This window comes from Spinacia oleracea, chromosome 3 (genome assembly GCF_020520425.1).
Source record: "Spinacia oleracea cultivar Varoflay chromosome 3, BTI_SOV_V1, whole genome shotgun sequence".
NCBI lineage: Eukaryota > Viridiplantae > Streptophyta > Magnoliopsida > Caryophyllales > Amaranthaceae > Spinacia > Spinacia oleracea.
In genome coordinates, this window is record NC_079489.1 from 85,593,738 (window position 1) to 85,665,826 (window position 72,089).

The window sequence follows — 72,089 nt, forward strand, 5'->3', positions numbered from 1 at the left end:
TGCTGGAAACAAAAGTATGGTTCGTATCGGAAATATTATCGGAAATAGAAATATTGTCGGTATCGGAAATATTACCGGAATTGGAAATATTACCAGAAACGGGAATATTACCGGAATCGGAAATATTGTCGAAATCAGAAATATTGTCGAAATCGGAAAATGAAACGGAGGCACGAAACGAGCGACGGACCATCCCACGAAGTAATGGCCCATTACTCGATGGGCCGTAGAACAACGCCTAGCTCGATGGGCCAACGCGCCAAGCAAGCAAGGCCAGCGCTGCTGGCCAGCGCGCATGGGCCAACGTTGTTGCGCTTTGCACATGGGCCAGCGCTGTTGTGCCTGTTTCTTGGCCAGCGCGGCTGGGCTTGTGCGTGCAGGCCAAGGCTAGCCAGTTTGCTTTTTGTGCAAGCAAAGCAGTCAACCCTAGGTTGTTTAGGGTTTTTGGAATAGTTTCCTAAACTTTCCTAAAGTACTCTAGGGTTTTGGCTTCTAGGGTTTTCCTATTTTCTTATAAATACATGGTGTATGGTCATGAATTTAGTACACAATTCAATACACTTTTCTTATCACCTAAAAATGAGATTCCGAAATCATAAACCTTATTTTATATCCTAGTTGGTACGATCTAAGGCGGATACGAACATGTTGTGGACTTTCTACAGAGGGACGATGTTTGGCGTTCTAACTTGTTCGGTTAAGGAGCATCTAGGGAAGGAACACTTCACAAAGTGTGTTCACTAAATTATGTTAATTGATTATGTGCATTTAATTTTGATTCTGGCATTTATGGTTTATTCCGCATGTCATTAGATTGTTTATAACCTAACAGTGGTATCAGAGCTTCTAATTAATTGCATAATCATTTACATTAATATGGAGTAATTTTATAAATTTGCAAAAAATAAAAGGGGTGAATTAATTTGGTGTAATTAATTGCAAATTCATGCGATTATTCAATAATATGTTCACAAGATTTTTGGTAGTTTTGTCAATAATGATCGGAATCTTATGTTTTTATAGTGAATTCCGCATGTAAACGGCGTTTTAAAATTTTGACAATTTTTTTTTTTGGGCCGAACCAGAATTCCCAAATTCTAAGCCTAACTATAACTTTTCAAAAGTTTTAGTGTTTCGAATGCATAATTATAATTTTAATGATATTAAAAAAATTAATATTTGCGACTCTTGTTTAATAATCTTGAATTAACAAATGACCTATTGCATATGATTAACAATTTTAAGATTTAAATTCGTTAATTATGCTACCTAATTTATAATTATAATTAATTTGTTGAATTTCAAATAATTTAGAATTAGTTTTGATTTTCATAAGTAATTAATAATTTAATTGGGATATAATTATTAAAAGACCACCTAAAATTTTTATTAAAAGACCACCTAAAATTTGCTAAATTTTTAATCTTTAAAATTTTATGAACCATATTTTAATCCCTATAGTTTATGTAATCGGAAAATTGTTTTAGTTAATGAATTTTCTATTTATCGCCTAAATATTTATGAAAATAATATGATTTATTATTTTATCATAAATTTTGAAAAATTATAAAAACTTTGATTTTATAAACGTTCACAAACTTGCACGCACGAAGCAACAGAAAGCTTAGTGTTAACCTTAAGGGGTGTTGCAATGGTGCGGACATGCGATGACGAGTAAGGGACCTCGTCGCCATGTGGTGCCATGGAAGCGAGCAAGGCACAAGCACGTGCACATGGACTACGGCCTTTGCGTATGTGTGTGTGTGTGTGCAAGTGAAGCATAGGCGAGGGAGCAGCAACGAGCCAGCAAGCACTGGGCGAGCCAGCGCGCGCTGCGTCAAAGCAACTAGCGATGGCCTTTTGCCTCGGTGATGTGATGTGCTGCGATGAACGCTACGAACGCCAGCGAGCGATGCCTCGCTGGTGTGCTGCGTTCCCTATGTGGCTGTCTCTGCGCACATCGAGGCCTCGGCGAGGGGTGGGCTTCGTGCTCATGGCCTTGCCTTGGCCCATGCACATATGTGCAATGGTTTTGGGCCATTGTACACACTTGTGCAATTTTATTTTTCTTTGAGCGAAGAATTTAATTATTTTAATTTCGTGCTTATAATTTTCTCTCGGAATTAAATTATAATTGTTTAATTATTATAATTAATTTTATACTAATTATTTAATAAAATTAAAACCATGAATAAATTATAGTTAATTTATTTTAATCAACTTAAAATAGTTTAAGGAATTTAAAATAATTATATGAACTTTAAAATTTTTAATTAAATATTTGGTTTCTGATTGGATTTGGAAAAACATTTTTATGTTTAAAATTAGTAAAGCATATAAATCTTGGTTTGAGTGGGAGATTTTATTCATATTGGTTAAACTCTTGATTAGGTCCTTATTACCTTAGGATTAATACACTTGATTAGAACTAATAAGGTCAAATAATTGGTAGATTCTTGAGCCTTAATTAGTTGTTGCAATTATTATGTGATGCATATTTTCTGCTAACTTGCTAAATGGGCTATTCATTGATAAATGAATGGGTGAATGGTATATTGTAAATATATTGTTTTGCAGGTTGCGGAAAGTGACTAGTATGGCCCAAATAGGATAGGAAATATGGTATTCGTACCATTAAATTTGAATGTAAAATATGGTAAAAAGTACTATGGTTTTTTATTTAAATATGGTATGCGTAACATTAATTTGTTGTAAATCCTATTTGGTGAAAATGGCTCTCCTATGATGAAATTAAAAAACGGAGTTTCCAATCCATTTTCAAGATGGAGTTTGAAGTTGAAGCTTAAAGATGAAGTCGGGCCATACTAGATGCATTTTTTTATCTTATGCATGTTTTAAGATATTTATTGCTTTAAATATGTCTTGATATTATGCATGAGATTATGGTTTTCTTATGTTGCATGATTAAGGATTTTAGTTCACTTAAAATCTAACCAACATAGCAAAAGCCTTAAGTTTCAAAGTTCAAATTTGAGTTAAAAGGTGTCATTCCAAAATAACACTTACTTTCTCACTTTTATGTCAAGTTAGTGATAGCTTTCCGCCAAAGCGAGGTGTCACTTCTTGATTTTATTGGGGTAAGGTACACATTAGTTGTGAGTACATGTTGATTTTGGTTGAACTCAACAATATATGTAAGGAGTCCTTTTATGTCGTGGAAAATGGGACAGGTTTTCCTAATAAGTACTTAGACGTACCTATCAACCAAGAGTAGTTACTAGACTATTAGCAATGAATTTTCTTACCTAAAATGTTTTAGAATTAAGACAAGCCAAAGCATGCTTAGTTCTTTAATAGTTTTGAGGATCTTGGATTCATTTTATTCACACCTAATGGTACACATAAACTTTAATAAAATGCTTAATAACTTTGAATTATGCATGATTGCTTGAATTTAATTTTATTCAGAGCATGTATGAATGGTTATTTATTTGTTTATTCTTTTCAATTGTAGTTTCTGAACTATGGAATTCAATCAAAACATCATCATTGGTTCGGAACTTATGATCAAGTTGAACCCAATACATTTTCTTGAATGGGAAAGGAATCTTGTTGAGGTGGTAAAACTCAATGGTTTTTAGTTTGCACTCTTCAACCCCATTCTAAGCTATTATGTAAGAGACATGACCCCTGAAAGACATGCCGCATGGGAAGCGGATCTCAAGAAGGTCATGAGTCGATCTCATGCTGAGCAACATCCCTAGTGATTGGCATATGAGGTTTGTAGCTTATAAACCTTATATGCTCATCAAAAATCTGAGGGATATATGTCGTGGAAGCACGGAGGAAAGAGACCTAAATGTTCATGAATTGATCCAATCAATGAAAGGCTTGAAGGTTGATTCTGAAAACAGATGTTTCAGGATGGAAGTCCAAGAAACGCATGCTCAAATCCTTCGATCTAAACAAAGGGTTGGTAATTCACTAAGAGATCATGTGAACTACATGCGTTCATTGTTTGAACGCTTGAGTCTGCTGAGATCACCAATGAGAGAGAGGATGGATATCTCTATCTTACACAATTTAATTCATGATGGGTTTAGTCTCTTAAAGCTACTTTACATGAGTGAACCAAGAGAAAAAACAATTGGTGAGTTTATTCGGTTTGTTCACTCTGCTGAAATAGTACTCGACTGTGAAGCCAAATATTTACTCAAGGCTAAGCGAGACTATTCAAGAAAGGTGGAAAGTACAAGGGCAATGCCAAGTCAAGTCCCAAAAAAAAGACAACGGATCTATTGTGATGGAATTGGTCATTATAAAAGGGATTGCTTCAAACTAAGGGAAGATCAGAAGAACGGAACAGTTATTCCACCTTCAAGTATTTTCGTTATAGATTGTAAACTTGCTAATTCAACTTCTTGGGTATTAGATACATGTTGTGGCTCACACTTATGTTTCAATCCACAAGGACTAAGAAGAAGTAGAAGGCTTAGCAAAGGAGAAGTCAACCTACGAGTGGGAAATGGAGAAAGGATTGCTGCATTAGGTGTAGGCAATTATTATTTGTCGTTTCCCTCTTGGTTAGTTTTGGAACTGGAAGAATGTTTCCATGTTCCAAATATTACTAAAAACATTATTTATGTTTCTTGATTGGATGCTAAGGGCTTTAATTTTTAAATAAAAGACAATAGTTGCTCGTATTATTTTAAAGAAATGTTTTATGGATCTGCAAAATTAGTCAATAGATTTTATGTGCTAGATCACGACAAAGAAGTTTATAACATAAATACTAAAAGGGCCAAATCAAATTATTCATATCTCACCTATCTGTGGCATTATCGATTACGCCATATTAACATGAAACGCATGGAAAAGCTTCATAAAGAAAGAATTCTAGAACCATTTCACTTAGAGGATTATGGTGAATGTGAATCATGCTTACTTGGCAAAATAACAAAACAAATTTTCTCTAAAGTTAGAGAAAGAGAAAGTGAATTATTGGGATTAATCTATACAGATGTATGTAAAGATGGTTGTGGGGCGGGCCGGGTCGGGCTCCGGGTCGAGCCCATGTGTCGTGGGCCTAACCAGGTCGGGCCCACGACAAGCCCACGTTGTAACGTGCCTGGTCGGACCGAGTCGAAAATTTAAAAATAGGGCCCATGTCCGGCTCGAGCCTACAGGCTTTCGTGCCGGGCCCGCCCGGCCCGTCGTGCCTAAGGCTAATTTTACTAAATTTAGCGTGCTTTGTCGTGTCGGGTCGAGACAGGCTGTGCCTTGTCGTGCTTTTTAGAAAAATTAAGGCCCAAGTCCGGCCTAGGACTTCGTGCCCGGGTCGTGTCGGGCATTTTTTGTGCTTGGGTCGGGTGGGGATTTTTTCGTGCCGGGTCGGTTTGGGCTTCGGTCCGGCCCGACCCACAGCCATGTTTAGATGTATGTGGACCAATGAGTTCAAATGCCAGAGGTGGTTTCACCTACTTTATCACTTTCACTGACGACTTCAGTAGATATTGCTATATCTACTTAATGAAGCACAAGTCTGAATCCTTTGCCAAATTCAAGGAATTTCAGAGTAAAGTAGAGATTCAACTTGGCAAGAATATTAAAGCACTGCGTTCTGACAGAAACGGTGAATATCTGAGCTACGAATTTGATGAACATCTGAAAGATTGTGGAATCTTATCAGAATTGACTCCTCCTGAAACACCACAATGGAATGGTGTGTCAGAATGGAGGAATAGAACCTTGCTAGACATGGTTCGTTCAATGATGGGTCATGCGAACTTCCAATAGAATTTTGGGGACATGCAATAAGTACGACACTAAATAGAACTCCGTCAAAAGTTGTGGAAAAGACTCCATATGAACTATGGACTGGAAAGCCTCCAAAAGTGTCTTTTCTTAAGATTTGGGGTAGAGAAGCATACGTCAAACGATTAATTTCAGACAAACTTCACCCGAAATCTGACAAATGTATCCTTTTGGGCTACCCAAAGGAAACAAAGGGGTATTACTTCTACAATACATCTGAGAACAAGGTGTTTGTTGCTCGAGATGGTATCTTTTTGGAAACACAACACATTTCCAAAATGAAAAGTGGGAGAAAAGTAGACCTCGAAGAATTTCGAGTCGAACAACAAACTCTAGAGAATAATCAAGATGATGTTCAGGTTGAAACTAATAGATCTTTAGAAGTATCTGCTGAGGTTCAAGAACCAACAGGAGTTGCTGCCCCGCGTAGATCGCAAAGGTATAGGTCCCAGCCAGAAAGGTACGTAGGTATCTTAATGTCTGAGAGCCATGTAATTCTATTGCTGGAAAGCAATGAGCCTGCAAATTGCAAACAAGCTATGACAAACCCTAGCTACAAGCAATGGCTAGAGGCCATGCAGTCTGAATTGGACTCCATGTCTGAAAACCAAGTTTGGGATTTAGTCGATTTTCCAGATGGTTACCATGTCTGAAAACCAAGTTTCAATTTGAAAACTCATTTGCTAAAGCACAAGGACGGAAAACTAGAAGTTTTCAAAGCTAGATTTGTTGCAAAAGGATACATGCAAGTCCATGGTGTGGATTACGATGAAACCTTTTCTCCAGTTGCAATGCTAAAGTCTATTCGGATAATATTAGTAATTGGTGCATATTATGATTATGAAATATGGAAAATGGATGTCAAAACCACTTTCTTAAACGTCATTTTAACATAAACTATGTTTATGACACATCCTGAGGATTTTGAGGATCCAAATAATGCTAAAAAGTTATGCAAGCTTAAAAAATCCATTTACGGATTAAAGCAAGCATCAAGGAGTTGGAATATACGTTTTGATGAAGCAGTCAGTGACTTTGGCTTCATCAGGAACGCATAGGAATCTTGTATATACAAGAAGGACAGTGGGAGCAAGATTTCTTTCCTAGTGTTATATGTCTATGACATATTACTTATCAAAAACGAAATTCCTATGTTGAACTCTGTAAAGATTTGGCTTGGGAAATGTTTTTCGATGAAGGATCTAGGAGAAGCACAGTACATACTGGGCAACAAGATCTACAGAGATAGATCTAAAAAAATTATTCGACTTATTCAAAGCACTTTTATCAATAAGGTACTGTAGACACCTACTTTTGTCCCCATTCCCGAAAGGGAAGGTTCGATGATGAGAATGTAAATCTCCACTTGACAATGCATCTCCTATAAAATAACGAATCTCAATTCCCCTTTTTCATTTCACCCGAAACCTGCTATTTATAGAAACCTGTCATTTATGGAAACTTGCTAAAAATAGTAGCTGCCGTAATGGGTAGTTGTTAAAAGTGGCAAGTCATAAAAGATAGAAACCTGTCAGAATTAGGTGTTGCACTCCAACATAAATCCTAAATGAGATAGAAATTGCGAGAAAATCCTATTCCTAATACGATTCGAAAATTAGACTTACGTATTAATTAAAATCCTAACGAGCCTAGAGTTCGTAACGGGCCCAGATGCATTCCATCATAAAATTAATACGCACTAAAAGACTCGATTAAATACACTCCGAATTCTAAGAATCTGAATATGACAAAGAAACGGCCCAGACCCTATTTTCAACGCCTGGCTCTGGGCGCCGAAATCTTCGGCGCCCAGCCCTGGGCGCTGAAATTACCTGGGACGTGTTCTTTCCTAATTCCTCGTGGATTAGAGTTCTACAATTCTATCTTTCCACGAACTCTTTTCTATAAATAGGGCCCCAAGTTCGACGTGAAAAGAACACAACACACAATGATTATTCTGAGTATTGACTCCAACCCCTAAGCCTAAGCCTCACACTGCGAAATTGATCACGCGTTCTGTCGCAATCGATCCAAAAATTGAACAGAACATATCCTGTCCCGTAATTTGAGATTCGTTAAATAAAAGGAGAAATAGCAGAGTCAAAGTGGTTAGTTTTCTGAGAACCGTGACGCACCTCTCAAGGGTGCGTCGTAATGTGTCCTTTTTCCATGATTTAATTGCTTTCCTCGCCCTTTTATAAACTGTTAAACTAATCAAATCTGATTGTTCTATCACTCCTAATACAGATAATATGTTGGGAAATTGGATTATCATGCTAGGTCCCTTAAAACAATCTAAATCAGATAATCGCGATCGATCTAGTATTATATGTTGCATATTGTTAAAATCAACTCAGATTAGTTTAATAGTTAACGCATGTCCCTTCAATTATTTATGCTGAGCTAGTAAGGATATCCTGCCTCTGGAGTTATCGACGAGCGAGTACTCCTCTCGGTAGTTACAGTCCCCCGAACCCTCAATCTCTACCTTGCGGGTGTATGTTGAGAGATCCCCACGCCAGGGATCACAAGGGAACCTATGGCCGTCGTGGTCAAACATAATTGCACTCCCTTTATGTCACGATAACCGGGTTTTGTCAATTTTTCTCATTGTCGTTAAAAACTGAATGGCGACTCCTATATTACTAGTCAATTGGGTGTAAACTCACAGGAAATCCAATTACACTTGGTTTGACAAAAAGAAACGTCACACCCACGAGGGACGAGGTCACGCATTAGCCTCGTGCTTTTTCGACCCCCTCATAGTGGCGACTCCGGTGGGGAAAGTGAAGGAAATACTCGTGCTCGTAGGTAATCAAAATAGCCGAAGGGTGAAACGATCCTACCCCGCGTTTATTTCCCCATCAAGTTGGGACGACCTGAAAATCAGCATATTAATGTGAACGGACAGAACCGCATAACGAATCCTGGCTCCCTCAGGGAGTTTGGACTAAGGATACCCATCGCCGACCGGGGGGTGCATACGCTTCGAATGTTGTCCACTCGGCACTTTCACTAGTAGTACACCCGTCCCAAACCCAATCGCTCGCCCACTAGGTCCCTCTCATTGGTGCATGCCCCCTTGGCTTACATCGTGATTGGCCTCTTGGGCGAAATTCGTCTGTTGAAGGCACTACCTCGACCGGGGCATGTGTTGGATCTGCGATAGAAGCGGTACCAAGCCACGCGCAAATACTACCCATAGAAGCCTATCATAAACTACATGACATATTATTATTTTGCCTCATGGTGTAATGTTAGTACTGTGTAGTGAATTACGTGATTGTGTTATGATTGTGTGTGACAAATAATGCTAGAAAACCAACGACTTTAAAAATTGTCCAAACATTCATAAACCAATTGGCCGAAGAGTTATACCAAGATACGTGTTCCGCAACCCCTAATGATCGCCACAGAAATAAGCGACGCTCAGGAGGGCCCGTAACGAATCCCACAACGCTGCATAACGCGTAAAGGACGTTATTAGGCAAGCACGCAAAATTAAGTCGCATATACAAAAAATATACGCGAACAGAATACGAGCACCAGTCAGGGACGCATTTTTAGCGCCCCTGGCTGGACGCCAATATTTCTCACGCCCACCGCTGGGCGCTGAAGTTGCTGCCTGGCCTTTTGGTCAGGCACCGCAGCCTCGGTTCCCGCGCATAAAGTATACGTAGCAGTAAAAGAAAATTCGTGAAAATTGCTGCGAGGGGGTATGAAAAGGCACTCGATTCTAAAAGCGACTTGTAAAAAATAAAATAACTCTTTGTGTCGTTGTTAGGCCTCCTATGACGACAATGTTCGGCTCCAAAACCGAGCACGCTAATTGAAATAACCTTGAATGTCACATGGGCAAAGTATTCAAAAAATAAATGTTCAAATGAAGTTTTCAAGGAAAAATAATGTTCGAACAAAAAAAAAGTTCCGAGTCTAGACTAGGCTATGCCAAAGTACAATCTTAATCCTAAGTCTTAGTTGTCTTATCCATAGAATCGGTCCTAATGCTTGGTGTCGTTCTGCAAGTTAAAAGGTTAAACCATATTGAGTCTCCCTTCCTAACATTTAAATCAATAAGCACCCATATGTAATTGTCATCCCTTGCTAAGAATCTACGGCCTCAATACTCTCTCTCACCAATAAAAAGAATATGTTATGTATTTGCAAAATGGAAACAGTAACATTCTGGAAATCATTCCCCCATAGTCGCACAACCCCCAAAGTGAACCTAAGGTGTCAATACCATTAGCAAAAAAATTAATGGCCTCAAGGCTTATGATCACATTGGGTCACGACTATCATAGTCCTCTCGAGCCACTCGCTCCTTTAAATACTCCTAAGTACGGACTAAAAGATTTTCCATGAATGCAACATGACCAACCATGAAAATACCCAGATCGGCATACCATAAGGCTACCATTGGGGTAAAGCAATACACACTAAGAGGGAAGCCGCACTAATGATTCTAGTCTTGCAAAAATAAAAATTCGATCTCCCCAACTAACTACCTTGCCAACATTAAGCAAAATGGCGCATGACAAATGAACACCCAAGGGTTAAAATCTAAAGTGTCAACCAACGAAAGTTATGGTCCAATTAGCCTAAGTTTGAGAGTTGCTTGGTCAAGTATTAAAGGCTTACGCCACGTCATTATTTTGAGTCTAGGCCACCTCCTCGTATTCATACACGGGTTATAATCAGAGAGATTAATGAAAGTTCGAGTCTAAATCACAAGTTTCAATTAAATCCCAAAAACTGGAGTCTGAAAAGAAAAAAAAAAAATTTCGATGTAATTCTTTCGTTAAATTTCAATAAGGTAAAAACAACATTTTGAATCTACGCTATTTGCACATTTTAAGAAACGACTAAATACGCTTGCAAAGTAAGAAAATTTGAAGGTCCACCCTAGGCCTACTAAAGCTAAAGGTCCACCCTAGGCCTACTAAAGTTAAAGGTCCACTATAGGCCTACCAAACGAGGCTCACTCAGTCTCGCCTCGTGACTCAAAGACCACAACCATCTTCCTTTTAGCCCAAATAAAAAATTTTGAAGGATTTATGATTGGGAGAAATCCCAAGCAAAAGAAAAAATAGAAAGAGAAAAGGGAGAGCGAAAAGAGTGAGCCATGAAATACATAGCCCGTACCTCCCAAAGTGCGAAATTTACCCAAGTAAACGAAGGAAAAGAATTGAGTCAACCAATCCAAATCATAAAATTCTACGATGACCACCCTTTCCAATCCTTATGTTCTTAGACGCCTTCGCTCTGGGGCCCCTGTTCAGCTCATTTAACCCATCCATGTTCTCATTACCATAACCCAAAAAACCATTACCTCGACTCTTGTTCTTGAACTTGTTGTCAACTGCAAACCACGCACGGCTATTGACACGTGCGTCATACCCATTATTTCCAAAGCCCAAACCTGCTCCTTACACCACCATTAGCATAATGGCCACATACCTTGTTTGGATACATCCTTGAGCCGTCCCCATGCTACTCATCGGCCTTGGTTGATGTAAACTCATGACACTAGCTTGAGGCTGCAAATTGTGAGTCCTAGCAGATATAATCCTCATGCTCGACCAATACCTATACAAATTATCCTATCTCATTCAACCCATCTTTCAAGTCGTCTTGAGTCACAAATAAAAAAGGAAGACAAATGAAAAGTACAAAAAATGTAAATAATACAAAAGAAACTTTGCAAAGCGCCTTTAAAAGTTCGTCTAAAAAGAAAAAGAAGCATTTAGCGCACCAAAAAAAATCCGCCCAGAAATCATTTTCAGCGCCCAGAGCTGGGCGCCGAAATCTTTAGCGCCCCAGTCTGGGCGTTGAATCTCTCTGCTTGCTAAATTTTTTCCAGAAGTGCTCGTCATTTTATCCGCACATACACGGAACAATAACGAACACTTGGAGGGGTACAGCACGTATTCAAATATACGTACCAAAAAAAAACACATGAAAAGATTTTTGTGCAAATACATGTACTTAAAAAATAATAATAAAACAAATTTTTGGCTTACGGCAAAGCAGCAGATTAAAATAATAATAAACTTCACTTATTCTACCATTTCAAATACTATGTTTCCACCTCAGAACGTACTTGTTTAAAATCGGCATTCTAAGAAACCATTTTTCTAAGCTAAGAACTACGCAAGACCTGATTCCAAATTAAATCTATTTAAGGCGGATACGTAGGCAATCCATGATTCGGTCCAACCAATTTGCAAAAATATTAAAGCCTATAGAAAAACAAGAATAAAAATAGAAGTCCCTTATTGAAATTTAATTACTTGCAATCCAAGTCGAAGGAAAAATTTAAGTCAAAGGAAGAATCCAAGTCATCAAGATGCCAAAACAAGCACACATCGAAAGTAAATAAGGGCACGTACCCTTGCCAGAAGGAGCACTCACACTCCTAGGCACTTAGCCAAGACTCAAAAGATCGCTTTGCCTCAATTGAATGGGGGCTAGCGCAAGCGTCCATGACCTCTAAAGTACTCGACTTGACCCTCCCTAAAGCGAACTAACTCACTTAAAGACCTTCTTTCACCACTAGACATAGTCGTTCGCTTAAAGACCTTCTTTCACCACTAGACACAGTCATAATCGCCAACAAGTAGTAAAGGCAGTAAAGAGGATTGTTCTACGGCATCGCCCCATCGTTCCTTCGAACTCAGGGCACCCGTTCATGGCAATTCAAATGCTTGCTAACCCCCTATGAAAAAAAATATCAGACATTGTCAATAGGACTTGGCACTTAACCAAGGCTCACCCTACTCAGACATATGACACGGGCATCTAAAATCGAAATATGAAAGCATCATTAATGGGAAGACATAACAGCAACTAGGGGCTAAAAATTGAAATGAAAGAGCTAGGGAAAGAACTAAGTATACCTTGACCTTTTGTGCAGACATACACCAAGCAAATCTAAGTCAATTTGAAAACGGTTTATATTCCCGCAATTCTGGAAAAGATGGCCCTAAAAACCTAAAGTATATGCCAAACGGGCACAAGTAATATCTTGACGCTTGCACCTTGGCTTCCAGCAAATCCTTAGACAGCATTCCAAAAATCGTAACAATATTTTGATTCACTCATGTAATCATGTACAAACCCTTCTATAAGTCAACTTACTTAGGACACCTCGGATTGTACACAGTAGGACTCAGATTTCAAATAATTTTCAAAGACTTCTTCGAACATAATAAAGTGTCGTTTGTTTAAGATAAGTATGCGTTTATCTCGATGTTGCAAGTGAGTCAAAAAGATTTCTAAATATGATTATGGGTAAAGAAAGGCACCTAGCTTTTGGTCAAGGCACACTTCAACATGTGACTACCTTGACCATAGGCAATGTCGCACAATACGACATTTACAAGAGAAGTAGCAAATCACTACTCGAACGTACCTCGCACTAAACGAGTCTGGTTCAAACTATTCATGATCCATGTCACCATGAATGCATAAAAACGTATGCCAAGCATTATAGCACCAAGCCAATCCCGTAGCTACAATTGGGGGCGTGAGAAAAACACTCTAAAAATGCTCGAGATGATGATTTTATCGCAAATTCTCGAAGCTAATGCTATACACACGTCATAGGGGCACAATCCTAAGGTCAATCGTGTAAAACGAACCTTAGAATGGCTACAACCCCTCCCAAATTCTAAAGCACTACTTAGAATATATAAAGTCACCCCACTATCAAGGGTAACTGAAAATCGCGAGTCACCAAAACTCCGGTCAAACTCCTGCACATAACGCTCGCTCTATAAAACACCCGTTACACAGTCTACGTCGTTCCAAAGCAAAAACGAAAGTCCTGCCTGGGGCGCACTTTCAACGACCACGACCAGGCGCCAGAGATTCCGACGCCCAGCTCTGTGCGCTGAAATTCAACTCCAGGCAAAGGCTGTCGAGGATAAACAAAAAAAAACATCCATGAATCCTCGCATCGAACGAAGTAACAAGCCGTGCAAACCCACGCAGAAGGTGCTACACTTGTTCGAGGACCTGAACGAGGCGTGATGAAGTACTCCAAATGCAAAAAATAATAATGATATCCCAACACCTGGAGGAATGTTCTAAGACACGTCGTTAGGCCACACAAGCCTACGTCGCACCATAAGTTCAACCGTCCCACGGTACAAGTCTAAAAAAAGAGTAAGGCATATTGCACTGATACGGGCACGACCAAGAGCATGTGTAAAAGAGGCAAAGACTACTTATCGCCCAAATTCAAAATGCAAGCCCCACGACTCCTACATTAAGGATTATAGGTAGCGAAATATTACCACGGAAGGGATAGCTCGCACCTACACGAGCGGAACCCCAAGGCATCTTTCTCGAAAGAACCTACAAAAATCGTACGCCAAAAGGAAGCATCCCAACATGCATACTTGGGGGCTCCAAGCTACGAAACAACCATAGCAAAAAAAAAATCTTGAAGCAAATGTTTGAACAATCAAAAGGGTACGATGTCTGAGCCCACTTCATGAATGGGCATGAACCCTATCAAGCTTCTAAGCAAACTATTCAAAATCAGTCATTGCTCAAAAAAAAATGATTCAAGCAAACTGATTGATGGACCGCACACAACGGCCATTCTATGAACGCTCGTTCGCACATACATATCATCATTCTAAGTATCGAACATTCACGAACGCGTTCAAAAGGAAAAATATACAACAACAAGAGCGGTCAAAGTCTTACGCCTCAAGGTATGTTCCTCGGCCCATATAGACTCGCCCAACTATCGCAATAACTGTACGCCTTAAGAGCAACAGTTCCTTAAAATAATGGCCCCAAAGAGACAAGCACCGTAGTCCACCAATCGGCTACGGCTTCTCAAGAAAATCATCACGTTCTAAAAATAAAGAAAAAACAAAAGAGAAGAGAATACATAGAACTTCCAAGTGAAATAAACGAATGAACAAGAGGCCAACTGTGTCATCAAAAGACCAGCCCAAACAACACTTTCAACGCCCCACCTGGGCGTGAATTATTTCAACGCCCAGGCCTGGGCGCCGAAAATGAACCCATGCTCAAAAAAGGCCCTAACTTCTAATGGGCCCTGCCGCATCCATTCGACTCGAAAATTGCCGATTTCCTTACTGAAAGTCGCACCTCACGACTTTATCAAGAGTAGCACACCACTACAAAGATCGCTCGCAGTTACGAGTACAATCCCAAACATGATCAAGGACATCACAAATTGCGTATCCCCAAGGAACCCCTTTGACAAGAAATGACCGTCAAGCACGAATGCTTGGGGGCTCGAAAGAAAATATATATTTCAAAAGAGAGTATGCAAAGTTAAAACAATATTCCCAGACTACGCTGTACGAAGTCCCGTGTTTGGATGTCTCAAATAATAAAACCGGATTACGACCTCAAAACAAAGGTCGCCGTTGATACTTATACATAGTCCCCTAAACAAGGACCCAAGTAGTGGCAAAATTGAGCCGTATAGACTAGCTCAAAACCATGAAAAGATGATGACCACAAGACAATGGTCCGTCTAAACACATTGTCAACCCACATTTAGGTTACAACTAAATCCGAGCATCCCTCGAAAGAATTCGCTCCTACAAGAATGAATAAAAAATAAATTCTCAAAAGAAATCACGATGAACAAATGAAATAGGGACTTGTCCACCTCAATCAGGCAAGACCACGGCACGCGAATCCCAAATCAAAAAGACGAATTCAGGTTCGCTCATCTCCAGCGAGCGGGACGTCCACCCTTAGCGGACAGGGCTCGCCCACCCTCAGCGGGCGGGGTCTGCGTCACTAGCCGCGCAGGTCCTCAGTTTTCGAAAAATAGAATCTTCAAAAAATAAAATGAAACAGGCTCGCCATCTTCAGCCGGCGGGGTCTACGTCACAAACCACGTAGGTCCTTATTTTCAAAAAGCACAAACAAATTTCAAAATAGATTCGTTCACTTCTATCGGACGGGGTGTCCACCCTTAGCGGACAGGTTCGCCATCTTTAGCCAGCGGGGTCTACCTCACAAGCCGCGTAGTTCCTTATTTTCAAATTTCAAAAACAGATTCGTCCACTTCTATCGGACGGGGTGTCCACCCTTAGCGGACAGGCTCGCCGTCTTTAGCCGGCGGGGTCTGCGTCACTAACCACGCAGGTCCTTAGTCGCTGCAGCGATAACTTTTTCTGGTTTTCCCTTTTTCCAAAAATTAAAGGATCGGTTTTCCCTTTTTCCAAAAATTAAAGGATTGGTTTTCCGTTTTTCCAAAAAAGAACGATGTGATTGGTTTTCCCTTTTTCCAAAAATTAAAGGATCGGTTTTCCCTTTTTCCAAAAATTAACTGATAGGTTTTCCCTTTTTCCAAAAATTAAAGGATCGATTTTCCCTTTTTCCAAAAATTAAAGGATTGGTTTTCCGTTTTTTCCAAAAAAGAACGATGTGATTGGTTTTCCCTTTTTCCAAAAATTAAAGGATTGGTTTTCCGTTTTTCCAAAAAAGAACGATGTGCTGGATTTTCCTTCGTTTTACGTCCCATAAAAACAAGGGGGTTTTCTCGTTTAGCTAACCTTGAAAATGAGAATCTTTAAAAACGTTTTTACCTCATGGTTGGGCTTGGCCAGGCCCAATTACACTTTATAGCTTTAATTTCGAAAACATCTGTAGCTACTCCCAATGACAAAGTGAGGGAGTTTCTACGTCTCTTTAGATACTTCCAATGACAAAGTGAGGGAGTTTCTATACTATCCGTTGACAAATCCCAATGACACGTGAGGAATATGTCGACACTTCAAGTGATGACCCTTAAGTCAAATGTTATCACTCGGGGGCTCGTGAGACCCTCGCAAAAGCAGGTCACCATGACTTATGTGGCGCACTCCGTCTAATACTTTGACCATCGTCTTATTCCAAGACTCAGTCAAAGTGGGGGCTAACTGTAGACACCTACTTTTGTCCCCATTCCCGAAAGGGAAGGTTCGATGATGAAAATGTAAATCTCCACTTGACAACGCATCTCCTATAAAATAACGAATCTCAATTCCCCTTTTTCATTTCACCCGAAACCTGCTATTTATAGAAACCTGCCATTTATGGAAACTTGCTAAAAATAGTAGCTGCCGTAATGGGTAGTTGTTAAAAGTGGCAAGTCATAAAAGATAGAAACCTGACAGAATTAAGTGTTGCACTCCAACATAAATCCTAAATGAGATAGAAATTGCGAGAGAATCCTATTCCTAATACTATTCGAAAATAAGAGTTACGTATTAATTAAAATCCTAACGAGCCTAGAGTTCGTAACGGGCCCAGATGCATTCCATCATAAAATTAATACGCACTAAAAGACTCGATTAAAGTCTCATACACTCCGGATTCTAAGAATCCGAATCTGACAAAGAAACGGCCCAGACCCTATTTTCAACGCCTGGCTCTGGGCGCCGAAATCTTCGGCGCCCAGCCCTGGGCGCTGAAATTACCTGGGACGTGTTCTTTCCTAATTCCTCGTGGATTAGAGTTCTACAATTCTATCTTTCCACGAACTCTTTTCTATAAATAGGGCCCCAAGTTCGACGTGAAAAGAACACAACACACAATGATTATTCTGAGTATTGACTCCAACCCCTAAGCCTAAGCCTCACGTTGCGAAATTGATCACGCGTTCTGTCGCAATCGATCCAAAAATCGAACAGAACGTATCCTGTCCCGTAATTTGAGATTCGTTAAATAAAAGGAGAACTAGCAAAGTCAAAGTGGTTAGTTTTCTGAGAACCGTGACGCACCTCTCAAGGGTGCGTCGTAATGTGTCCCTTTTCCATGATTTAATTGCTTTCCTCGCCCTTTTATAAACTGTTAAACTAATCAAATCTGATTGTTCTATCACGCCTAATAAAGATAATATGTTGGGAAATTGGATTATCATGCTAGGTCCCTTAAAACAATCTAAATCAGATAATCGCGATCGATCTAGTATTATATGTTGCATATTGTTAAAATCAACTCATATTAGTTTAATAGTTAACGCATGTCCCTTCAATTATTTATGTTGAGCTAGTAAGGATATCCTGCCTCTGGAGTTATCGACGAGCGAGTAATCCTCTCGGTAGTTACAGTCCCCCGAACCCTCAATCTCTACCTTGCGGGTGTATGTTGAGAGATCCCCACACCAGGGATCACAAGGGAACCTATGGCCGTCGTGGTCAAACATAATTGCACTCCCTTTATGTCACGATAACCGGGTTTTGTCAGTTTTTCTAATTGTCGTTAAAAACTGAATGGCGACTCCTATATTACTAGTCAATTGGGTGTAAACTCACAGGAAGTCCAATTACACTTGGTTTGACAAAAAGAAACGTCACACCCACGAGGGACGAGGTCACGCATTAGCCTCGTGCTTTTTCGACCCCCTCACAGGTACTTGATAGGTTCAATATGGCTGACTCCAAAAGAGGTCACCTACCCATGTCTAATGGAATGACTCTTAGCAAGACTCAGTGTCCAAAAACACCAGATGAGCAAAGACGAATGAGTGGGATACCATATGCATCATTGATTGGTTGAATAATGTATGTTATGATATGTACAGTTGTACACGCCCGGATGTTTCGTATGCACTCGGTGCTACGAGTACATACTCGTCCGACCTAGGAGAGGCACATTGGACTGCTGCAAGAATATTCTGAAGTACTTGAAAAGGCACAAAGATGATTTCCTAGACTGTGGTGGAGATGATGAATTGATTGTTAAAGGCTACATAGACGCAAGCTTCCAAACCGACAAAGATGATTTCAGATCACAATATGGGTTTATCTTCTACCTAAACGGAGGAGCAGAGAGCTGTAAAAGTGCTACTCAAAGCACTATTGCGGATTCTACAACGGAAGCGGAGTACATTCCTGCACATGAAGCAGCAAAGGAACCAATTTGGCTAAGGAAGTTCATTGGTGATCTTGGTGTAGTCCCCTCCATTAAAGGACCAGTAGCTCTATATTGTGACAATAATGGAGCTATTGCCCACGCAAAGGAGCCTAGACATTACCAAAGAGTCAAACATGTACTTACTTGAAAAGACTAGTATCGGACAAGACCTATGAAACTTTACTGTAAGAGATGAAAATTTATCATAAGTAATTTTATTTTCTTATTAGACACTAATCCTCAATACCTGAGTGATTTGAGAATAGTTATTTGAGAAGTGGTTACTTTGACGTTGTCAACCGTCACATTGTAAAAGGAGACCATAACGGCAACTCTCAGGTAATCACCTATCAAAGAAAGTCTAACCTTAAGATCACAAGATTGAGATTTTCCTCCCATAAATAGGGATGAGATGCCAAAATTTGTAAAAGGCTACTCGGAGAGCTAGAAACTGTAAAATGCATGGCCGTGCTCAGATGAATCATAGGCTATGATTATCTGTTTGTTTGACCAGTTGAACTCTGACACCAAGGAATGCCTCTAAACGTAATAAGGATGACCGGTCTTACCTTATGTCCATGAGAAGGCATCGAGCGACAAAGGAATTAGGAAATGCGCACTTGCCCCTAAGGACAAGTGGGAGACTGAAGGAAATAATGCCTTTGGTCCAAGTTTGCATTTATAGCATTTAATGCTAAGTCTAATAAATGCATATCAGTATTAATTAAGCACGTTGATTATTCATTGAGATCAAGTGATTTGAATGCCTAGCTAGAGGTCGCTTCAATTCAAGTGGAATTAATGTTATTAATGCCATAACTTACTCTTGACTTAACCCGTAGGGTGATACAAATAGTGCGTGAACGGATCAAATATTTAGGTGAATATTATATTCATTAAATACTCTCATTATGGATATGATGGATGTTGGTATCAGTGGGAGCTAAACAAATTGTCAAAAGGCAAAGAAATAATATTTGCCGGAAATGAAGATAACACTGGAAAACGGAAATATGGTTCATAACGGAAATATAAATATTATCGAAGTCGAAGATATTGCCAGAAACGGAAATATGGTTCGTATCGGAAATATTTTCGGAAATAGAAATATTTTCGGAATCGAAAATATTATCGGAAACGGAAATATTAGCGGAATCAGAAATATTGTTGAAATCGCAAATATTGTCGGAATCGAAAAACAAATCGGAAGCACGAAACAAGCGACGGGCCATCGAACGAAGCAATGGCACATTGCTCGATGGGTCGTAGCACATCGCCTGGCTCAATAAGCCAGCGCGCCAAGCAAGCCAGGTCAGCGTTGTTGCGCCTTGCACACGGGCCAGCGTTGCTGTGCCTGTTTCTTGGCCAGCGCGGCTAGGTTTGTGCGTGCAGGCCAAGGTTGGCCGGTGTTCTAGCTATGCAAGCAAAGCATCCGGCTAGCCCTAGGGTGCTTAGGGTTTTGGTTTTTTGAATATTTACCTAAAATTCCCTAAGTTACTCTAGACTAAAAAAAACTAAACTAAATTTAGTGAAAAATAAAAAATAAAAAATAAAACCTAAAACCGTTGAATAAGATTGGAGGATAGAGGTCTTCGTCATCTCCGAAAACAATTTTGATGGGGGAGGGCAGCGATATTTAGGAGAGAGAGAGAGAGAGAGAGAGGCAGAGAGTTGTCGATGAAAGAGAAAAATTAATTAGGGTTTCGAAATGATTGTTTTTTTTTTGACATTGGATAGTTTGTTAGCAATCACATAAGCTCGATTCACTTTAATCCTATCCTTCTTTATGATCGTGCAAATATCAAATGTTGTTGTTATGTTCTTGGTCTCATGCGCTTCCCAGTAGATTTTAACTTCTTGTCTCGAGTCTCGTTGAAGGGTTGCCACTAACGTTATAGAATCCGTAAAGATCATTAAGTTGCGAATTCGTTGCTCCTTTTCCCACTTTAGTCCATGTAGGCAAGCTCCAGTTTATGCTTGTAATGTTGATGTTGTTCGTATATAGTTCCCTCCTCCATCCAGGTAATGGTTGTAATCTTACGGTTTGTAAGCCCACCCCCAACCTTCTTTCTTGGTTCTTTTGTCCCACGAGCCGTCCTTCTGCAAAAAAAAGTTAGTGAAACCATTTTTGTGCTTCCCAGTTGAGCCAAGTAAAATCATGGTGGGAATTGTTGTTCATTCTCCTTCTTAAATGATTAGTAAGGTATAAGGGAGGGTTTTGTTGAAAGATGCTTAATTGTTTCAACCCTTCGTTAACTTGAACTAGCACTATTCTTGTATGCCCTCCCAATCCCTTGAAAATCCTTGGGTTCCTTGTCACCCATAAGCTCAACATCATTGCCACAAAACCTTACAATTTTTGTATTACTCCCTCCATCCTCGCTATAATAAAGCAGGATATAACTCTGAACCCATTTTCCAAGAGTCATAGGTTCAACACTTTCTGATTGAATTTGTAGTGGACAAATATCCCATGCAAGTTTTGTAACACCTTAATAATTCCTTGCTTTTATAAAACTATGTTTCCAACTCAAATAAAGGAATTACTAAAGCATTACCGCCACCGTGATAACGGTTAAGGCTAGTGACAGAATTACGCAGCGGAAATAACTATTTTTAAAATTATAAAATAAATAGTTAATGGCCTCCACTACAAGTTGGAACCATATAGGCCCAAACAAAAATCCAAATTAAAACAATCCATTAACCGAAAATGAACTTGTAATAGCCTAGAATAATAATAAAATAAATAGAGATTAAACGATGCAAGTAAAATAAACTCTCTCATTCAATCCCATCCTGAAGATTTCTTGGCTTGCAAGTCACCTCTTGAAATCCTACTTATTGAAAATCTACTCCACAAGAATGCAAGTGCAAATGATGGATCATCATAGGGTCATTATGGCAAGGGCCATGACCAAAAACATAAAGCACGTAATCAACAAAAGGCTGAGTACTACAAGCTAAAACGAATCCTAAACTAACATGCTTCATTCTGAAACAATAATTGAAATCACATGCAAAAACCAACTAATAAACAATTAATCATGAAGACAAGACTCGACTCAAGACACGACTCTTGACTTATATATAAATGTTAATTAGCATCGAACAGTTCCTTGGAAAAGAAATATCCATTGGACGAGTGTTGGGAGCCCTCTAAACACTAAAAGAAATAGTAACCTTGTGCCAACATGATTATTCGCATGTGATGGAATTCCATGCGCATAAAAATAGCAATATAACGTCTTGTATCACCAAATAGAAGTAACTTCCCTGAGGTCTCGTACTCCCCTCATTGTTCATACTCGAGATGCATATGTTCCAAGAGTTTTGAATCTTATTCGTGTTTCACTTTACGTTTATTAATATTTTATTGAAAGCCGACTCAAGACACAATCAATTAAAACATTTAATCAATTAAAAATAGACAATGCTTCTTTTAGAATCCTCTAGGACTTGTTATCAATACATCCATGACTCCAATGAATTACTACCTTGACATGATGAGTCCACGACATGCCTGTTAATATGCAAGTTGTGTACTAGGCACGAATTATTCCTAATTCAATTCACCTTGACTCTATAATGTATACCCTACATGGCCGAAGCAAATGTGGTTACTGAAATTATATACCCTACACGAATGAAGCACGTGTGGTTACTAAAATGTGCAACATGGCACGAATAACCTTGACTCATAGTATGCTAGACCTTACGTACAATAGCATAAATAGCTTACTTACATGCACATAAACCATGCATAAAGCATACTTGGACAACATGCTTGCTCTTTAATTCAACAAACATAACCAATAATAACATGCTTATACTCAAACATGAATCAAATAATCCAAATAAACATGAATTACAACATCACAAACATAACATGTATTCACATGAATTAAATTGGGTCGTCCTAGACTTGTACGTACCTTGAATACTTAAGTAGATGGGGCCCTTTATGATTAAATTCCCAACTAGACTAGAAATCACCTCCTATATAAAATAGGAAAAATTGACATAAATAATCCCAACTTTCACACATCTTCTAAAAATAATCTCAACTTTGGATTATTTTTTAATAATCCAAATTTTAGGGGTTACCTTCTCAAAGTAATCCGGAGTCTTTTTTTTCTTGTCATTACTAATCCATTTTGGGTCTATTGTACATAGGCAAATTGATAGTTTGGATTATTTTGAGAAGGTAACCCCCAAAGTTTGGATTATTCTAAAATAATCCAAAGTTGAGATTATTTTGAGAAAATGAGTGAAAGGTGGGATTATTTATGTCAATTTTTCCTATAAATTAAATAAAACTTAATTGTTCTTCATGTTCATTAAATTTCCAGCAACATTATTGAACTTTAAATTGCTTGCATTAATTAGAAATTAGTCGTTAATAATAAAAATAATTACTTTAATTACTCGTTAAAAACCCTAGCATGAAATTTAATTAATTTCATGCATAAAAACATTAAAAACCGAAGTTTAAATGATCATAAATGAATCAAAGTTCATATTGATTATCATAATTAAAATTGACATCTAATTATGCTAATCGATTAATCATATGAGTTTAATTAAAATCTCAACCCTAATTCACCATTAAAAGCAATTAAACTCATAAAATCGAAGCTTTAATAAATAATTTTAATCTGAAAATTGTAGGAGAATACAGTTAAATACATATTAACGCAGCGGAATAATCCCCAAAGCCAGGAACCATGTATAAAGTACAGATCAAGCAGACTTACGTTTGTAGCGTGTTTTCCCTAGTTCAACGAATCACGAACACGAACAAGAACTCCAAATGTCGTTCCTCTACTTGGTTCACCGACACATTCAGATCCATCTTGAGATTCGTAGCTTAGACGTCACTCAAGATATTTTAGCTTTTAGGGAAAAACAGTTTGAACGGAGGCTCAAAGGAGAATAGGATTTCTCCTTTGATTTAGGTTAAACTGATGTACGTAATTAGAGTTGTGTGAAAAACATAATAATGGCTGAGGTGTTATAACCCTAAGGGTTATGACATCACCGGCCAAGGCACAAGGCCTCAACCGGCCAGCTCTCGCACAAAACCCACGAGCAGCGTGCACAGCAACGCAACCATGGCCCTTGGGCCTGCTGCGCTTGCTGCCACTACTGTTGTCCCGCGCGCGCCCTGCCGCAAGCCTACGGGCCTTACTCTCTCGCTGGCGAGCTGCTGCGCTCGTTGGGCCTTGCGCGCTTGGCTCGACGGGCCGGCAGCCATGCCTTGCTCGTATCCGCGTCCAATGCCTTACGGCTATTATTTATCGTATAGTACTTGACGAATCACCGTCATACGATACGATTATTCGTTTCGCCTAGCTTACGGATATTTGTGATACGATATACGATTCTGATCCAACATCATATCATATGTTTATGTTTTCCGAACTAATTCCCGAAAAGCTATTAAATGAATTTCCGATTCATTTAATCGGATGATCTGTTACTTGTCAATGGTGTGACCTTATAGGTTCAGTCAAGAGTAAGTTGTGAGACTAATATAGATTAGAACTCACTGATCGGAAGCATTGCTCCAACTAGCTATTCCTATCACTAGATCTTACTGAATTAATTGTTCGTAATTAATCTGAACCTTGGTATTAGACTGATGCACCTTGGTTGAAGGACATATTTCCTTCAGTCTCCTACTTGTCATTCAGACAAGTGTGCATTCACATTCCTTTGTCGCTTAGTGTTACTTGTAGAACATAAGGTAAGATCCAAGGCATCCTTATTAGGTCCAGAAGTGTTTCTCGGATTACTGAGTTCAACTGTTAAACTTTTACAGAAGGTTAAGCCTTAACCATTCTGAGCACGGCCAAGCATTTTCACAGTATCTAACTCTCCGAGAGGCCTTGTTACACAACAACACCATATCCTATCAAAGATAGGAGGACAATCCAGTCTTGAAATATATGAACACTCACTTTGATTCATAGTACGCCTAATAACTGCTTTTATAGTCTCCTTTTACGGTGCGACGTTTAGCGAGCATCAAAGCGAACTAACTTCAAACGAGCAATCATAATTACTCGTGTTTTGAGGAATGTTTCTAATCACCATTAATGAGAACTGCTTATGACATGACTTTAATCTCTAAAAGTGTTCTCATGGTCAATCCGATACAAGATCCAATAAGTATGTATGCAAAACATTTCTGATCGACATCCAGTCAATCTAGTTCAAGAAACCGAACTACAAATTTACTTGCAATCTAATCTTCATTATTCATTGGTCGTCCACCTTTCAATGACCTGGATTAGGGATCCTTCGTGACTTCAATATTAAAGTTCACTTATGGGTGTTTCTTTGTCGAAGAATCCATCTTGACATCCCATTTGAATGTTTTGAATCACTTGGACTTTTCATTTAATACTAAACCAAAATTAAATGAATATGAAATAAATAATTTCATAAATATGAAATGGTTAAACCAATTGTTTTAAACAAAGATCTAACAGATGTTCTAAAATAAAACATAGACAATCAAAGTCATTCTCCAACATGCTTGATTCCCATGGTTTCTACATGTGGGTTGTGCTTCACTTGTGGCAACGGTTTAGTCAATGGATCCGCGACGTTGTCGTCAGTTCCAACCTTGCAAATCTCGATTTCTTTCCTTTCAACGATTTCTCGAAGTATGTGAAATCGCCGCAATACGTGCTTGGAATTCTGGTGGCTCCTAGGATCCTTTGTCTGGGCAATGGCTCCACTATTTTCACAATACAAAGCCATTGGTCCTTTAATGGAGGGGACAACCCCAAGTTCTTCGATGAACTTCCGAATCCAAACAACTTCCTTTGCTGCTTCTGAGGCAGCAATGTACTCGACTTCAGTTGTAGAATCCGCAATAGTGATTTGCTTAGCACTTTTCCAACTTACTGCTCCGCCATTAAGGCAGAACACAAAACTAGACTGTGATCTGAAATCATCTATGTCGGTTTGAAAGCTTGCGTTCGTATAGCCTCTAACAATTAACTCATTTGTACCACCATATACCAGAAACAGATCATTTGTCCTTTTTAGGTACTTTAGGATATTCTTGGCAGCAGTCCAATGCGCCTCACCTGGGTCTGACTGGTACCTGCTCGTTGCACTGAGTGCGAACGAAACATTCGGCCTTGTACAAATCATAGCATACATGATGGATCCAATAGCCGTAGCGTTTGGAATTTCACTCATCCTTCCACGCTCGTCAGATGTCTTGGGACACTGAGTCTTGCTTAGATATATGCCATGTGACATGGGTAGATGGCCTCTCTTGTCTTCCATCATATTGAACCTAGCTAGCACTTTGTCAATGTAAGTTCTCTGGCTTAGTCCAATCATCCTCTTAGATCTATACCTATAGATCTTGATGCCCAATATGTATTGTGCCTCTCCTAAGTCTTTCATTGAGAAACACTTTCCGAGCCAAGTCTTTACAGACTCCAGCATAGGAATGTCATTTCCAATACGCAGTATGTCGTCTACATACAAGACTAGGAATGCAATTTCACTCCCACTGAATTTCTGGTATACACAAGATTCGTCTTGATTCTTGATGAAGCCAAATTCATTGTCTACTTAATCAAATCGTATATTCCAGCTTCTTGATGCCTGCTTTAATCCATTGATGGGTTTCTTAAGCTTGCATACCTTTCCTTGATTCTTTTGATCGTAAAAACCCTTCGGATGTGTCATAAGCACAGTATCTTCAAGAACACCATTCAAGAAGGAAGTTTTGACATCCATTTGCCATATTTCATAGTCATGAAACACGGCAATCGCAAGGATTATCCAAATAGACTTAGGCATAGCAACTGGAGAAAAGGTTTCATCGTAGTCAACGCCGTGAACATGCATGTAACCTTTTGCTACCAATCTAGCCTTGTATATGTATACAATTCCATCCTTGTCTTTCTTCAATTTGAAGACCCATTTGCATCCAATAGGTGTAAACCCATCCGGCAAATCAACCAAATCCCAGACTTTATTTTCAGACATGGAGTCTATCTCAGATTTCATGGCCTCTAACCATTTAGTGGAGCTTGGGCTCGTCATAGCTTGCTTGTAGATCATAGGTTCATCACTATCTAATATGAGAACTTCTAAGTTTTCAGTCAAGAGGACGCCTGTCCATCTGTCCGGTTGAACCTTAGTTCTATGTGACCTACGAGGGGCAACAATGCCTTGAGGAACTACTCCCACTGGCTCTTCTAAAGGCCTTAGAGGTTCTTCACCTTGAACTGCTTCTAAAGAGTTCTTGGTTCGTTGTTCGTCTCGAATCTCTTCGAGGTCTATTATTCTCCCACTTGTCATTTTGGAAATGTGATTTCTTTCCAAAAAGACACCGTCACGAGCAACGAATACCTTGTTCTCTGACTTGTTGTAGAAGTAATACCCCTTAGTTTCACTTAGATACCCAACGAAGAAACATCTGTCAGATTTGGTTCGAGCTTGTCCGAAATTAATCGCTTGACATATGCCTCGCAACCCCAAATCTTTAGAAAAGACAACTTTGGAAGTTTCCCAATCCATAATTCGTATGGAGTCTTTTTAACAGCTTTTGACGGAGCACGATTCAGTAAGAGTACTTCTGTTTGCAACGCATGTCCCCAAAATTGTAAAGGAAGTTCGGCTTGACCCATCATTGACCTGACCATATCGAGTAAGGTCCTATTTCTCCGTTCGGACACTCCATTCCATTGAGGTGTCCCCGGAGCAGTCAATTCAGAAAGAATACCCCATTCTTTTAGATGGTCATCAAACTCGTGGCTAAGATATTCACCTCCTCGATCTGATCTTAGAGCTTTGATTTTCTTTCCATGTTGATTCTCTACTTCATTTTGAAATTCTCGGAATTTCTCAAACGATTCAGACTTGTGTTTCATTAAGTAAATATAGCTATATCTACTGAAATCGTCCGTAAACGTTATGAAATAGCTGAAAGCTTTTGTACTCATAGACCCACATATGTCCGTATGTATTAGCCCTAGTAGTACGCTTGCTCTTTCTCCCACCTTTGAGAAAGGTCGCTTTGTCATTTTTCCAAGTAAACAAGATTCGCATTGATCAATCTTCTCTAACTCGAATGATTCTAGAATGCCCTTCCTTTGAAGTCTTTCCATGCGCTTTGTGTTTATATGGCCTAATCGACAATGCCATAGATATGTGAGATCAGAATCACCAGTTTTAGCCTTTTGGTATATATGTTATAAATTTTTTTTGCTTGTATCTAGCCCTTATATACCGTTTTCTTGTTGGGATGAACCATAAAACATTCCATTCAAAAAAAAAAGAACAACTATTGTCTTTAAATTGAAAACTAAAACCTTTAGAATCTAAACTTGAAATGGAAATAATGTTTCTGGAGATACTTGGACCATAGTAACGGTTTTCTAGTTCCAAAACAAAACCACTAGGCAAAGATATAAAATAAGATCCTACGGCTAATGCAGTAATTTGTGCTCCATTTCCCACGCGTAGATCCATCTCACCTTTATCAAGCTTTCTACTTCTCATTAGTCCCTGCGAATTGGAACATAAGTGTGAGCTACAACCAGTATCAAATACCCAAGAAGTAGAATTTGCAAGATTACAATGTATAACCTACATACCTGAAGGAGAAGCAACGTTTCCGTCCTTCTTTCCTTCTTTTAATTTGGGGCAATCTCTTTTGTAATGACCAATTTCATTACAATTGAAGCATTGCGATTTAAATGGAGAACGATCCTTCTTCATTTTCCTCTTGGAGGGCGCCACTTGCCCTCCTGGAGTAGATGGAGAGCACCCTTGCTTTGGATCTTCCCCGGAACCTTTCTCTTGATTTTCTTACTCTTTACTTTTAGTGACGCTTGCTTATCATTTACAAAGTCCAATTCATATTCATTAAGCAAATAGACTAGCTCACTAATAGTGTTTTCCCTTTTCTTAGAGAAATAGAGTAGTTTGAATTTCTTATAACCAGGGTGAAGAGAATTCAAAAGTATTCCTGCAGGTGCAGAATCAGGGAACGGCTCACCAAGAAGCTCAAGGCGGTTGAGAAGCTCAATCTTTTTCTTTGTATGAGCCTTAATTGGTGTTCCATCTGTCATTTTAAGATCAATTTGCTTTTTGCCTTACGACGTCAAAGCAACAACCTAGTGGAGCATTAAGATTTAGATCCCCAAATGAATGTAGCAATTCAAAGACATTTTGGTCGACATGTTGACCACCATGTTGGAATCTACCACGAAATATATCCCTAAGATGCCTTAGAAGTTCCCATGGCTCATATGAAATGAACCTTGCACTCTAATCCTTAGGGATTGAGCCAAAAATAAGATCCATCACTAGCGACATGTGGTTCGCCCACACACAGTGCTTTTCAGGAGTCATATCCTTTGAGTAATAGTTGGAGATGGGATTGTCAACAACATATTCAATGTTGTTCCACCTGAGGACTTGCCGAAGCTTCCTCTCCCAATCAAGAAAGTTTGATAGGTTCAATTTTACATCCAGAACTTTTGTTACTTTGAGTGTTGTTTTAGACATTCTACATTTGAAAAGAATTCGCAATAAGTAACCATTCATAATCTTTAATAACTTTGAAATAAATGCGATCATGCAATCATTAAAGCTATTAAACATTTCATTCATGCAAAAATAAAACATGGTCCAAAATGAATGAAACGATTCCAAGACCCTAAAAGTCCTAAATTCTTAAGCAGCTTTGGCATGTCTTAAGTCTTTCAAGATTCTATATAAGCAAAACCTATTGCTAGTAATCTCCAAATTACTCTTGGTTAATAAATTAATTCCATAATTTATTCCTTTGCCACAACATATGCCATTGTTGTTTGAGTTAAAACCACAATCAACGTGTTACTTTGGGATACCTTACCATCTAAGTCAACTAAAATAGCACATCGCCTTTGGCGGAAACCTACTACCTTAGATCCTTAGATTTTTGTAAGTGATTGATTTTGAAGGCAATTATAAACTCAATATTACTTTGGACCTAGTTATTTCTATGTCGGTTTGATTATTTAGTGAACTAAATCTAATCGAGCATACAAACAACTTTCATGCATAATATACATTCATTCACAATATATTAGTGCATAAATTTAATTTTGGTGAACTAATATGGCCCAAAACTTTGTCTTGAAGCATCCAATCTTCTTCACCTTTTTAGTTTGGCATCGTCTTGAACTTCATTCAAAAGCTAACTTAAAGTTCTAAATTTCCTAGAAATACTTGAAATAATTAAATAATTACATCAAAATTTCAATGGTATGCATACCATATTTAAAACTTTACATTCAAAGATAAAACGGTATGCAGACCGTATTTAACTATCCTAGAATGGCCATACTAGTCACCTTGAACACCTGCAATACATAAAATATTTTCTATGCATTCATCCATTCGTGTCCTAAAACGAATGGCCCAAATAAATATGCAAGTATTTACATGATTTATTTAAAAATCATGTTCATATAAAACGCGTCCTAAAAGATTAATCAATTCCGAATTGTTAATCCTTAGAGTTATTCTAATCAAAGTTTAATTTAATTAAAATAATGGTGCCCTACGAAAATAATTAAAATTAATTATTTCATTTAATTTCATTAAATGGCTCCCTCTTAAACCAATATTTTAATTTGGATAATTTAATTTTAAATATTTAAACTTACGGCCCAGCCCAAGTTAAATAAAATAAATAAAAAATTCACCGTTAGTCGTTTCATGCAATATTAAATTCAAAGACCAAACGAAGCAAAATAGCCAATTTGTGCAACATGGGCTAGGCTTGCGCCCAGCCCAATGCTGCCTTGTGCATTGCGTGCCACACGAGGCCTCGAGAAGCAGCGTCCCTCCCCCGCATAGCACAGCGCAACATCCCAGCTACGTTGTTGTTGCTGTTTTGCTCGTCGCTGCTCGCAAGCCAAGGCCAGCGTTGCTGCCTTGCCTGCTCGCTGCTTCGTCGCTGCGCCAAGGCATTGCTGCTGCCTTGCTCGCTGCTGTGGCCAGCGGCCAGCGCGCGTGTTGGCTGCCTCGCGTTGCTGCGCCAAGCTGTAGAGTGCAGCGCGCATGGGCTACGCCTAGCCACACACGCCGCACACCCTTTGTTCCGCGCCTTTGGCTCGTGCCATACGAGCCAATTAACCAAAAAAAATAATTCACGGTACGTTATTTGCATGACGTTTATTTTCTTAAAATTAACAAAATTAATCGTTTTATTTTTTTTTTGAAAAATAACAAAGTGGGTGATTTTTATAATTTTCCAACAATCCAATTTTGAGAAATTTATAAATCTTGGCTAACAACATTCAAATTTAACGAACGATCAAAAATTTTAATATCTGATAATCCAATCTAAAACTTTAAATCATTCTAAACATTTAAATTTCAGATTTTTATCAAATTTGGTTTAGGTGATTGATTAAAATTAATGAATCTAAACAAAATTTTAATCCCTAAATTTTTAAAACTGCCATTTAACATAAAATAATATTCCCTTTCCCAACTAAACAAATTTCCAGATCTAAATTATTATTAAAATCAATTTACGATCTAAAAATCATCAATTTAGGGAAAAATAAAACTAGGGTTTATACTTAACATTTATGGCCGAAAATTTTACCATAATTTCAAAATATACCCAAGAACAGTACGGTAACTTTTGTGTAAGACTGCCTTACCGGAAAGACCACTTTGATTGCTTAACTAATTGGTTCCATTGTTTAACTAATTAGTTCTAGTGCTTTACTAACTAGTTTCTTTGTTTAACTAATTGGTTTCAATGCATAACTAATGAGCTCTAGTGCTTAACTAATTGATTTTATAGATTAAGTTATACACAAGGTGGTATTTTGTGTAAGACTGCCTTATATAAAAGTTTCTAAGAATAGTAGGCCAAAATTTCAATTGATTCTGAGTAGTTTAGGTCGAGCAATTAATTGAAAAACTTTCCAAAATTGTTAATTTAATTCATTAATTAACAAAAACGCCCAAAAACTTGAACTTCGGGGACTGTTTTTGCAATTATGTTCCTATGAGTTGATCTTAAAACGCCGCTTTCAATTAGATTAGGGTCAGAAATATTGAATTTCCGACATTTTACGAATTCAGAACATACTCTACTATCTATCCAATAATCCAGAAATATTTCGTAAATTCATGAAAAATTCAGAAAAAAACTCGACAACATCACAAACATATTAACATGCCAAAAAGTACTTTAAAATACATGTTTCTCATGATACCACTGTAGGGAAATACAGTTAAATACATATTAAGGCAGCGGAATAATCCCCAAAGTCAGGAACCATGTATAAAGTACAGATCAAGTAGACTTACATTTGTAGCGTGTTTTCCCTAGTTCAACGAATCACGAACACGAACAAGAACTCCAAATGTCGTTCCTCTACTTGGTTCACCGACACGTTCAGATCCGTCTTGAGATTCGTAGCTTAGACGTCACTCAAGATATTTTAGCTTTTAGGGAAGAACAGTTTGAACGGAGTCTCAAAGGAGAATAGGATTTCTCTTTTGATTTAGGTTAAACTGATGTACGTAATTAGAGTTGTGTGAAAAACATAATAATGGGTGAGGTGTTATAACCCTAAGGGTTATAACATGACCGGCCAACGCACAAGGCCTTAACCGGCCAGCTCTCGCACAAAGCCCACGAGCAGCACGCACAGCAACGCAGCCATGGGCCTTGGGCCTCGTTGCGCTTGCTGCCACTGCTGCTGTCCCGCGTGCGCCCAGCCGCAAGCCTACGGGCCTTGCTCTCGCGTTGGCGAGCTGCTGCGCTCGTTGGGCGCGCTTGCGCGCTTGGCTCGACGGGCCAGCAGCCATGCCTTGCTCGTATCCGCGTCCAATGCCTTACGGCTATTGTTTATCGTATAATACTTGACGAATCACCGGTCGTCGTACGATACGATTATTCGTTTCACCTAGCTTACCAATATTCGTGATACGGTATACGATTCCGATCCAACGTCATATCGTATATTTATGTTTTTCCGAACTAATTCCCGAAAAGCTATTCAATGAATTTCCGATTCATTTAATCCGGTGATTTGTTACATGCCAATGGTGTGGCCTTATAGGTTCAGTCAAGAGTAAGATGTGAGCCTAATATAGATTAGAACTCACTGATCGGAAGCATTGCTCCAGCTAGCTGTTCCGATCACTTGATCTCACTAAATTAATTGTTCGTAATTAATCTGAACCTTGGTATTAGACTAATGCACCTTGGGTGAAGGACATATTTCCTTCAAAAAATACAAACCCTATAATTAAATTCAACAATAACAATCCAACGTCAAAAATCCTCAACTTTGGTGTTAATAATCAATCCCAAACACAATTTTAAATCATTAATCAAAATAAATGATCATAATTTGAAAACTTAATTTAAATTGAGATAGATTAGGAAGAAGAGAATCATACATGCCGGCTAATTAGCACGACAATGGTGAAGTGGTTGTCGTTCGACCATGAACGACCAAGGAGGAGAGGGACGAGAGGTGCAGGTCGCGTACGGGTGCTACTGTGTGCGGTGTTGTGCGCAAAGGAAGGGCAGCAGCAAGGCGAGCAGCAGCAAGGGCGAGGCAACAAGGACGCTAAGCAGTGACGAGTAGCAAGGGCGATGGGCGCGGGTGCTCGGCTTGAAGGAAGAGAGAGGGTCGAGTGAAAGAGAGAGAGAAAGTGAGGGAAAGATTCTGAGGGTTTATGAAATTAATGAGTGTTGGGGTTTTACGAAACATAAAAGGAGTATTTATAGGTTTCGTTTCCTAGATGGGCTAGGATTAGGAAACTCAAGGATGAGCTTCATTAAACGAGATATGCTTTATTTGTTTGAGCTAACAACTGAAATTGGATTGGGCTAGAATATTTTTAACTCATTTTTCTTTTCAAAAACCCAATTAAATTCCCAAAAAAAAATTATTTTCTCGCTAATTAAAAATAATAAATATTTTTAATTAACATAATACATTTAAATAGATATTTAAATGCGACTTCAATTTATAAAAATAATAAAACGTCTTATAAATATAATTAAACATATTTATAATCACTTAAAAATACAAGTTTTTTCACACCATAAAACCTAAAAACGTCTTGTGTATTTTCTTCCAAATACCCACAATACCAAAATTGGGTATCAACATAAATACCTCTCCTAGAAAGATAAGAATTTACTGCTAACCCATCATACATGAGTTTCTAGATAAAAATCTCCCATTTAGGTAGGATATTCAATTTTCAGACAATGCAAATCGCCTTTAAAAGTGCCTAATTTTTTCTACCCTTCTTTACTTTCTTGTTCTCCATAAGCATGGCATACCTAGATTTTATAGTAAATTTACCTGAAGCATGGAATTTCTGGTATATAAAATCATTCGAAGGATTGTGAGATAACTCCATTGCCAAAATATCACTAGCATCTTTCCATTCAAATTTTTGTCTAACCATATTTGTCTTCCAAGACGTACCATTATGTTCAACAAAGTTCTCAACCCTCCACTTTCTCGAGTCTGCTAGTAATTGGCCAGAACGTACCACTGGTATTCTTCCATAAACCAAGCCATGCTAGCCGTTAGAACACTCTTTTCGTTTGCTATCTTCCAGGTTAAACCCTTTTCAAAATTCTTATGCGCCCTATAAATTCCTCTCCTACCCATAGAATTGGTTCTACAAAAAAACTTATTTGTGACCTTTTTGCAGATGCAACATCCATGTGGGCTGAAAATCACCTGTACCTCCAAAAGATTATGATGCAACCTCATTGCTTGTTTAAACAACAATAAACCTGATCAAATGTCGGGCCGGGCCGAGGCATAAAAACCAGCCCGCTATGTCGGGCCGGGTCGAGCAAAGATTCAGGCCAAAAAATTGACCCCAAGCCCGCTATTTTGGGCCTAAAATAAATTAGCACTACTTGGTGAAATAGGTTCTTTTAGCATCAATTTCGAACCATCTGCTAGAGGTTGTAACAATCCGAACGATCCCACTACATCAGGACCTTTTCATACAAAATAAAATATATTTTGTAGTTGAATGCAAATATGTCGATAGAGTTTTGTTATTGTTGGTATGCTCAGTGATGACTTGGATCATTTATGTTGGGTTTGGTCAAAATAAATTGGTTAGAATTATTGATGGAAAATTATTTTTGGGTACTAGTTTATTTCCCTAGAGAACTGAGATTGTATATTGAGCGAGTTATATCATTGTGGTAATTTTTGCCTTTATAGAGAAGTATAATATGTAAATCGTGATGGGTAGTGATCAGATTATGAGATTAGCAAAAGATCGAGAATTTTATATTATTGGATTGAGGCTCAGTGTTATAGACCTTAGTCCTTGGCATGTTGGTAATGAGATGATAACCATTAGTAGAGGAGCAAGATACAATCTTTATTATTTTCTTAATATCCCGATAGTGGGATTTGGTCCAAAAGTGTCATTGGCTCAGTGAGTCTTTCTAGTAGCTATTGAGAGTTTCAAGTTTTTATACTTGTTGGTTTATTTATTCGAATTACCCATGTTCAAGGCTAGGTATAGAACAACGAGCGCGCATGATAAAATCTATAGTATTTATATAGTATGAAGTTAGTTTTATCTTTGGGATAATACTTAAAATATAGTTTCATACTACATTGTTTACTTGAGCCTTTATTATTCTATATTAGTATGTTTCTGTTTGTAACAAGTGATTACTCAGCTCTTTTTTGACGTGTGTGTTTATTTGTTATGTGTGTTTGTGGCCATGTCTTTTTCTTATGGTGGTCTTGCGACGATCCTTTTGGAATTTCTCCTCTATGGTGAGCAGTTAAGATTGACTGGAGCATTGCTCGTGAAGGATGCAGTTACAAGTTGAAGGAGCTCAAGTATTATCGTTTAATCTTTTATGACAGTTTAATACTTTTCAGTTGTACAGTTGTAAATAGATCACCTAGTAATCGAGTTGTAATAATTTAAGTTTTGTGAGCCTTAGCACTTGACAATATGGTCAAATGTGGCGGTGATACCTCCGATTTAGGTGTAAGATTCCGCAAATTTTTATAAAGTCTTTTATATTCTTATTCATTTAAAGTTAGTAAATGGGGGGTGTTACAGATAGTCTGAATGAGGATCAGTTTAGCTGCTTGGGAAAGGTGGAGGTCGGCCCATGACATCCACTTTTCCAGCCACTGAATCCACCAAAAACAGGAAGTTGTCTGCTTTTCTTCCTTGAATGTCAATTGGAAATCCTAGGTGATTCCCCAAATGTTGAACTTGGGGAATTGATAGAATAGTTTTAAGGTTCTCTTTTTGTTCATTAGCCATTGAAGGAGATAACTTAACAAAGGATTTATGGAGGTTTAATTGCTGAGCCGAGATTTTCCCAAACCTCTCCAAATTTTACATAATACAATGATAAGCTTCTTGATTTGCTTTAAAGAAAATCATAACATCATCCACGAACAGATGTGTTATGGATGGAGATCTTTTTGTCACTTTCAATCCTTTAATCAGCTTATATCCTCATCTAACGAAAGCATTCTTGATAATATATCCATACAAAAGAGGAAAAGATATGGTGAAAGGGGGTCACCTTGACGTAACCCACATTTGGGTTTGAAGGGTTTAGTTTTTTTTCCTGTTTATAAGCGCTCTAAAAGACACAGTGCTAACACATTGAGAAATTAATTGAAATCATTTCTCCGAAAATCCATACGCTTGAAGAACCTTAAGAAGAAGAAGCCAGTCTATCCGGTCGTAGTCTTTAGACATATCAAGCTTAACAACTGCCATGTCACTTGATTTCCTTGAATTGACCATATATAAAAGTTTGTAACTTAATAGCAAATTATCCTTCATATAATGGCCTGGGATAAAAGCATGTTGAAAGTTGGAAATTAATTTTGGAAGGACCTTCTTCAACCTATTCACCAGACATTTAGAGATGCATTTGTAAATAGTATTACAAAGGCTAATGGGTCTAAAGTGAGAGGCTAACTCCGAGCTTGAATTTTTAGGGATCATAACCAAAAGAGATTGATTCCGTTCTTTTAACAAAAACCCGATTTCAAAGAATCTAAGGATATTTGCCGTGACAAGCTCACCCACCAGAAGTAAAAAACTCAGTAGTGATCTCATCTGGTCTCGGTGATTTAGAACAATGAATTTTGAAAATGGATTCCCCAACCTCATAGCTCGTGAAAGGAGCATTAAGAGCCAGGTGGTCTTCTTCATTTATTTTCGTTAGGGCCATATCTCAAAGTTAAATCAATCTCCTCACCATGATTACTCCCCAAGTTCGTATAGTAAATATCCAAAAGAGAATCCATTACTACTTTAGCAACTTGATCTTGACCCTCTACCCAAACATGATCATTGTTTTTAATTGTAATAATCTCATTTTTTTGATTTTCTATGCTTCACCCTCCTATACATCATCGAAGAATTACTATCACCTTGTTTGATCCATTTCTCTTTCATTCTCTATTGCCAATATTGGAACCGAAGAGAGTAAATTGGAAGCCATTCGTTTATTTTATCAATATACACATTACCTTGCATCAAATTTGTAATATCATCAGCTTGTTGTAGTAGTGATGAGGTTTCCTCCTTCCAATTCACCCCAAAGTTTCTTGTTTGAGAGACATCAATTTCGGAGTTTAATTCTAATATTTTGCAAATTTTGTGTACCTTGAACATACTAGATCCCCCAACATTAAGGTTCCAAGTCTCATTGATCAAAGTCTGGATTTCCGGGAATTGCAAACACAAACTCTCAATTTGGTACGGACGTTTTGAGTATAAAATATTTAGAGAAGAGTCATAACAAATTGTCGTGTGGTCAGAGACCGTAATTGGTTCATTTTTAATTCTCCCATATTCCTCATACCATGTGGGTGTAACATATACTCGATCTAACCTTTCTAAAATTAAATAATCTCCCAAACATTTGTTACTCCAAGTAAAACGTGAGCCCGAGAACGGTACATCCATTACATTGTTACGAATTATCCAATCAATTAAGTCATTGGCTCCTCTTATTATTTGGCTTTCTCCCAACTTATCATCTAAGGTTTCCAATTGGTCAAAGTCACCAATTAAATACTCTTCGGAAATCTATCCAATAATGAAGATAAGAGATCCTAGACCTATCTTCTATCTTCTACTTTAGGCTCCCTATAAACAAAGATCACTTGCCTACTTTTCCCATTTCTTTCCAAAAGGTTACAAACTACTACATTCTTATAAGCATGGATACAATTCACATCAACATTAGTCCATCCTAATACAGCTAAATCACCTTTACTTCCATCAGAATCAAAACCAAAAGAGGAAGAAGGGTTTAAAACACTTAATCTACTAACTACATTATCCACAATCTTCTTAGTTTCACACATAAAAAAAAGGGTAGGCATCTTAATACAACAGAACCATACTAAGTACGGGAATTTAGGGGTGTGTGGATCATGAAATCCCCTACAATTTCAAGATAGCAACCTCATATCTCCTTGGGGAACTGATCTGGTTAAGTCACCTCACCCACTTGATCAGTTGCAATTGAAGCTAAGATGCCTATCTGGACCTCAACATCCATGTCATCTTCCTGCGGAACGTTTACAGTAAGACTTACTCCTTCACTTCGCTGTCTTTTTAGTTAATTACATGGTCTATCAAAGTCTGTATCAACCCGTTTTAGAATTTCCCTGCCTTTCACATCTACCTTATTGTAAGTTGTGGTACCATACTGCTTTACCGTATCCACATCAAAGATAACCTTCGTAGCCATTTCTTCCCTTTCTCGTCTCTTCTCCAAATATTAAAGCCTCCCTTTTGAAACCATCCATGGAGTATCTTGTACCTCTTAGATCCCACCCATTTGACATCAAATTCACTCTTCCTTATAGAGAATCATCATTACATGATCTTGCTTGTTTATTTTCTTCCCCACTCCTTCTTTTCTGCGATGCCGAGTTGACCTGCAAATTAGATAGCAATGCCATATCAAACGAATCAAAAGGTCTAATCGGGGAAGCCGGTGAGTTTGGTGGATCAAATTCAGTTAGAGACAGATTATGGAGATCCGTCCTAAAATTAATGAAAAAGAAAAAAGTTTTGGTTTCTAAATGAAAATAATGAAAAGAAAAACATGTATTTATATTTTCAAAAAAAAAAGAAAAATGTTGACTTCAGCAATCGCGTGACAGCTTGGTTGGCAACAAATCAGTCTTTTGTGTAATTCTGCCTTATATAAAAGTTTGTGTACAGTAAACACTTCCCGGAGGACAAACATGTGTGAATTACTTAAAAAGTAAGACACCTTATAGAAAACATATGTTTGTAACTATTTATTGAAATACTCGTAAGTGATACACAAAGTTATACTTTGTACTATTTGCATCGAACCAGTGAGCATATCCAGAAGCGTAGAATAGGGCAGACAGACTTAATTAAACAATATGAGTATTTCAAGCATAAAAAAAACAATATGATTTTTCAAATAAGGAAAACAGGGATTTTGAGGGGGGGAAATGAAGAATGAGAGTCCATGTGAGTGCTTCCTAACGAGATCAAGTAGTGTGCTAGTTTAACCCCTCCTTTAGATGAGTTTGAAACGCGATAACAAATCTTATTACCTTAGAGATCATATATAATACTCTTATTGCCATACTCGTTTTACTTCTAAAAGATGTATCGGTTAAAATCTATGGTCTGTAGCCAAAAGTATTACTGCTTAACTAATAAACACAAATATAAATGTACTCAATATTCTTTTTTTAAGAATATGTAACTAAAGAAATATATTGCATGAAATCTTGAAACAACACCAATGTCAATATCTTTCGTGAACATGTAGAATAAGGGTATAGTCAATACGAAGTACTTCTCAAAAGACAAAAATAGGTGGATTTGTTAAAAAATCAAACACCCTATAAAATACCTTTTTTTGGGAACTATTTAAGAAATATTCATTGATATACTTAGTAAATGGTACTCAAAATTATACTTTGTATTATTTGTATTGAATCAGTGGCGGTTCCAGGCACTTAGTATAGGATATAAACACTTATTAAACAATATGAGTATTTCATACATAGAGAAAATAAAATGATTTTCCAAATAAGGAAAGCAAGGATTTTAAGGAAAAAAGTTCAAGAATCAGAGGTATGACAAATTAATGTCAGACATGAGGTTAAAACCCGTGACTATTCATATTTAAACTAAGATTTAAATGCACCACCAATTACCACCAAGCTACAACTTATTTTCGATATTAATCATCATAATATAACAATGTAAAAAGGGTAGATCATTGCCTACCTTCTTTGCATAGTAGATCCCGCCATGTAGTGAACATATCTATCACGAAGCTAAGAAGGTTAGAAATGGCTTGCTTCATTGAGACATCAAGGCCATGAACCTATGTTGTTAAGTTTCAAACATTCAATAGTTTAGATTAACTTGTACTTTTAAATACGTTATTGTCATGAGAAACATTTTATATATGGGAATAGAAATGGAGGAATATGGAGCGGGATATAAAATAACAACATTATTATCTTTTGTTATTTCCTTACCTTACAAAAATATTTATTAAAAACTAGATGCATAATTGTGTAGATTCATTTAAGATTTTTTTTTGGGAAATATGCAATGATGTTCCTTCCTTCAAATGATATATGGTTTAGAAGTCATGTTGCGGTCACCCTTCAATGTGAATTTTATTCTCACCACACAAGACAACTCATATCTCTTCCTCCAATGCCCTTATGGTGTAGATTTGCTCGAAAAGCTACAACAATCTCAAGGTTGGCTTAGTTTCTTGCCTATGCCTAATTCTTCTATTGTAGACAACATGATACACATAAAAATTTCCATAAGTTTGGGAAAAAATATCAAGAATAACAATTGCTTGGTGGCATATTTGATATGCTAAAAGTACTTTAGTTTGCAATGAGTCTATTTCTATCACGGAAAGTTATACTGTTATTTGTAACCACTTACATATTTATTCTATTACTAATAATTAGGAGACTTCTAAAGCGACAAGAAAATGATTGCTTCTACAAAGCCTGCCCACCCCGCAAGGCTCCAAGTCATTTAAAACTCATCTTTGATTGCCAAAAGAGGTATTAACTCTACGAGATTGGGTTTCGTCATTCACAAAAGGGGGGTGAGGGGGGGTTGTATGCTTGGGTGAGCAAAAACTCCACACCCGGATGCACTCCATTTTATTTGCATAAGCGTCAACTCTAAGAGGAGTCAAGATCATTATGACTTTGAAGGCGGCCTAGCTATCATTGCGAGCTTCTTGATCAACAATTGCTACCGGGAAGGTAATCAAGCGCCAAACTTTATGGCGGTTAAAAGGAAGTTCATGTCATTTTATGTCGTGGTTTTTGTCCTTTGCCCCTTCCCTCTCTCTCTTATCATCAACAAGGATGTTATATGTTGACCCTCTCAAAGGGTTTAATCTGATTTTTCTTTCTCTATCAAAGAAAAAAAAACGTCTACTTGATTTTAAAGGGGCAAACCTTTGCAAAAAGCCCAACAAAAAGGGATGAACATTTCATCCTGAAACTACAAGTCCCCTCAAAGAAAAAAAAAAACAAAAAAACAAAATCCTATCCCTAGTACTTGATTTTCCACAAATAAGAGGAATGAGATTCATCAACAGCATACTTGAGTCCAGAGGATATCCTAACATTTGAAACTGCCTCCAGCTTGGTCCTTAACAGATGCAGCAATTCATTGTGTCGTGATTTTTTTTTGCTCAGCACCCGGATATATGCAGTCAATCCGATCCATATAACTTCAGTTTTTGCTACTTGAAGTACACGATTCCTCTCAGGCGCAAAATTGACTTTATGCATCCTTCGCTTCATCAGTTTATACATGTATCTGGAAATCAAAACATTAAAGGGAAATAGTTCATATCTTATATTTCACGACAGGACATTTTTAAGAACAACCTGAAAGTAAAACAGGAGTTATTTGTCCATATTCCATAAATCAGTTTAGAAAGAAAGAGATAAAGATTAACTTGTGTAGATTGGATTTTCAAAAGAAACTCACAAGTTTCGCAACAAACTGAGATGATTTTTCTTTCAAAATGAAAAAAGAGAATTACAAGAAAGAGCTTCTGTAGATGTACCTTATTGATCCCTCAATACTAGACAAGCAGGAACCTGAACGAAGTTTGCACCAGTATGACAATGCTCGGACATAACAATGGAACTTCATTGCACACACCATAAAAGCTTGATACACATTCAGCCTGATGGTAGCCGGCGAGTTAATACTAGAATCGAAAAATATTGAATGACATTTAGGCCGCATATAGGCACACAACTTAGTCTTGAGTTGACGTCCGGGTCTATGCTGCCAGTTCACAGTTAATGTCGAACTCAGATGATCATTCAGGTACCTGCTCCAAAGAAGCCACATTAGAATATAAACTTTAGCAACATTTCATATGAGCAATGAAGAATTCACTGTTTGGCATATAACAAAGAATTTGAAGAGATATTATGACCAGTTAGTGTTCAGAAATATCTCACATAACTAAATTCACAGGATCACAAACTACAACAAACTAGAAGAGAGTTTATATCCAGTTAATGATTCCAATGATTAAGACCGAGCTAGGAATAAAGGCGTTATAGCTCCTCTAGAAAGACTTCTTCAAGTGCTATCAAGCACATCTGATATGGTGACCCCAACTCTTTCACCTCCCTCCTCAGCTAAAAGAAAATAATCTGATACGAGTAGTAGCACTACAGAAACTATTATAGCTACTACTCGGTATTACTGTTTTCTTTTTAAAGCAATCACTGCTTTGATAACAATGATATATCTTCAACTTCTAACAGGAGTATATAGTATACAAAAATGCGTACCCACTGTGAATACAGGAGTATATAGTATACATTCTGACCTCCACCGCGATGTGATAAGCACGCTTGTATGTTTTCATTGGCATTTATAAATATCTAGCATGACTTAAGACACTTCACAAAAAGCTTATTACAAACAAGCAAACAGCAGTCCCCGGAATTTACTTTCATGTTCCAGCAACGTGATATTGGTCCTCTCAAAAACAAAAATACATACAACAATACAACTTGAAAAAGAAAAAAGACCAGCATAGGAATTACCTACTATAGTCTGCCTGAACCTCTAAGGTGCAGCTATTGATAAGCAAGCCACTCCACTGCATAAATGAGACACCATCGCTGCCTACTAAAAGCCTCTTTGAATCAAGCTTATGTGTACCGCCATAATCAAAATTCATGCAGAACTTCTCCTGATTCATGTAACAGTTGTATTCTCGGAATCCTCTTTGCAATCTTGAGAAAAAGCTACTAGCCTGCTTTTTGGATGTTGATACAAACAAAAAGTCATCAACAAACCTAAGTAAGAGATACTTGGGAGACAAAAAAGATACATCTGAAGTAGCTTCAGGAGCAGCACAACCATTCTCAGGTCTAATTGTTACGTCATGACCAGATAGAGAAAGATAGGGGAAGATTTTATTCCTTTCCATATGTCCATAGTACAGTGTACAAAGCAAAGTTGACAAAACACTTCCCTGAGGAATACCAACTGTTTGTAAAAAAAAACATCGGCCTAATTTGAGCACATTTTTCTTCAGATGCTCCTTCAAATTAAACTCGAGTTCTTTCCTCCTTACAGATATGCTTCGTTCCTGCAACCAATAAATTACACAGAGTACATATCAAGCAGTTTCTTCGTGTCTATCACAGTTGCATACAACAAAACTGTTTTCCTGGAGGAAGCATCTTTGAGAGCAGCAACCACAGGTTTTGCAATTGCAACGTATTTCATTACTCAGGTGAGTCAGGTGCCATCTTTAGTAATATATTTAGTGACACCTCTACTACAAGTACAAATATAACAACTTCAGAGCCTTATCTCTATTTGATGGGGTCGGCTAAATGAACGAATATTTTATCTCTGATTAGTCACCAACAAATATCCTCTCCCTCCATTCCCTCCTATCTAGTGCTATTTGCTCAAGTAAACCCATCTACAGTGATGACATCCTCGTTTGACTCCCTCCTAGAACTAAATTGGCCCTCCATGTACTCACTTTTGCTTCGACTTAGTCGAAACCCTTAAAATAATAACTTTTGCCTCCATGACTCTTTTAGCATCAACCCCAGGTATAGTATCATCGACCAATAAACTATCATCTGCAAACCCCAGGTATAGTATCATACACCATGCTATCTCATCTTGAATAGACCTTGTACTAAAGTGCAATGCCCATTTTTCCTTACATTAACAAACAAGAACCTTCAAGCCAGAGTTTTAAACTATAAATGACAAAATAGACCCTGGTTTTAACCCAGGTGTTTTTAGAAATGGATTCTGTACAAAAACAACATTCATTCAAAAAAGAACGTGCATTCGATGATTGGATACATCTATCTAGATAGTCCACTTCCAAATTATGACACATCTGGGGTGGTCCCACAAACATTTTTAAGAAACCCACTCCACTAATGTTTATATCAAAATGTAAACTCGTTGATGAGCTCAAGGTTAAAGTCAGGAAACACTAGCCATCTGTGCATCTAAGATCTATTCAAATGCAAACACCATTTATGGCTTCTTGCTATAAACTTATTTACCTGGTTGACGACGATTGTCTGGCAAGTCCTTTGACGAACAGGAGGTATGTCTTCTGTAAATCGACTATTGTTACCTTCAATCATCAACTTACGATTTTCAGAAATCCACAAGAACTTTTTCCTGTAGAATATCTCACAGGACCTCTGCATGGAATACTCATCTGCTATTTGTATCTCATTCAGTATCGAAAGAAGCTTATCCTGTTTGACAGTATCAAATGCTTTTTGTACATCTGAAACTACAATGTATACCATTGGCATGGTTGGCTGTCCTTCCTTCAGATGCCTCAGAAATGCGCAATATTTTCTATGGATGTCATTATAAGAAAAAACCGTTGAACCCCACCTTTCCGGTTCCTTCACCTTCAGATCTTTGAATATGACATGCAAATCCCGCAGAACAGTGTTCACAGACTTCAAAAAGGGGACATATCTTTTATGTGCCCTTCTTTTCCTGTTCTTTTTGCGGAACTGCACTTGTGAAAAGGGTCTTTTAATGCAAAATCTGGATGCTGCTTTCAGATTCGCTATTGGTCTTGCTCCATTTTCTTTAGGACAAAGCCTGACGTTTGAGAAACCAAATGACCTCTTGCTTAATATCTCTGCTACAGATGCATTATCCAAGGAGCGATAACTCTGCTCCTTCAGCCATGTGGTGACTCTGCCACTCAACTTCTTCCAAGCTTTTTTGTGATAATAATACAAGTTCTGCTTACCTTGCTCACTGTCCGTGACGTAAAAATTGGCCTGTATCAGGGGCACGACGATATGAGAAAATAACCAAAAAATCCATCGTTCCAGAAGCATCTGTTTTAAGTAACCATGGCCAATGTTTTGTGAATTTGGCAACTGCCCCGGGATTTTCTTAGTCTCAGATTTGAAGGCAAAGGCACTGCAGCACTTGTCCGACTCCAATTTTGATAGCACTGGGAATTTCGACACTTCTAGTTTATGCAAACATTGCTTTAAAGAAAATTTCTCAAATCGACGCAGCCTAATAAATCTAGAGATATTTCTCCGCAAGGTTCTGTGGCTCGATGGTAATCCTAAAAGATCAGATGGGACTATATTCCGACAAACAGACCAAATAAATGATACTACTTCATCTTTCAGGCAATATGGCTGGCTGAGACCAAATTGACACTGAGTGACTTCAGTTGTTCTCTTGCCATCCCTACTTTTGGCATGAATAAGCCTCTTGGGCATCTGGTCAGTTCTTTGATCCACACCTTGTTTAGAGGTCGAAAACTTTGAATCCATCTTGCTAGCCTGAAAAAAGATCATGTAACAACTACAGACTCAATATTCAATAACTGAAAGAGAACTAAGAACATTCCTGTGACTATTAAAGTCATCATCATACAAACATGCTTCACCATGGAATTAATAGTCATCTGTTATGTAACAAATTTTGGATTTGTCGTTAGATGAAACCCCATTACATAACGCAGCAACAAATGTCCTGAAAGCCCGGCTGGCGTGTTAGAATATTTTTCCCCTTTACCGTTCTTGTCTAAATTACTCCCTCCGTCCCTTAATACTCGTCTTGCTTTCCTTATAAAGCCGTCCTTTAATACTCGTCCTGTTTCTATAAATGGCATACTTTTACTAATATTATATCATTTCTCTCACTTAACCATGGACCCAAATATTTCCTACTTACTAAAAAAATATTAAAAAGTTCAACATCACCCCACCCCCACCCATTTATGTGACACATTTCCCACTAACTATATTAAAAAGAATACCCCACTATCAACTACCACCTAATAAATTAATAAGTCCACTAAATTGCCTGAAACTCTGTGCCGGTCAAACTGGGGCGAGTATTAAGGGACAGAGGGAGTAACTAATATTGTTTTAGTAATTAATTATTTGACTTAAAAAAATTGATAGTTAAGGCAACTATTTGTTCACCAATTATGTCACCCACTTATATCATGGAAGTATACTTTTTAGACTAAAAAACATGTAAATTAGGTTAACGTGATTTTTTTAAACAAATCACACCGTGTTAGCTGCGATCAGTTCTACAAGCAGTTTCTGTGACAACACGATTGTTACCATGATCGCGACCACGTCCACGATTTTATCTCTATGTGCCCCACAAAATCTATATTGTATTACATCTATCTGTCAACTTTATAGTCCTCAAGATACCTTCTAATTAGTCCAGTTCCAACTTTTCAAATTAAAATTAGTGTTTCAGCGGTCTCATAAAGTTATGCAATTATAGACCCGGGCTACCCCTACTTGAACCAAACTTCGCTTCCAATCCATGGTGGTCCAATCGATTTGGTTATTCACCAATTTTTTGAATAACGTGGAAACTCAAAACTGGATTTTGTTACTCAAGTCCTTATTCTGGTAGAAAACCTAACTGATTTGGAACTGTCAAAGTGGGCATTTTTTCTCTATCTTTTAACCATTTTACACATTGTATTATTCTTAGTATACTCTTCCTTTTTATATACCCTATTACTAAATTAAGGAGTTCAAACTTCAAAATATAATTCCTTTTCTTTACGAGAAATCTCTACCTATTGAAAGACAGCTCACAATAGAATAGAGGTGCACAAGCCAATGCTGAATCAGCCACCAAGCCAAGCTCGGTATGATTTGGCCAATGGGCTAGTTCACTACAAGTCTAGTTCGTACCAGTAGCCAGCCCTAGCCTGGCTGAATTTATACTAACCAAATGAAGCTGGTTTGATTATAGGATACTCTTTTTCTTATTTAAACAAATATTAACTTCAAAAAGCTGGTTCAACTGACCTGGATGGTCGCTCGGACTGTCAGAGGTTGGAAGTGAAAATGACTCGAGCTCTGACTAATGACTCAACCATTTCCACCCTGAATTAGGGCTTGTCCAGTGTGGACTCGGCCTAAGTTGGTATATTGGCCATTTTTGTTCTCAAATACAGAAAAACTTCCATTAGTTTGACACAATCCTATACATAGATCCCTTTAGGACTGTAGTTTATGTGTAGAGAGAGTTGAAGCACTGTTAAGATATATGTTAACCCCAAAGATTGAATTGGTAAATCAATTTAGGACTGTAGTTCATGTGTGGATAAAAAGAAAATTGTCCCCTGTCCCATAAGAGTAAACAACTAGATGAAAAATAATGGATGTTATTCTAAAAAAATAGTTATGTTGATACTAAATGGACATGCATAAAAATAAATTACATTAATTAATTTTTGGAAGCATGAGTTTGGATAATTCTTAAAATGGAAAGTACATTATATATGATAAAGAGAGTAGACCTGAAGACTGGAACCAACATCTCCATCTCCATTAAGCTGAAAACGGGGTTGACTAGAACAGTGCCTCTCCAATAACTTTTTATGCTGACATTTTTTAGCTCTGCGGATAAATACTCTAAGCAACTTTACCAAAGAATGGTATCTGGAAAATCCATTACAAACTTTGTTAAATATTCAAATCAATATAACTTCTTATATATCTTAACAATATTCTAACTAAATAACAAAGATTCATGCATGCTAAAGAACTTGCACAACTACAGTGTTTGATATTTTTCTGATGTAAAGCTAGTCATCTTTATTCATAGACAACCTTCAGATAATGAGCAACAAAGACTTGCGCTAAATTTAACATAATAAATTTAAAGGTATCCACAAAGGGATACAGAGTTGAAAACTGAGTATTACAATAAACTATTGCAAGTAATGTAAGAGGGCCAAATAGTTCTATGTATTGACGTTATACAAGGAAAAGAAGACGTATCTTTCTGTGTAAGAAATTATTAGTAGTAATTTGACTGGTAGAAACACTACAAGTTTAAGCAACAAGAACTTATTCAATGTCTTGACCTTGTAACTAATAAACATTCTATCATTATGCCTTCCCAATTTTTAAATGATCTCCAATCACTCATCACATTAATTCCAAAAACAATTTTACAGTGGCTGTTGAGAAAGCAATCTTTATGGTAGAAGACTAAAATTTCAGCCAAATTTAAATTCTAGTCACGTAGTGACACTGTGACACAGAAAACGTCTGCATGTATATTTGGCATTTAGGTTTCTTTCATGACTTCAGAAGTTCTAAAAATGTCAGTTCTAACTTCCTCTGCCTCTTGAAGTGGAGAATGTAGCAACAGGACTGATAAATCAAAATATCCGTTTAATGATAATAGCTGATGTATCACACCACTAACACCACACAGTCAAAACACAAAGCACGCAAAAGGTGCCATTTTACTACCTCTCTCTTACTTTTTTTCTTATAAAACAAGAGTCTATGGTAAGTGAGTACATAAAAAGATTTTAAAAAAAAAAAAAAAAAAAAAAAAGAAAAATGGAGGGAGTATCTTTGATAGATAAAAATCTTTAGATGATAAGAAAATAGAATTCCTTTTAGGGGCTGTTTGGTTTACCTTCAAGAAAGAGAAAAAGGAAAATATAGGGAATCGAATCAAGAAAGGGAATTCCATAATGCTTGGTTCGCAATACGGAATGCAACTTTTCAGTTCTCCCCTTCTGCCATAGTTATGCTTGCTCATCCAAGGAACATTTCTCTGCAAACAGATCATGCCATCCCATCAACCTACCAAACCCATTTCCCACCCAAACTACAAGTTGATGGCCTCAAGTCTCAACCGACAAGAACCAAATTTCAGCCACGGAGGTGGAATTTTACCTCACGTGACAAATTCTTTTGGTGGTTTTGCACTTTTGACAAGTTAGAAGACTAGATCTACATACTCTCTCTTTCAGTCTCAAGTCTTTCTATCTCAAGAAAAAAATGGTGGTGGTGGATCGGTGCATGTGGTAGGGACGTTGGGACGGTGGTCCTGGTGCCAAAGGTAGTGGACGAAGGTGGTAGGAAGGAGAAGGAGCTTGAACTACGATTGTTGTGATGGGAGTTCAGACTCGAATTTTGATGGCTGGTGGACGTCGGTCGGTTGTTGGTGGATTTCGTTTGGGTGCTAGCAGTTGGGTGGTGGTGATTTGTGATTAGATGACATTTGGGTAGGTGGTGAATGGTGATGTACAAGATAGGGGTAGAGGATAATTAGGTAATGCTCAAGTCCCAATGGAAGGTGGGACTTGAGGTAGAGGGTTTATGGGGAATCAAAGGGAGGGGGAGGGGGGGGGGGGGGGGGGGGGGGGGGGAGAGATTTTAAAAGATAGCCAACCAAATAGCTAGAAAGGGATTATGAATTTCCTTTCCCTCTTATCAAACAGCCCCCTAAAAGAGACAAGAATAAAGAGGATAAGTTATTACGAAAGTATAACCCATCTTAGAATTCAACCCCCCGGAGGAAAACAGTATGAGCCAATATCCAAGGGAGAGCCAGATAGGTCATTTAAGCACACACGAAGCTAAAAAAGTTATGGGCTATAAGGAGCCAGATAAGTTATGGAATATGGACTATAAGGAGCCAAATAAGTTATAGAATATGGACTATAAGTAAACAACTTTGACCTCGGAAACTAGAGAAACTATAATCAAATTAGCATGGAAAAAATAAGAATTTCAAGGAATATTCAGTATACGTTAAGATTTAGTGTCTTATAGACTTACAGGAAAAGAGTGCTTAAGAATTTTATTTGTTTCTTAACCTCTATGTGCATACAAAAATGTCAAAAAAAAAATTAAAAAATCTTAAATGATCTGATGGTAATTCTTCCTCCACGAGACCCGTCCTCGGTCATCCCCTATCTGTTTTCCGTGTTTCTGTTCTTCCCCCTTCTTTCTAAGACACCTCTCCTTGCGTTCTCTTAACATTAAAGGATTGGTATTAGAGCCTATATTAAATCTCCAACTGCTTGCGACTAGCCTCAACCAGAGATCTACTCCGATCCATTTCTAGGATAAAAGACAGAAATAAGTTATTCTCTACCACTACTCTTCATTTTCTGGTAGCCGGAAGTTAATTGTTCTGATTATCATCTTCCATTGTTGATTGGTCCTGAACGAAGTGGAAACAGTAATGCCTAAATGCCTAAGCAATGTCACTATGTCTCATTGTTTTTGGTAATAACAACTTAATACTTCCAGGAAGTTGATCTATACACTTCAAGCATGCTAAGCTTATCAATTTACTTGGTCAGCTTTTCCTTAGTAGTTGTGAGTGTTGGCTGAACTCTTGTGAAAACTATTTTTTCCAAGAGGCCTACGTCTGTAGCCATCCGAAGTAGAGTGACAAACTGCATTTATAATCAATTGAGGAGTTTTGGTTGAGTAGCCTCAAACAACCAATCTTTAAAGATCAACTAAAGCTCCAAGGTATTGAATCAACCAAAATTCCAAACTTAGACTTATGCATTCAGCTAGAATGCAACTTCTAGCAAATGTTTGAAAAGGATTAAGCTCGTTTTTATTCAGGAGGTAGTGGGGCATTATTTTATTGGAAAGTAGATATGATAGAAGATACTGAAGTATTCTTTATTAATTGTATGTGAGAGAGTGTAAGACCTTATATTTTTGTAGTGGAAAGAGAAAGGTATTAAAATAATTCAAGGGTCTTTCCTAAAATAGAAGTGTAAAACCTAATCTAGGACAAATGCAAATGCAAATGAAGTAGATATGATAGAAGATACTGAAGTATTCTTTCTTAATTGTATGTGAGAGAGTGTAAGACCCTATATTTTTGTAGTGGAAAGAGAAAGGTATTAAAATAATTCAAGGGTCTTTCCTAAAATAGAAGTGTAAAACCTAATCTAGGACAAATGCAAATGGAAGGTGTACAAACTAATCTGAGATAGAGGGAGTAATGCATATTTATGAAAAAAAAACACATAATGGATTTGGAGTTGCACGGGACTTCCCTTATAAAAGTACAAATAAATTCATTACTGCTCACCAAACAAATCGAGTACAAGAAATGAACCCACCTTGTTTAAAAACTTGAGAATTTGAGGGTTTGTTTGATGATGAAGTGTTTGATTACGTGTAATATTGAAACTTAGGGTTTCATTGGTGCTAAGTGGACAACAATAGTTTGATGGATGCTTAATATGATCAGGCAACATGTTAAAGAAACCGGGGTAACTACTCCACCCATCCCAATTTAAAGTGCCCCATTTTCTTTTTCATCTGCCTCAATTAAATTTGCCTCTTTCTATTTTTGGCAAGAACCTACTACTCCTCCGTCCCGGAATACACGCACCGGTTCGAGTCGACACGCTTGCCAATTCACAACTTTGACCACCAATATCTTTAACTACATATTATAAAAACTTATGAAATATTAATATTTTGAAAATATATGTTAAGATGAAGTCAACAATATATTATATGCTAACTTCTGTTTTCATATACTAGAAATAAAATAGGGTCAAAGTGAATTATGTGAATAGTGCAAAAAGTCAAACCGGTGCGTGTATTCTGGGACGGAGGGAGTATTATTTTATTACCTCTTCCTTCCCACTCACCTAAGCTCTCACATCCTCATTTAATTAAAAAAAAAAGTACCCAATTATCTTTCATTCTACCTACTTTCTCAATGTAATAAAATTTGAAAACCACACTCCAAAACTCTACCTAAAACTATGTGCCATAATAAGAGGACACACTAAATTGGGGAAGAGGGAGTACTTTTTAGGTTGTCCTTAGTTTTAAACAAAAAAGGCGCACACGATGGTAATTGTTCAAATAAACTCACAAACCTTTCATTAATCATATAACACGAATGAAGAGAAGATATTACATCTAGGCTATACTAACAAGCTGAAGTTAATAGAATGCCGCTTCCTAAAACAAAGTAGCAATATTTTTAGAAGGGGAAAAATAGTAATCAATATAATTGAATACCATTTACTTCAGTAATGCCTCTCATGATTCTAAAGTAAGAACAAGAACATTATGTGAGGCTATCATCTAGATACCATTGAAACATTAATACACTGATGTCCAAAAAGATTATGCAAGGATCATTTAGTTTCTAGAACAACTGGAACGCCTTTTACAAAATCAAAAAGTGTCGTATGATTCTAAACTTAATAGGCATTCCAATAATAACACTTACAAGCAAGAAGACCCATGTGAACAGAGCCCAAGTTTATGGAAGCATGATGTTGGTAAATTTCTGGTACCCATGTTTGGCAAACCAAAAATATGCAGGAGAAGATCGTTGTCACCAACAAAACCAGGTTTCAAGAAATAGAGGATATCTAAAAGATTGAGAAATAAATATGTAGGAGAAAATTCTGCAGTCTACCGATATAGATAAAGGATTATATGTATGAGAATATGATTGCATTAATGCACTAAAGAAATATAAAGGATACGCTTTTTCAGGAAAAGAGATGATGAAGACTTCAAGTTGTAGAATGTAAACTTCCTATTAATGTCAGCATCTTTAGGCACTCTTGACAATGATTGAAACACTGAGCAACAGGGGCACACCTGCATCTTACATACAAAGGAAACAAGTCTTCAATACAAATGATCAAAAGTCATGCAAAATATAATGCCCCATGAGGTGTGCATAAGAAGGTTAATATGTCAAATTGTTAGTGTAATTCACAGTTTGACACATTATCACTTCCTCGATAACATGGAAATAGCAGTGCTCTATGAAACGGAAAGGATAAGAAGTCCTCATTACCAATTTCTACAAAAACTCTTCAGATTTTGCCAGTGAACAACAATCACGATGGCAGACTATGATACGCCCTCTTTTGTTCCTTAGTTTGTCAAAATTTTAGAAATGCAAATTTGAAGGGGAAATGATATTAACCAAAATAACCTCACTGTATACATTATGAAAGAGCTCAGGATCCTAAAACGGAAATTTTGACAAATGTTTGGGCCACCTCAGAAAGAGATATATGACAAAATTTTACAGGATGGGTAAATGTCTAGCCAACAAAAGAAAACAAACCAGCTCCAATAGTAGAATGAAGCAAGCAATAAAATGGATACCTTCCAGACTTAAAAATATGCAATTATATTCCAAATCAAGAAAAACCGATTCCAAAGTAGTTTCACTTACCAGTTGATCAGATTTGAGATCAACACCATCTAGAACATTGATACTTTTATCTGAAGTCTTGTGTAAATCATTCTCGGTGTTCAAAACTTTCCCGGAAGGCTCCTGAGTGCAGCAGTCTTGTGATATCAACCTTTTGCATCTCTTCCGGCGTTGCCAACTTGGTAATCTGAAGCGCTTCCCTGACTTTACTTTGAGCTTCTCAATAGGTTGTTCTTCAAGAACATATTTTTCATGTGAAGAATTCTCAGAAATCAAATTGCTCTCTTTGGAACAATGTGTGCCAAGATAATCAACATCTTTAGAACCAACTAAGTCAAATGAATTATGCTGACCAACTCTACATGGCACCTTGCTGGCAGGCTCTTCAGCGTTTGAGATCTCTCCTTTGCCTCTTCTTCTCTTTCGTGGGTAACCTGGAAATAGCCATCACAATTTCATGTTTCTATAAATGCTAGCTCCAAATAGATACAGTATTAAGTTTTAGTTTAAAATAAAAGGCTATTGGAACATACAAGCATATCTATGAGTGTATGAGTTCATCTAGTACGTTTGCCTGAATACTTTGATGTTCCTCTTCTAAGAAGCGGTTAAAATAGAAAGGGAAGCACACAAAAGCCTCCACGTCTTTAACAGCTTGTTTGGATAGAGAGAACTTGGAGAAAAGGAAGACAATGGAAAGGGAGGGGTGTATTTCCCCTTATTATAGGGCCAATACAAATAAGAAAAAAAAAAAAGCACTTAAATAGATGAACTAGTACAGAAAGGTGAAGGAGATAAGTCTTCTCACCAGCCCGAACAATACTTCAACCCCAGCCCAGAAACCCTAGTGGCCTAAAGTACTAGACCATAAAGGAGCTACCTTTGGGGGGGGGGGGGGGGGGGGGGAATGGAATAATATTTACCACTACCCACATAAACTTAGTACACAGAAGTTAGCTGAAGAAATTGTTCACACCAGTCATAGTGTCACACGCACCAAAGAAAGCACAAAAAAACCTTTCTGCACAGAAGATTGAGCTCCTTTACTTACACAGAATGCCTTCTACAATAGTTATTGGAATACATCCTCAACATTCCAAAAGCACAACAGGAGAGGAGCTAAAACAAGCAGAACCCAATATCACACTAGTTTTTACCTACTTGCATGCATGGAAGGTCCAACGTCATCTGGGGGTAACCCTGCAAACAGACGATTGACAAGAGGACCTGCTACTTGTTGGTGTGCATTGCACTTGATTGGCATGAATATCAATGTGTGCATAAGTAAATAAATCATGACACTGTCCCCAGCCTGTGCAACAAATAATTTGAAATTAATTGAGGTAGACAAAAAATAATAACTGTTATATCAGTTAAATTAGCCAAAAAGTGTGCGTAACATACCCTTTTTGAGGCTAGTTCCCATGTCCAACTAGTTAGAACCTTTACAATGGTGCTCTGCAATTTAAACTGCGAAATAGAGTTTAAACAGCATCAGGACAATGGATTTGTCTAGAAACAGGGCACAGTGGATGTCCAATTAACAAATAAAAATGAGCACTTGTATCACAACTTGTGAAAATAGACAGGTTGAAGGCCTTTAAAGGTGTACATGTATGAATTCTGTGTTTTCCTAGTGGAGAGGATGAAACATTTGTTTTTGTATTTGGAGACAAAGGTTCTTCTCTGATAACCGCTTTTAATTTTGGTTTGATTTAATAGGTCCCAGACTCACAGTCTCACAATGTACTTTCTTGGACATTTAAAAGTTGAGTATTTAAGGTATGGTTAGTGGAAGATGCACAACATTTTGCAGCATGCCACACTTTTTCCTATTATATGAGTTTTATGGTTAAAGAGAAATGAATGAATGAATGGTACATTCATAATCAAGTGTCATCTCCGGATTCCTTTAGAATGAAATATTTAGCTCCTCTTTCGGCTCATCCAGATGGGGCATTCCATAGGTACATCTCTTCCTAATGCAACGCATGATAGGAGGTTATTTTTGCCTTTTAAATTTAGTCAATAGACGTCTAGTCACTGGAGCCCATCATTGTAAATTCTTCTGTTTATATTATACTGGAATTTCAATTCTTATTCTGAAAGAACACTTCTCACGTTCATCCTAAACCTTCCAAATATGCTGAAGAGAAAAATAACACAAAGTAATTTGCAGAAAGATAGGGCTACCTTTTGATACCCTTGGCATATGACATTAGATGGCGCAACCTCCTTGCTAAAAATTGCTTGAATGGTCCTTTCAACTATCTAAAAGCACGAAATAGAAAACGCTTACAAGAAGATGGTATGAGGTAAAAAATAGTCTAGCAAGAAAAAATCAGCTTTGCACTAAAATAGCCAATAGGCGGATAAGCTTCAACAATGAAAGACTAGTGAGTTGATGAGGAGCACACATATTTTTCCTCAAATTTTCCAAGGTAATATATTCAAATAAGCAACTAAATAAAGTCATTCACTTTATCCCGTGGCAAGCTTATACCTACATTCCTCTATAGCGACAACAGCATGGAAACAAATTCACTAGTAAAACTCCTTCAAATAATGTCAACATAATTCATTAATTAATGCATCCAGTTTAAGTTCCAATTTACATTACCACCCCACAAATTCACTAATATACAACATGTTGTCAAATTAAGCTAGAAGCTTAAGAAAATTGACATCCAACAATCATTATCGCGTTGAAATTCAGTCATAACTCATAAGCATGTGACATAAAAAAACATAAAGTAGTCTTGAGATTTTTATTTTTTTTGGCAGTTAAAGTAGTCTTAAGATTAAACCTTGGGCTCGTTATGTTAAAATTTCACATAATCCCACTTCAGAAAAACACACAATCCAATCAATTTTGTTTACAAAAAAAATGCTTAAAATTCACCCTAAATATGCAAAACCCAGAAAATTTAATCAACAAAAAAGAGATAAGTGCAAGAAAAAAGGGTAAAATTGAAGAACAAAGACCTGGAGCTGAGACCAATTGCGAGTGAAGCTAAGAAGAGGAGAAAGAGGAGGAGCATTTTCAGGAACAACAACAAAGCAAGAATTCATCAATTTACGGTAGTCGGAAGAATCATTAGGTCTAATCAGATACGACATTGCCGCTTCATCGCCGTCGCCGAAGATGCAACGAATGCATTTACCCTTTCCGGAGCAATTGCAAGTTTTGGGAATGATTGAGATTATGGTTTTTGAGAGTGTCGCTGCTTTGTCCCTGAATCGTCTCCATAATACGTTTGGTACTCTCTCCTTCTTCTTCCCCATTTTTTTGGGTGAGTTTTTGCTATGAATTTTGTGACATGATTTGGGTGGGATTCAAGGGTTTTGAGGGGTTGCAGAAATGGGGGGAAGTGTGTGATGTAAGATGGAGGGAAAATGAGTGATTTCATTTGTCTTTGGGAGTTTGAAGATTGAATTGTTTTTTTTTTTTTTTTTTTGAAAAAAGAAGGCAAAGCCTCAACGAAACAACAACACAACGAAAATCTAATATATATATATATATATATATATATATATATATATATATATATATATATATATATATATATATATATAAAGGGGAGTTTTTTTGGAGAGCATTCGGAGCGCCACGTAGGAATGTCCAGTCACAAAATCATTATTAATATATTTTAATTAATTAAAAAAAAGATAAATTAAAACAAAATCATTATTAATATATTTTAATTAATTAAAAAAAAGGATAAATTAAAATTTCCATTGGATCAAAGTTTCCGTTGGAATGTTAGGTATCAAAATCTTACTTTATGTTAAGAATCCTAACACCATAAGAGTGCTAACACCTAAAAATTTCGTTAGAAGGTTATTTACATTTACATTAGAATTTTATTTACATTATAATTCTACTTGGATTAAAATATAATCATTATTAATATATTTTAATTAATTAAAAAAAAAAGATAGATACATAATATGATAAAGATAGATTTCAACAAAAAATTATCTTACTTTTCTTTTACCTTTTTGTATATATATACATATAAGCTCATGGCTACCAAAAATCCTACTTCAACAATCCACAAAAACTCACGGTTGATGGTATAATTTTAGTTAATTAGGTCCGTGTAGCCGTAATTAATATACGAGCACACAATTATATACTGAGTATTTTCGTTATTATATAATGGTATACGAAGTAGTTTGCATGGTTCAAAGGAACCTTCATGTGTTTGAAGCTTTCATCTTAATAGCCTTCACAATTTTAGTTGAAGTTGCGTTATAAATGCCGTGACTTGAATTAGAGTTTATATGAAGTATAATCCTAAAACTGTGCTGATGATTAATAAAAGTAAATTGGTTCTCTCCTTAATTGCTTGCATTTCCTTTTCCTTTAAAATACTATAGAATTCCCTTAGCTTCAATTAAGGAGGAAGACTTTGGCCAAACTCCTCAATTGTTTCATTTTTTCAATTCTCCTCCTACCTTCTCAGATCCCTCTTATTTTTTAGATGTTTAGATATCTGGATATTTCCTTTTTTAAGCAAGTCCATTATGTTGGAGATAAACAATTTGTATTTGTTTAAGCACTGTAAAGAGAGAACAAAAACAAATTCAAGATCATGTGCTGCATATATAAACTAATGCTGCAACAATAGGTTTTCCGCATATAAGAGGTACACTACAAAAGCAAGGTGAACTCTACCCTAATATCACACATAAAACCGTTAATCACAACCGTGAGAGGTGATGGATGAAAAGAGGTAAACAAGTAAACCAATACGTAAACACAATTTAATTTTAGCCTAAACGGTAACAACTTTAATTGATATAGTTTAGGCTACACTTTAAGCTATTAACAACGTTGTTTTTAATAGTTGGCTCCAACATATTATACTAAACCAAAATAATGGTCAGCCTGAACATAAACGAATCTAAATTTGGGGTCTTATACTGAAACAATAGACGAACTATTAAAAATAATGCATGGTGTGATAGCTTCTAATTAATTTTTAATAAGTATTCACTTCTCTAATGTATGGTGTGATTATGATCCAACTTTTTTTCCCAGTTTGGATTGCGTTTTTCAGTTGGAATTTGAGCCAGATAATGCTAATACTTTTTTAAGGAGTCTATAATTAACATAGCATCATTATTATCTTTAAAATATTCCATATGAAAAATGTTCTAACGAAAATTTATCATATTCTATCTCTTCCATGCTTTATATTCTATATATGTTACCCATAATGATAAGATAAATATTATAAAAGATGATAACTAAAATAGCATTCTAATTATCTTTAAAATACCTCATACGAATAAAATATCCTAACGAAAATTTATCATATTCTATCTCTTCCATGTTTTGTACTACGTGTAAATTATCCATAGTGATAAGATAAATATTTGAAAAGATGATAACAAACAAAATGATAGTAGATTTTCAACGTAAATTTATCCTACGTACTTCTACTTTTTAACATAATAGAGTTTTACTTACATTAAGCCTTTAATATTCGTAACATAGAGTGTAACCCGTGATTTAAACCCCTACAAGACTACAACTCTTCAAGTGCTAGATGCGAATAATTAATTCAAATGACAATTACTAATACATTATTATAGTCGTATAAAGTATTTAAGCACGACATTACCAAGAAAACAACAACTAATGTTTCAAAGCTGGTAACAAGTAGGTAATGACAATTACTTTACTAATACATTATTATAAAAGTGCGATAACATACACATGATATACGATTAACTTCTATTTTTAGATAATTATCAAGCATGTAATAGAGTTTTATTTATATTAAACGTTTGATATTTGGATCAATTCATATCATAAATTTTAATTATGATAATTATTATTAAGTATTTAATAGAGTTCTAATAGCATCACATGAATAACTAACTCGAGTTTTTCCATTATTGAACTAACCATTTTATAAACTCGGTTTTTCTATGAGACTCTTATGCATAAACATTTTCAATGTTAAGAAAATATTTATATTCTAACTTGAATAGGGATCTATTTTAACTTTCTATTATATGTGTAATTTATAAAACACCTATTTATATATGATAACACATGTTGTAATAATTTGGCGGGTTTATTTAGAAAAATGATCTAGGAAATTCTTTAAATTGTTTTTTAACAAATAATCAGACATTACAGTTTCTATTTTCATGTTTGCCAATACGTATTTTGTATCACTTTAATCTATAATAATACATTAGACAAAATAATAACATTGATATTCTTAATGTACCCATAAAAATGGATCAAACAAGACCCTACATGAATATGTTTTTTCTTAAGTATTGGAAAGAGTTTAGTAGATTCTCTTCAATTATGAATACCGTTAACATTCGAAAGTGTAACATTAGAGGCAAAGGGAGTAGTTGTTTTAGCTTGTTATTTATCCATAGTAATAACTAATAAGAGTTAAAAAAATAAAAGTACAAATTGGATCTCACAATTAAAATAAAATAAAATAAATGATTAACGCAATTCTTGATCACAATAGTAAGTGAGTATAGTTCTAAGAACGATTAACAAATCATATTTAAAAAAAACCGTGCATCGCACGGGCTTAAATCTAGTAAACTACAAAATCAAAACTAAAGCTGCTACTAAGAACATAAACGAAGACTATGCTCCTGTAACGGCAGGTACCATCCTAGTCAACGTCATACCATACAGTCACACAGATCTTCCTATAAACAAGTCCGGTCTTATACCGGTTCAAGGTGGGACACTAAACAGGACCTCGAATTCAAAAGGGCCCAAAAATCTTAATGTGGTGAAAATTCTACTAGGAAGAAAAAAAAGAAAATTTAAACTGCAACATATGGAAAGCCTACGGTCTACTTTTACTCCTTATTTTGTCTTTCTCTAGCGCAGGAGAAGTGTCAAGAGTTCAGAACTGTAGTTCAGAACGTCTACTGTTGTTCTCTCTTCTTTCTTATTTTCCCAATCTAACTTTTAGCATAGGAGTACTATGTAATACGGAGTAGGCTTATAGGAATACTTTGTAAATTGTTTGTGATATTTTCTTGTGTTTTATCAACTTTTTTTCATTGTATTATACTTATCAGTGATCAAGTTTTTGGTGAACTGTTCGTTTTTTCTTTTAATTTCCAGCTTTTTAGAAATAACATGGCCCTTATTTCGTTTGGTTCGGCCCTGGCAATAAAATAGTATGAAGACCCTCAACACCATGGTTAGCTAACCAGTCTGCAATTCAATTAGCCTGTAATAGCCCACACTTAATGAGCTGCTTCTAAGTACGCTTAATCCTTAAAGTTAAACAAACTTAACTCAAAACAACATTTGACTTAATTACAAACTCAATCAAGGACTTATTATTCACAGATTATAAACTAAAAGCTTTAAGAAGAAATCATACATTACATTAACAAACTCTAGAATAACTTAATTACATTTGGAGAATTCGTAATCCAGCCTTGGAACATATGAGACCTTTCGGAAACTCTAAGCATCGTCAACACCTGAACTTAGACTTGAATTTCGCTACCTGCAAAACATTTTAACCCTACCCCCACCAGGACAGGTTCATTGAACACAATCAGCGAAAATTTGAGTACACATATCCAACCCGAAATGCATTTGATAGGTCACTCAAAACAGTTTTAGTTTTATGTTTTGCTTTGAAAATCAACTTCACTTATTAAACACACATGGAAAACATTACTTGATAAAACGTTATAATTTCTTTGAAATGTATTTCAAAAAATCCTTATTATTCTACAAAAATTTGGAAATCAATATAATATAGTATTATTCGCAATAACTTCGGACCTTACTTACCATCTCATAAAATTTCTATATTCACAATCACATCAACATAATTAGACTCACAACTTAAGATTCGTCTAATTATTCTCATACTCTTAATCATTTCCAATCATAACCTTATTCGACAATGATAGCTCGAGTACTCCTACTGTAAGTTTTTCCCAAATCATAGTTTATGCCACAAGGTGAAACTCATACAATATATTCATAACTCAATGCGAAACTCATTGCTAAAGTCATATAACTTTGTTCATAATATTCTAACAAACAAAATTTGATCTCAACTTAATAGTTTTTAATTTGGGGAAAGTAAACAGGAATAGAGAGGAGTCACCACGACTAGCTATCTCTATACGGTGGGGGTCGTCGCCCTCCTCGTAAACATATGCTTGCAAGACTTTAACTAGGACATGTCCCTAACTACTAGTCAAGCCCGCTTACCACGAGTAAGACTCGCTTTCAAATATGGTTCATTCCCATTTACCACGAATAAAACTCGCTTTCAAATATGGGTCATTCCCATTTACCCCGAGTCTACTGTTGTAGCACTCGGTTCCAATGTTTTTTATCACCGATGCATGTGAGCACCATGCATTACTTTCCCCTAGCGAAGTATTTTATTATCAACTTATATATCTGATTTCAATCTCAAAACATTATTTGCATTCCCTATCATGTATTAGCTTCTTTCTCATTATATTTCAACTCAATTCCTTTCCCAGAATAATTCTTTATCCCAATTAATTATCATCCTCAATACTCGTTGACTTCTTGTACTTACATCACTCATAAGTGAATTAGTTAGGACATGAGCACTTTTCTTGATTTACTCCTTTGATTAAACTCTTAAACCACTAATTCATACTCCGACCACTAATGTGACATCCTTAAACATAAATCAACTTGATACTCTAATGTAATATTAATTTGGCTGGTAGTATGATTTAAGTATAATGTTAGGTTCAATTAGGTGAGCTTAGTGTGCCTGGAATGTGTTTTATAAAAACTTATATAACTTTTATATTAAAACGTCTTTGTTAAAACAGAGATAACTATTAGTCTCGTTTAGATTAACTAGTTCCAAACACACCATAGTGTAGTTGGTAATTCAAAATCATTTGAAAATTTTAGAAGGCATTTCATTATTCTTTATAAAAAAATCTTGTTTGTGAAACTCTGTTGAAAGAACTATTTTCCTTTAAAAAAATCGTTATCATATAAGAAAACACATTCACAATGAGTTATATATTTCAAAGCCTAGTGTGCGTAAGGCATACATACTTATAAAACATTCAGATGACTTTGGTATTAAAACAATCTTTATTTAAGAGACAACTAGTAGTTTTCTCCTAGATTAACTAGTTTTGAAACACTATAGATTAGTTCCTAGTTATATTCAAAGATTATTCCATTATTTAAACTCTTTTAGAACTTGTAAAATGTTTCTTTATTTCCAAACTATTGGAATTTATAGAACTCAAAACAAAATTGAAAACGTCTTTAGTTATAGTCGTTCTTACTTTAAAGTTCTTTAAAACATTGTACCATAGTTCGAAGCTAGTTTAATTCTATAATTCTATAAGTTAAGGAAACACATATGACTTTTAGGAAATTCAAAATAAAGGCAACCGACTTGGTAGAAATGGTTAAACCCCTTAAAACGACTCGCTAAATATTAGTCTAAGAACGTTTAGTGCGGACGAAACCAGTTCAGATCGGCTGAACCGGGCCAAATCTCGTTGTTTTTCAAAACGACGTTACAACTCGGGAAAACTTGTATCGACAGCTTGAAATTCCTAGTTAGCTTGGGCGATCCGAGTTGACTCGGCCAAGATTTTATTCCCTATTTGGAACACATTTTTGCTTTAATAGAATCAAAACATGATTTCAAATTACTTATTCACATAATCGAATTTTTATTAATATAATCAAACTATAAATCTCGTTATTATTATCATTTAGAAATTCCTTTGGAAAACAAAATATTATTTCCAATTACTTATTCATATAACAGAATTTTCTCAATTAAATAGTTGGAATAATTTCAACCTTATCAAAGTAAATCAAGGACATTCAAATTCCTATAAGAGTGGTACATTTGAATTAGCTAAACTAAAATAAATAGATGAAAATATACTAGGATGGGATTCATACCCACAAGAGGGATAGGGAGGCATAACGAAATCCAACAACAACATCGGCAGCAGTTGCAGCCAACAACATTAACAACAACAATTGCAATAGTAGCAGTGGTCTGGCAAGCCACAAGGCTCTGCCGTGCCGAGCAGAGGAGTGAGGCAGGGGAGTAGGAAGATAGCAGGAGCACGATAACATCAACACCATCAATGAGGAGATCACATGTTGGTCATCCACGACGGGGTGAGTCGACTGAGCAGCGACGCAACATCTTGCCGGAAATAGGTAAGGAAATCCAAGAGGATGAAGTTACGGTTTAATAATTGAGGTTTTTAAAATTCCTAATTTGAAATCAATTCAATCAAATGGGTTAGGAAAATGGAGTAATTACCAATTCGTGTTGGAGTATTGATGGTGAACATAAACCACCACCGGAGGCGACACAAGCAAGGATTGAAGGATGGGACCGAGGAGAGAGAATTAGAAAAAAAACACAACAATGATCAACAACAACCATACCAACAACACCGGAGAAGAGCGGTACGGAAACGACACCGCTAATGCCGCGGAGCAGAGAGCAATGAGAGGGAAGGGAACGTCGGAGGTAGGTAAAGAGATTCGGGTGAGGAGAGAGAAGGGAAGTGAGGGAGATGAGTTTTTAACTTTCCTGGGTCTTGTTACTCAACCAAAAGAAAATGAAAGCTAAGTATATTGACAACATGTTAAAGCAAAAAAAAAAAGTTCCCTATAGAGTTCTCTCTTGGGAGGGTTTTTGTCTAGTCTTGCTAGGGTTTTCCTTCTCGAAGGTTTTTCTCCATATTCCGAGCTTTGTATGGAGTCTACTCAGCCTACGAAGCACGATGTGGAAGATCAAACAGGGAGTAAGGAGGAGACAACGGAGAATGGGGAGGTGGAATGGGTGATTGATGAGGAGGAAGAGGATGATTCTATGGTTTCCTTAGGTATTGTAGGGGAATACAGTTAAACATATAACATGTGCGGAACATCCCCAAAGCCAGGAAACATGTATAAAGCACAGATTAAGCGTACTTACATTCGAAGCGTGTTTTCCCGAGTTTAGTATCAACGAACACGAACAAAGAACTCCAATTGTCGTTCCTCTATTTGGTTCACCGAAACGTTCAGATCCGTCTTCATAATCGTAGATTAGACAATATTCAAGAGTGTTTTCTTTTTCGGGAAGAACAGTTTTGAGTAGAGAGCAAAACTGAAACAACGTAATTTCAGAATTAGGTTTAGGGTTGTGGAAAAACTGACTAGTGTGTGGAATATAACCCTAGAGTTATATTTAGTGTAACCGGCCAAGACACAAGGCCTTGACCGGCCACACTCACACACCGCAAGCCTCACATGCACGCAGCCCACTGCAGGCCAAAGCCCACAACGCAGCCGAGCAGCAGCGATGGGCCGCGGGCCTCGCTTGCTTGCTCGCTGCTTGCTGATGTCCTTGTGAGCGCACACTTGTGCCGCGGGCCGGCTTTCTTGCTGCATAAATTAGTGCACCTTAGTCCTTAAGGATTCGGACCCTTGCTTACCGCTTTACTTGTGTTTATTGGTTAGTTTAGGAACTTTGTTTGATTAGGAGATACTAGTAACGACCTAGTTTTCCCTTGACCAGCAGCTTTGTTGCGGCTCGTATTCGCGACGAACGCCTTATGGCTATTATTTATCGTATCGTATACGACGAATCACCGTCGTACGATACGATTATTCGTTTCGCCCAGCTTACAAATATTCGCGATACGATTTACGATTCCGATGCAAGGTCGTATCGTATATTATGTTTTTCCGAACTAATTCCCGAAAAGCTATTAAATGAATTTCTGATTCATTTAATCCGGTGATCTGTTACATGCCATTGGTGTGACCTTATAGGTTTAGTTAAGAGTAAGTTGTGAGCCTAATATGGATTAGAACTCCCTGATCGGAAGCATTGCTCTAGCTAGCTGTTTCGATCACTTGATCTCACTGAATTAATTGTTTGTAATTAATCTGAACCTTGGTATTAGACTTAATGCACCTTGGGTGAAGGACACATTTCCTTCAGTCTCCCACTTGTCATTCAGACAAGTGTGCATTCACATTCCTTTGTCGCTTAGTGTTACTTGCTGAACATAAGGTAAGATCCAAGCCATCCTTATTAGGTCCAGAAGTGTTTCTCGGATTACTGAGCTCAACTGTTAAAATTTTACAGAAGGTTAAGCCTTAACCATTCTGAGCACGACCATGCATTTTCACAATCTCTAACTCTCCGAGAGGCCTTGTTACATAACAACACCATATCCTATCAAAGATAGGAGGACAATCCATTCTTGCAATCTATGAACACTCACTTTGATTCATAGTACGCCCAATAACTGCTTTTATAGCCTCCTTTTACGGTGCGACGTTTTGCTAGCATTAGAGCGAACTAATTCTCAAACGAGCAATCATAATTACTCATGTTCTGAGGAATGGTTTTAATCACCATTAATGAGAACTACTTATGACATGACTTCAATCTCTTAAAGTGTTCTCATGGTCAATCCGATACAAGATCCAATAAGTATCTATGCAAAATATTCTGACATCCAGTCAATCTAGTTCAAGAAACCGAACTACAAATCTACTTGCAATCTAATCTTCATTAGTCATTGGTCGTCCACCTTTCAATGACCAATGACCTGGATTAGGGATCCTTCGTGACTTCAATATTCAAGTTCACTTATGGGTGTTTCTTTGTCGAATAATCCATCTTGACATCCCATTTGAATGTTTTGAATCACTTGGACTTATCATTTAATACTAAACTAAATTAAATGAATATGAAATAATAAATTTCATAAATATGAAATGGTTAAACCAATTGTTTTAAACACAGATCTAACAAATGTTCTAAAACAAAACTTAGAAAATCAAAACCATTCTCCAATATGCTTGATTCCCATGGTTTCTACATGTGCGTTGTGTTTCGCTTGTGGCAACGGTTTAGTCAATGGATCCGCGATGTTGTCGTCAGTTCCAACCTTGCAAATCTCGATTTCTTTCCTTTCAATGATTTCTTGAAGTATATGAAATCGCCGCAGTACGTGGTTGGACTTCTAGTGGCTCCTAGGCTCCTTTTCCTGGGAAATGGCTCCGCTATTGTCGCAATACAAAGCCATTGGTCCTTTAATGGAGGGGACAACCCCAAGTTCTTCGATGAACTTCCGAATCCAAACAGCTTCATTTGCTGCTTCTGAGGCAGCAATGTACTCGGCTTCAATTGTAGAATCCGCAATAGTGCTTTGCTTAGCACTTTTCCAGCTTACTTCTTCGCCATTAAGGCAGAACACAAACCCAGACTGTGATCTGAAACCATCTCTGTCGGTTTGAAAGCTTGCGTCCGTATAGCCCTTAACAAGCAACTCATCTGTACCACCATAGACCAGAAACTGATCCTTAGTCCTTTTCAGGTAATTTATGATATTCTTGGCAGCAGTCCAATGCGCCTCACCTGGTTCTGAGTGGTACCTGCTCGTTGCACTAAGTGCGAATGAAATATTCGGTCTTGTACAAATCATAGCAGACATGATGGATCCAATAGACGAAGCATATGGCATTACACTCATCTTTCTACGCTCATCAGATGTCCTGGGACACTGATTCTTGCTTAGATATGTGCCATGTGTCATGGGTAGATGGCCTCTCTTGGCTTCCATCTTATTGAACCTAGCTAGCACTTTGTAAATGTAAGTGCTCTGGCTTAGTCCAATCATCCTCTTAGATCTATCCCTATAGATCTTGATGCCTAGTATGGATTGTGCCTCTCCTAAGTCCTTCATTGAGAAACACTTTCCAAGCCAAGTCTTTATAGACTCCAACATAGAAATGTCGTTTCCAATAAGTAGTATGTGATCTACATACAAGACTAGGAATCCAATTTTACCCCCACTGACCTTCTTGTATACACAAGATTCGTCCTGATTCTTGATGAAGCCAAACTTATTGACTGCTTCATCAAATCGTTTATTCCAGCTCCTTGATGCCTGCTTTAATCCATAAATGGATTTCTTAAGCTTGCATACCTTTACTTGATTCTTTTGATCGACAAAACCCTCCGCCTGCGTCATAAACACAGTCTCTTCAAGAACACCATTCAAGAAGGCAGTTTTGACATCCATTTGCCATATTTCATAATCATGAAACGCGGAAATCGCAAGGATTATCCGAATAGACTTAAGCACAACGACTGGAGAAAAGGTTTCATCGTAATCAACGCCGTGGACTTGCCTGTAACCTTTTGCTACCAATCTAGCCTTGTATATGTATACAATTCCATTTTTTCTTTCTTCAATTTGAAGACCCATTTGCATCCGATAGGTGTAAACCCATCCGACAAATCTACCAAATCCCAGACTTGATTTTCAGACATGGAGTCTATCTCGGATTTCACGGCCTCTAACCATTTAGTGGAGCTTGGGCTCGTCATAGCTTGCTTGTAAGTCATAGGTTCATCACTATCTAATATGAGAACATCTAAGTTTTTGTTAGGTGATGACAAATATAAAACATATATTTCATGCGGAAAAACCAGAAAGCTAGGAATCCAAATTAATTGCCACATAACAATTAGCATAATTTAGGATGCATACATTCGAAGCGTGCCTTCCCTAGCTGCTCCCGAACCGAACAAGAACAAGTTTAGGACCCCAAGTGTAGTACCTCCGTAGATAGTCCACAGCACGTTCGAATCCGCCTTAGATTCAATTAACTAGAATTTAGCCTAAGGTATTTTGTTATTCGGTTATAATTTTGTGGCAAATTATTAACTTTAGTTTTTAACTTGAAACTATATGAATACTTGAATTGATGTCTTATAAATTGTGAATGCCATCACCTATTTATAGGGTAGGATTATCGGAACTAGAAACCTACTAGGATTCAACTTATCTAATTCGATTAGAATTAGATACTAATTAAATCTATTAATTTAGTGTTTAACTCAACAACTAATTCTAGTAGTTTTAGGAAAATAATCTTTAATCGAACTAATCCTAAACGCTTAAGAATTCGATGCATGCACGAACTCAACGCACACACGCACAGCCCACGAAGGGCGCTGGGCGTGCGCGCGCGGAGCTCGGCCTAGCAGCGCTGGCTCGCAGCCCATGCTTGGGCGCGCCAGCCTGCTGGCCTTCCTTGCTCGCTGGGCCTGGCCTTGCGTGCTGCTTGGCTGGGCCTTGCTTGCCTTGGAGGGCTGCTGGCTCGCCTTGCTGTGCGCGGGCTTCGCTAGGCGCAAGCCTGGCTTCGTGCTGGGCCTTGCGTCTAGCAAGCTCGTCCGATGTTTATTTCGTAAGACGCGCTTCCGATTAATTTTCCGATTCCGAAATTCATTTCCGATTCGAACAATATTTAATATTTCCGATTCCGGAATTAAGTTTTGAACAAATATTTAATATTTCCGATTCCGGAGTTATTTTCCGATTCCGATAATATTTCTGATTCCAACAATATTTCCATTTCCGGCAATATTTTCGATTCCGGCAATGTTTCCATTTCCGATAATATTTTCCGATACGTACCATGTTTCGGTTTCCGGCAACATATACGACTTGGATAATATTTATATTTCCGATACGATCCATATTTCCGTTTCCGGCAATATCATCATTTCCGGAGTATTCATAATTTGCCTTTTGACGATTTCAGCTCCCACTGGAACCGAGATCCGTCGATTCCGAATATCCATAAATGGAGTATTTAATTCACTTAAATACTTGATCCGTTCACGTACTATTTGTGTGACCCTACGGGTTCAGTCAAGAGTAAGTTGTGGATTAATATTATTAATTCCACTTGAACTGAAGCAACCTTTAGCTAGGCATACAGTTCACTTGATCTCACTGAATTATTAACTTGTATAATTAATTAACAATGAACCGCATTTATTAGACTTATCATTCAATGCATACTGGACCAAGGGCATTATTTCCTTCAGTCTTCCACTTGTCCTTAGGGACAAGTGTGCATTGCCTAATTCATTTGTCACTTGATGCTTGCTCATGAACATAAGGTAAGAGTTGTCATCTTTATTATGTCCAGAGGTATTTCTCGGTTTCAGAGTTCAACTGATCAAATAAACAGATAATCATAGCCTATGATTCATCTGAGCACGACCATGCATTTTACAGTTACTAGCTCTCCGAGTGGCCTTGTACAACTTTCAGCATCTCATCCTGATTTATGGGAGGACAATCCCAATCTTGCGATTTTGAGATTAGACTTCGTTTGATAGGTGATTACCCGAGCGTTGCCGTTATAGCCTCCTTTTACGGTGCGACGGTTGACAACGTCAAAGTAACCAGTTCTCAGACAAGTAATCTCAAATCACTCAGGTAGTGAGGATTAGTGTCTAATAATTTTAATGAAATTTACTTATGACAGATTTTCATCTCTTACAGTAAAGTTTCATAGGTCTGTCCAATATTAGTCTTCCCAAAGTAAGTATCTATGTAAATGATTGCGACATTGCCATGTCCACATAGTTCAAGAAACAGAACTACTAGCTAGTCATCTTGCATTCTAGTTGTCTAGTGTTTTCTATGCGTCCATCTTTACAGAAAACTCCGACTAGGGACCATTTTCAACTTTTGACATTCAAGTTCACTTGATAGACATTTCTTAGTCACAGGACTGGTCTTGACAGTCTATCTTGAATATATCGTCAAATTGAAGGGACTCATCACTTAATACTAAACCAAGATTAAATGGAATATGAAAATACATTTCATATATGATAAATGTTCAACCTCAATGTTTTACAACCATGGGCCTCAAACCCACCTTTAAAACAGTTCATGGAATTCAAAGCTATGCTTGATTTCAAGTGCTACAATGTGAGGGTTGCTTCTCACTTGTTGCATAGGTTTAGTTATCATGCTTTGCCAATCTTAATATCCTTTTCATCGAATGTCGTTCGAGATAAGATGATAAGATCTTTTGAGTTTGTTTATTATGTGATCTTGTCTTTCTTACTTCAATATTGGTTCTACGTATTTTGCAATGAAGAATCATCAAGTCAGCAGACATGTGATCCACCCAAGTTCAGTGAAGAACTCTTTAATGTAAACAACTATATTTTATTGTTTCTTAGGAAATAATTACTTTTACTTCAACTGTTTAGGTTGCTAGTGATGCTTTGTTTGGATTTACTTATCCGAGCAGTTCATAGATACGTGGAAGACTTTCCATCTGTATCTCAGAACATAGAAATTAGTATTTAATTTCCCACGCAACAACTCATGGTCTCTAATCCATGTTGCCATTTCAAAACACGATTCTCTTTAGCTCGTCCTTGTCAATGGTTAACTCCAAAGGAATCTTGCTTGATCCTTTTCCAGTGTTTATGCGTGTAGCATCAATATTTAGCATATCTTTATTTCCTCGAATCAAGAACTATTCTTATGTACCTTTTCAAGTACCATAAGTTTTTCTTGATCTCAATCTAGTTGATCTTTACTTAGATCAATAGAGATTGGTATATGTTCGTCATGCCTAAAGTCATACGATACATTTTTGGCGATCCTCATATTATATCATACATGATAAATTTTTTTGCAGAATAATTCCCAATTGAATTCTATTCATGTAACTTTAGATCATCTAGTTTCAGTAGATACTAAATCCAGCTAAATTCTATGACATATAATATAGGTTAAGAATCTCATTTAGACTCTTTGATGTTTAACTTAGTAAATGCTTATACATAGTTCAAACATTCTTTACTTAGATTTATTCATAAGGGTCGAATATCTCCAATGGAGTCTTTAGTGTTTGATTTAGTAAATTCCATTACTTAATCTAAAACAATATTATAAGGTCTTTGTAAATAGATCTTAATACCCAGTATGTACTAAGTTTCGCCTTGGTCCATCATTGTTGAATAATTTCAAATCTAAGTCATTAGCATTTGAATGTCATTTCACAATAGAGAGATATGTGTGTGATACACATAGGACCAATTAAGTTTTACGTACTCCCACTAAACTTCTTATATCTCTATAAGAATCATGTACATTTTATGAAACTAAAGTACTTATTAGCTTCACTAAAATACAGTTCCAATTCCCAATTGCTTGCTTAAATCTGTACTTAGATTTTATAAGCTAGCTTTCCTTTTCAAGTATTTATTTGGATCCACAAATCCTATGACATGCCATGTACATAGTTTCTTCCAACATTTGATTAAGGAAGATGTTTTGTCATCCAATTGCCATATGTACCAATATGCAATCATTGCTTGAATTACAGACTTGAGTACGATTATGCATGAGGTTTCAACACAATCCACGCCATGAATTTGCTTATAACCTTTAGCACTAATCTAGCTTTGTGTGAAGACACAATTTCATGTTTGATAGTTTTTATCCTTAAAACAAATTTGCAACCAATAGGTGTGAAACTATTCTTGCAAATCAACAAAATTTCAATTTTGTCATCAAAACATTGATTATGTTTTATGGCCTTTATCCATTTAAAACACTGAGTCTATATATGGCCTCTAACCATTTTAGGGAATCTATATTTCGTCATAGCTTTCTTACAAGTCACAAACTCATTAATCTACATGATAATAGTTTGATTGTAAGTTGTAGTTTTCTTCATATCTAATAGAAGAATCTCATAGCTTCAGTGACCTGAACTCCATGTTTCTTCACTATCTAATAGAAGAATCTCATAGTTTCAGTGACTTGAACTCTATGCCTTACTTGGGTATAGAACATCAAACAATAGAATATCAATAGGCACTTTGATAGTCCTTTGAATATTCTGTTCCCCTTAAAGCACTTGTAAAGTCTTCTAAGAG

At 37.1% G+C, this 72,089-nt stretch overlaps 1 protein-coding gene and 1 long non-coding RNA gene across 6 annotated transcripts; one reads left to right on the forward strand and one right to left on the reverse strand.

Moving 5' to 3' along the window:
- Positions 1–34,050: 34,050 nt before the first annotated feature.
- Positions 34,051–35,784, forward strand: LOC130469163 (uncharacterized). Its single transcript, XR_008929538.1, has 2 exons — positions 34,051–34,323; positions 34,420–35,784. It is a non-coding gene; the product is annotated as an uncharacterized lncRNA (long non-coding RNA).
- Positions 35,785–41,141: 5,357 nt separating this feature from the next.
- LOC110795589 (telomerase reverse transcriptase) lies at positions 41,142–56,719 on the reverse strand. Of its 5 annotated transcripts, none has more exons than XM_022000607.2 (12): positions 56,290–56,719; positions 55,498–55,575; positions 54,709–54,774; positions 54,466–54,616; positions 53,326–53,738; positions 52,619–52,736; positions 52,357–52,501; positions 47,624–47,765; positions 44,355–45,623; positions 42,855–43,405; positions 41,852–42,124; positions 41,142–41,598 (listed from the first exon to the last, which is right to left on the reverse strand). In XM_022000607.2, the coding sequence occupies exons 1-12, from the start codon at positions 56,587–56,589 to the stop codon at positions 41,328–41,330; spliced, it is 3,777 nt and encodes a 1,258-aa protein (XP_021856299.1). In that variant the 5' UTR covers positions 56,590–56,719; the 3' UTR covers positions 41,142–41,327. The 5 variants fall into 5 exon arrangements, with proteins under 5 accessions (XP_021856299.1, XP_021856298.1, XP_021856300.1 ...); XM_022000606.2 differs by having other exon boundaries at positions 52,619–52,742; positions 56,290–56,718; XM_022000608.2 differs by lacking the exons at positions 55,498–55,575; positions 56,290–56,719 and having other exon boundaries at positions 52,619–52,742; positions 54,462–54,616.
- Between the last annotated feature and the right edge of the window lie 15,370 nt (positions 56,720–72,089).

What these genes read in the sequence shown, in the direction of transcription:
- LOC110795589 (XM_022000606.2), bottom strand. Translation starts at nt 56,589, where the DNA reads ATGGGGAAGAAGAAGGAGAGAGTACCAAACGTATTATGGAGACGATTC. An exon ending in TATGCCAAGGGTATCAAAAG is followed by an intron (nt 54,775 to 55,497) that starts GTAGCCCTATCT and finishes TCTATTTCGCAG; the next exon opens with TTTAAATTGCAGAGCACCAT. An exon ending in ATGTTGGTTCCAGTCTTCAG is followed by an intron (nt 45,624 to 47,623) that starts GTCTACTCTCTT and finishes ATCTTTTTTCAG; the next exon opens with GCTAGCAAGATGGATTCAAA.